This window comes from Aristolochia californica, unplaced genomic scaffold (genome assembly GCF_029961685.1).
Source record: "Aristolochia californica isolate CCGP_79_NKW_82.1479 unplaced genomic scaffold, dmAriCali1.0.hap1 SCAF_9, whole genome shotgun sequence".
Classification (NCBI taxonomy): Eukaryota; Viridiplantae; Streptophyta; class Magnoliopsida; order Piperales; family Aristolochiaceae; genus Aristolochia; species Aristolochia californica.
In genome coordinates, this window is record NW_027182290.1 from 6,568,941 (window position 1) to 6,634,702 (window position 65,762).

General features: G+C 37.5%; 5 protein-coding genes across 7 annotated transcripts; 3 read left to right on the top strand and 2 right to left on the bottom strand.

The window, feature by feature from the left end:
- Nucleotides 1-30,476: 30,476 nt before the first annotated feature.
- Nucleotides 30,477-34,125, bottom strand: LOC137941129 (uncharacterized). Its single transcript, XM_068786403.1, has 7 exons — nucleotides 33,920-34,125; nucleotides 33,647-33,709; nucleotides 33,463-33,542; nucleotides 31,845-31,953; nucleotides 31,474-31,633; nucleotides 31,199-31,362; nucleotides 30,477-31,110 (listed from the first exon to the last, which is right to left on the bottom strand). The coding sequence occupies exons 1-7, from the start codon at nucleotides 33,920-33,922 to the stop codon at nucleotides 30,748-30,750; spliced, it is 942 nt and encodes a 313-aa protein (XP_068642504.1). The 5' UTR covers nucleotides 33,923-34,125; the 3' UTR covers nucleotides 30,477-30,747.
- A 298-nt stretch (nucleotides 34,126-34,423) lies between these two features.
- Nucleotides 34,424-40,252, bottom strand: LOC137940553 (senescence-associated protein AAF, chloroplastic). 2 transcript variants are annotated; one of them, XM_068785679.1, is made up of 14 exons: nucleotides 40,092-40,252; nucleotides 39,756-39,993; nucleotides 38,856-39,290; nucleotides 38,175-38,357; nucleotides 37,465-37,538; nucleotides 37,233-37,309; nucleotides 37,060-37,131; nucleotides 36,352-36,420; nucleotides 36,009-36,055; nucleotides 35,596-35,716; nucleotides 35,425-35,493; nucleotides 35,234-35,337; nucleotides 34,971-35,046; nucleotides 34,424-34,884 (listed from the first exon to the last, which is right to left on the bottom strand). In XM_068785679.1, exons 3-14 carry the CDS (start codon nucleotides 39,182-39,184, stop codon nucleotides 34,699-34,701), a joined length of 1,407 nt encoding a protein of 468 aa, XP_068641780.1. In that variant the 5' UTR covers nucleotides 39,185-39,290; nucleotides 39,756-39,993; nucleotides 40,092-40,252; the 3' UTR covers nucleotides 34,424-34,698. The 2 variants fall into 2 exon arrangements, with proteins under 2 accessions (XP_068641780.1, XP_068641779.1); XM_068785678.1 differs by lacking the exon at nucleotides 39,756-39,993.
- A 1,756-nt stretch (nucleotides 40,253-42,008) lies between these two features.
- Nucleotides 42,009-47,584, top strand: LOC137941505 (uncharacterized). Its single transcript, XM_068786950.1, has 11 exons — nucleotides 42,009-42,059; nucleotides 42,179-42,271; nucleotides 42,393-42,457; nucleotides 44,517-44,571; nucleotides 44,798-44,887; nucleotides 44,965-45,049; nucleotides 46,304-46,399; nucleotides 46,747-46,931; nucleotides 47,021-47,109; nucleotides 47,315-47,414; nucleotides 47,498-47,584. Exons 1-11 carry the CDS (start codon nucleotides 42,009-42,011, stop codon nucleotides 47,540-47,542), a joined length of 954 nt encoding a protein of 317 aa, XP_068643051.1. The 3' UTR covers nucleotides 47,543-47,584.
- A 413-nt stretch (nucleotides 47,585-47,997) lies between these two features.
- On the top strand, nucleotides 47,998-48,870 carry LOC137941506 (probable NAD(P)H dehydrogenase subunit CRR3, chloroplastic). The gene is made up of 3 exons (XM_068786951.1): nucleotides 47,998-48,173; nucleotides 48,271-48,389; nucleotides 48,662-48,870. The coding sequence occupies exons 1-3, from the start codon at nucleotides 47,998-48,000 to the stop codon at nucleotides 48,784-48,786; spliced, it is 420 nt and encodes a 139-aa protein (XP_068643052.1). The 3' UTR covers nucleotides 48,787-48,870.
- A 1,400-nt stretch (nucleotides 48,871-50,270) lies between these two features.
- Nucleotides 50,271-59,550, top strand: LOC137941437 (peptidyl-tRNA hydrolase, mitochondrial). 2 transcript variants are annotated; one of them, XR_011110400.1, is made up of 9 exons: nucleotides 50,271-50,642; nucleotides 57,850-57,934; nucleotides 58,154-58,221; nucleotides 58,308-58,358; nucleotides 58,453-58,526; nucleotides 58,762-58,820; nucleotides 58,906-58,982; nucleotides 59,074-59,276; nucleotides 59,449-59,550. XR_011110400.1 is itself a non-coding variant. In XM_068786844.1 (8 exons), the coding sequence occupies exons 1-8, from the start codon at nucleotides 50,442-50,444 to the stop codon at nucleotides 59,191-59,193; spliced, it is 735 nt and encodes a 244-aa protein (XP_068642945.1). In that variant the 5' UTR covers nucleotides 50,271-50,441; the 3' UTR covers nucleotides 59,194-59,439. The 2 variants fall into 2 exon arrangements, 1 of the variants encoding a protein (XP_068642945.1); XM_068786844.1 differs by lacking the exon at nucleotides 59,449-59,550 and having other exon boundaries at nucleotides 59,074-59,439.
- The last annotated feature ends 6,212 nt before the right edge of the window (nucleotides 59,551-65,762 follow it).

Below are 65,762 nucleotides of genomic sequence, written 5' to 3' on the forward strand. Positions count from 1 at the left end.
AAATCAAATTACTATATTACAATAATACCCCTGAACTTAGGGTTTTTATTTGGAACTTTAACCTAATTACATAAATGTTATCTCTATGAGATTACCCTTTATTTACCATCCTGCCATCATTGTATATGGGCCTATGGGCCTTCTCCTTGATCTGTGGGCCTTGAGTCTTCTATGTCTCTTGGATGTATGGACCTTCCTTTGTCGTGTGGGTTTGGGCCCTATCTTCCAACAGAAGCAACACACAAAAGGTTGGCCCAAAGATATGTGAGAGTCAAATAAAGGATGGTAATAGTGCATGAAATTTTGGTCAAACTTGTCTTCACTTTTTCTTGGGTATCCAAGTTATTTTATGGTTTGATTAGACTTACTCTCTCTCTCTTTATCTTCTATCTCTATCCCCAAAAAATCTTCTTTATATTCTTGAATGAGCGAGAATGAACTTTTCATTTGCCTTCCATATACCACTCACTCCCATTATTAAAACGAAAAATAGACAACCTTCTATTCTCTAATTCTTCTCAGCCATACTTTAATGGGAGCTTTACAATAATTAAGTTCCACAATTACCGACATATATATCATAATATAGTATCTTAATAGTTTAATTTATGCATTTCCTATTGAGAACCACTTTATTCTTCTAAAATAAATTTTATGAGATCTTAAAGGATTTCAAAACCTTGGCCTAACTTGTTATTCATAAATCTCCCTCGACCTTGTTGTCTATTTTTAGGCCGATTAGGGTGGATGTCCTAGCACTACGTGTTTTACTATTGGCTATGCTAGCTATTTTCCCTAACTATACCCATGTTTCTTGGTTTGCCAACAACCAACCTCCAATGTCCAAATCCTGCAAAGAGGTTGAGTATCATGCCTACTTAATGTACCTTGACCTTATTTTAATCCACCTTTACATTTTTCGATAATTTTAAGTATAACTTATTTTGGAGGTGTAAAAACTAGCCCATCTGTGCGAACTTTAAGTACAATAATAAAAGAGAAAATTTACACGATGTCATGTCTCTTGTAAGACCTTTCATTCGATCTCCACTTAACAACTTCAAATTGTTTTTAGATGAGATAAAACTTGGACAGATTTAAATTCCTTCATATTAGTCTCCATCTTGGCATTTGGATGAGAAAAATTCGCCTCTTGTTTACATATGACAGGTTTTAATTCCAACATAGTAACGACAATAATTATTGTTGAGAGAATACGATGTAATCAAGCTTAGGTTATGTTATTTTTTCTTCATAAGTGGTCAAGTGGCACTCTTATAATTTTATCATGACTTCTCTATACAAATTAAGGTGAGAAAAGCTTACCCTAATTATGCCCAAGGATGGAAGCTCTCTCACACTCAAGCCCATGCTCAATTTGTCCTTCCTTCTCTGCTCATCCACTCTCATTCCTCTTTCTCTTCTTCTCTCTTGTTCTTCTTCTTCTTCTCCTCCACTCTTCTCCTCCTTCAACTAGTCTCTACAATGGATTAAGCCCTAGAATCTAACATGGTATTAGAGTAAGGATTGTAGGGTTTAAGGTCTAAAGATGCTTAAAAGTTTCATGCAAAGGTGAGAAGATAATCTCAGTCATACAAGCATTCCATGCAAAAGTTTTCAAATCAGCCAACAGAAGTGATTGAGAAATCTCCTCTCCAACCAAGATGAGTTCAGTAATTCTTATTTCAGACCTTCCTTTGTCCTAATCTATCTAGTTATTCATTGATGAGTAAGGCATATGTTAAGATGTGGAGCCTAATTAACGCCTTACGCTTAGTTAGTCGCGGATTGACCTTTGCGGTAAGGTCGCCATCCCGCTCTCCTCCCGGGGGTGTGGAGGCGGAGCCCTCACCCTATCCATGATATATTAATTGTTATTTCATTAAAGGCAGTTTGAGATTTAGTATGGGCCCGTGGGCCTTCTCCTTGATCTATGGGCCTTGAACCCATCTTCCACATCTCTTGGATGTGTGGGTCTTCCTTGGTCTAATGGGTTTGGCCCATCTTCCAACACACTTACATATGAGGGCCATCCTTCGTTGTGTCAGCTTGGGCCCTATCTTCCAACACTCCCCCTCAAGTTGGGGGTAAGAGAACAACATGAACTCCAAGCTTGCTGAAAATGATGTAAAAAATCTATTTTTGTATAATATGGCACATCTTCCAACACTCCCCCTCACGCTGGTGCTCTCGTTCATGAGGCCCAACTGGCATAAGAAAAGTAAGAGTAAAATCACTTTAAGTCGTACGACATTGCTCTATAATCTAGTCAAATAACTCATGTTGGATGTTCGACAAACTCTATTCTTAGTGTCACTCCTACTAATGTAGGTAGTGGGTCTATACGTTGTTTGAAAGTGTAATAAAAAAACTCATCCATCATTGGGTCCCACCACTCTCAAGTGGTAGGTGTAATAAATGTCAATTCATGGGGGTATAACATAGAGTTAGTAATAAACTCTTCCATCACGGAGAAATAACATAAATGTCCTTACGGGTAGTAGATGTAGTAATAAACTCCTCCGTCAAGGGGATGCAACATATACTGAGGCCACCTCTTCTTCAATAATAATGTCTCATCCAAAGAGACACAATAGCAGCAGCTGAAATGGGCTTGGGCTCATATAACATGAACCAAAATAATCCTTGTAAAATTGACCCATGAAATAATCTAATGCACATATTTGTACCAAACAATATGCTAACCAAAGAATAATCTGTCAATTCTTCAATATAATAATCAAGCCAGTGAAAAATTTATCGAGTCGCACCGAGTTAAATAGTAGACTAATATATCCAAGTTGTTGCAAAAATATGTATAAGCTTTGGTACAAATACGTATACCGAGGCAGAAAATAAGTGGCCCAAGTCAAATTGACTCGAACCCGAGTTGACTCGATCCTGTTGACTCAACAGAACAGGAGCATCCTCGGGTCAGCAAAACCGTCGTTGAGTGAACTCGGGCTCGTTTGGGTCCGATTTGGGCTAGCACTCAATTAAACTAGTTTCCTACGTTAGGAAACATTAAATTTTGCAACAATCTTCTTCCTCCTCTCGGTGCCGAACAGTGCAGCTATTACAAAAAAAAAAAAAAAAAATTGGATTCTGGACTCTTTCCCAATATCATCAGCAATAGTAAGAATCGGGAAAAAGTGTCCTTCTTCCCCATGAAGCCTAAGAGCTCGGGACAGTAGAGTCGTCCCACGGCAACCAAGCAGATCTTTTTTTTTCACGGCGCTGACGGACTCTCGGAATGCCTTTGTCTTTCTCATGGCGCTGAACAACAAGTTGTCTTCCTCACGGAGCAGAAATCAGACTCGGCAGTCTCATAGCATAGTCGTCTTCTCCGGTTCAGAACAGGGCAAAAAACCAGAGAGAGCAGAGAGCGGACGAGAATTTTCCTGGATGCTGGTTTCTGAACAGAGTGGATCCGATCCAATGCCATAGAAGAGACTTCTTTTATCGAAGCAGGTGACTAAGAGTTTGTCTGAAAGAAGCATGGAGTATAGCAACAACGTATTGTTGTTTCTGCTGTTGCTGAATAACCGAGAGTGTGACAATATTGCTTTAGTTTTTGCTCCCAACACTTCTAAAAAACAGAGCAAATCACTATCAATAGATTTACACCAACAGAAAATAACCTCTAATCATAAACTTTGTTGTATGTAGCAGATAGCAGCAATGCTAGCAGGTGTACTAGCTGAATAGAGAAAAATAAAAAAATTAAAACAACATGAAGAAACACTTAGCAAAGTATGAGCAAAGAAAAAAAATAATGGTTTTTTTTTAATCTGAAAACTATAGATGAGAGTCCTAAAAATCAAAGCTCTGATACCATGTTGATTTTTAGGACTCCATGAATTTAGGTCATGGAGAAAAATGTGAGAGACACCATTTGGAGAAAACTGGAGGAGAACAGGTTATGGACTTGATGACCCTAACCCTTCCCCTAAAGCTCAATTTATAGATTAATCAAACTATTGTATTATAATAATACCCCTGAACTTAGGGTTTTGGGTTTAGGGTTTTATCCTTGGAACTTTAACCTAATTATATCAATACCATCTTTACAAGATGACTCTTTATTTACCTTCCTACCATCATTGTATGGGCCTTGAGCCCATCTTCCACATCTCTTGGATGTGTGGGTCTTCCTTTGTCTTATGGGCTTGGGCCCATCTTCCAATACACTTGGATATGTGGGTCTTCCATGGTCGTGTGGGTTTGGGCTCTATCTTCCAACATTTTTGTTTTCTTAATAGACTCATCTAGAACCTTGCTCAATCAAGATAGAAAAACTTGCTAGAACTAGAATCTAGCTAACCTCTTGGAGAGATAGTGTTGTAATCGTGTATTTTGGCATACACGTGGTTTGAAGGAGAGCCAAATCTCTTACTTGTAAAATTCCAAGCTAATAGCATTGATATTATTGAAATTTTCCAAGCACAGGATTTTGGGTGGTGAATACCAATAAGGGAACATCAATAATTAAACTTTTTAGATTTATTTGTGGTGTGTGACTTTTGGTCTCAATACTTGCTTTTTTATTTACTTAAATTTTTGCAAACATATGTTTAAATTTTTAAAACTCAATTCACCTCCCTCCTAAAAAGCCACCTGGGCCAACGAGGCTCTAATTGAGAAACAAATGTGTTATTCGCCATAGCTTCATGAGTTGTTCTTCTAGTTGCAATTTTGTCCTATTTATTTGTTTTAGGAGATGATCAGCCATGAAACTAAAGTTCTTTGACTCCATTGGAGATTCTTCTTGGTTATTCATATCATTTACATTCTCATAAAGATTTTGGTCTGGGGTTGAGATCCCGGGGATGAGTCAAAAGGGTTTCTTTCATCGTCATCAAAAATTGGTGTTGGGGTTGGATTAGGTGAATCAAAATCATCAAATTCAACCTGTTCCAACTAGTCAAGTCTCATAGATGTCTTGTTATTGTTGATTTCAAGATTCCATACTATAAGGTCTTTAACCTAAGATAATGAAAGAAAAGGGAAGAAAGAGAAGAAGAAGAAGAAGAAGAAGAAGAAAGGAATGATGGCTAGGAGAGAGGAGAGAATTGAGGGCAGAATAAGGGTTTTAGAAGATATCCAAACCCTCACCCTTAACCTTGATATATAGATGTCAAGAGTACATAAATTATAAGTATACCCTTCTCCCTAGATATAGGGAAGAAGAGACAAAGAACATAAGATATGTATAATAATGCCACCTAAACTTGTCTATGTCTTTCAACAGTTATGTACTCTAAATGCCTTGCTATGAGATGAGTAACCTAGAAATATTCCTATATCAACCTTAGAGTCAAGTTTCCTTAATTTTTCTTTTTGTTCTTTTAAAAAAATGTATTTCATCCAAAGGTTCAAAAATAGGTTATGTTAGGAAGGGTGCCCGTGTAAAACTCATGAGGAATCTTATTGAGAAGGGGCCTTATTTTACTTAGTTTATGATGTACAAGGCGGTATTTAAGGCTTCAGCCCAAAATCTATGTGGAAAATTGTATGCATGTAGCATAGCTCTTACCATTTAAATTAAGATTTTATTTCTTCTCTCAACAATACCATTTTGTTGAGGAATTCGAGGAGTCGGTATGGTCTATGCCATGTCTTGTACAATATTCCACGAATTGTGAATTTTCAAATTCTCCTGCATGGTCATTCCTAATTTTGATAAGGCTACAACCTCGTTTTCTTTTTGGACTTTCTCATATGGTTTGGTAAAGGTTCAAAAAGCATCACCCTTGTGTACTAGGAATCTATCCATGTAAACCTAGAATAATCGTGTTAAGCACCTAGCCAATACTACCAAAAGACCGGCCTGTTAGGAGCAGAAGACATAGGTACTTAACCCAGGATCATAACACTACACCCCCCTTCGCGAGCCGACATCCATGGCAGCCCACTCATTCGACGGCTTACTCTATCGATGGCCCACTCAAGCGGCGGCCTACTCGGACTTAATACCGGTCACCCCTTCCGATTGGTCGCCCATTCCACTAGGTCGCCCCCTCCACATAGGTCATCACCGGGATTCGAACGTGTGATCGAGCACTAGCTCTAATACCAAATGTTAAGCACCTAGCCAATACTACCCAAAAGACCGGTCTATTAGGAGCGGAAGACATAGGTACTTAACCCAGGACCATAACAAATCGTCTACAACCACTACGGTGAGACGCTTTCCATTTAAGCTTAAGGTTCGAGTAGGTCCAACTAAATCCATGTGGATTAGTTGAAGAGGTCAAGAGGAGGAAACTAGATTCTTAGTTTTGAAAGAGCTTTTGTGTTGCTTTCCAAGTTGGCAAGTATCTCAAGGTTTCTCTCTTCCAAAAATTTTATTTGGTAGTCCTGTCACTAGCTTTTTCTTAACTAATTTTTTCAAGGAATCTATTCATGTGTCCTAGCCTCTTATGCCATAACCAAGATTCATCGATGTTTTCAACCAAAAAAATGACACTGGTTGAGGGTAAATCAACTATATTTACTATATAGAGGATTCTATTTCTATGTCCCTCTAAAACGAGTTCATCATTCTCATTTTTTACCATGCATTTGTCACTTTCAAAAGAGACCATGTTTCCTTTCTCACAAAATTAATTATTGCTAAATAAATAATGTATCAACCCTTCAACATACTAGACATCGGATATGAAAGATTTGGAGGTACCTATTGTTTAAGTTGTGGAGCCTAATTAACGCCTTACACATTAACCATTCACTCTTGTAATGCGGTTGTCTTAGCTTTCTCTTTAAATTAGGGGGTGCTACTATTAGGGTTTTATGATCTTAATCCAAGGAGCATCTCGAGTTGTAGCTAAAGAGAGGTCAGAGAAAATACCGGTAAGTGTGTGTTTGTTATTTCTCTTATAAACTATTTCATCTTTATTGTGGATTATTGCAGTGGCGGAAGACAAGACGTAGTCTCACCTTAAGGAAAACTTGTATAAATCTTGTGGTTTTCATACTTGCTTATCCTTTCGTCTGTGTTTATTATTATTGTTCTTGTTAGTTTGGAATTAGGGCGTCTAATTCCAAACACCTATTTTGAAATTTCTTTGATGGTACTTTTGCTATTGTCTCCAAATGGTACATGACCATTGTCTTTCAATTTGAGTTAACCGAACTTCTTCTTATCATCAATCATGTGCCTCAAGTACCCACTATCTAAGATCCATACATTAATATGTTGTCTTGGCTTCAAGACAAACCTACATCACAAAAAGATAAACTCTTAGAGAAAACTCATTTAAGTTGGCTCCCTTTGGAAAAACATTTGACCTGCTATGTGATTTGGGCATCCAAAATTATTTGCCCGTGGTTTTGTGGATTACTACAACCCGATTAGTTGCTTTGGTTAGCCATCTTTGTTTGATGTCATTTGAATTTTTAATTTGGAAAATATGGGTATTATGTCCACCTCATTGCAATAGTGGCATTTAATGTGAGGAATGGGAGTGAACTTCTTATTTATCTTCTCTAATTCTTCCCAACTTTCCTCCTAAGTGGGGTTCTTTTGTAATATAGTTTTGAGTTGTTGCTATAGTTTCATGTTCTTTTTCTCAAAAGTTAATTTATCAGAAGAGAGCTTATGTAGCACACCACTTTACCTTGAAGCATTAGCCACATGATTTTCGAATAAAAGCCACATTTATATAAATGCACACATGTACCAAGCCATGGGAGTGGTAAAAAAATGTAATTTGAGAGGTTTTTATTTATAAAAAGTCTTAAGGGGTGGTACCAAAAGGGTAAAAATGGTAATTGTATTTTGTTTTCTAGTTAATCTAAGAGGCAGCACTTTGGACACATGAGCACGAATTCTTTCTAAAATTCATCGATTTTCAAGAGGACAAGGTTGATATTTAGGAGGTGGAATGATAGAAACCGAAAATTACCCCTAAAGAATCAAGAAAAGAAGAAAAAGAGAAGAAGATGAAAAAAAAAAGTGAAGCCACCACAAAATAGAAAGTGCGATCTCCTAGATACAATGTGTGGGGCTTAAGGGCAAAACGGGGAAATACCAAGGGGTATGTGGCATGAGGGCAAAAAGGGGAATATGCCACCTCTTCTTGATAAGATAAGATCCTACGAGATTAGATTTATCTTTAATTGATGTAATCTTTCAATTCCTAAAATCTCTCCAAGATTGATATAGTACATTGAATATTAATTACTAATGGGTGAAGAATATATGAATATGAGTGGTAAAAGTGACTTTCTTAAGATTACCACTATACCCTTGAGAGGATTATCAAATTACTTAAGTTGGGCTCAGTCAGTAAGGAGATTCCTTATCACTTGAGATGTCTAAGGATATTTGACTAAACCAGTTCCACCCATAGATGAAGATGATAGTTCCTATATTAAATAGTTCAAGAATGACACACTTGTCATTAGTTGGCTAATTAAAAGCATGAAGGAACATGTGGCAAATATTGTTGTCCACCTTGAGACCTTAAAGTAGATATGGGACACTTTTTCTAAGTTGTTCTTTAGGATCGAGAATTTACAGAAATTATATGATGTGTTTCAGAACATGTTTAATACCAAACAAGGAGAGAACTTCCATGAGTAATTGGCTAGGTTTAGAGGGTTAATTCAGGAGTGGAAAATTTCCCAACCCTATTCCACTGATATATCAGTTCAATAAAAGCAACGGGAGGTCTTAACAACTGCTATTTTCTTGTCAAATATCAAGCCATATCTTGAAGTGGCCAAAACCAAACTCTTTAGCTCCTCCACACTTCTATCATTCGATGACATAAGTGTACCATTAGTTCACATACCATATCCTTCCTCTACCACTCATATTGAAGTATCATCTGTTATGCACTCAAGAAATAAGGGTATATCTTGTACCACCCGATGGCACGGTAGATATTATACAGGTGGTAGAACTGGCTCAAGTTCTTCAAGGTCAAACAACCGGGTTTGCACTCACTATGGTGGACTGAACCATCTGGTGGATACCTATTGGAAGCTTCATGGAAAACTAGACTAGGTCACTGCCAACCAAGCCTCGATTCAAAATGAGAAGAATGCAACCGATTTGAGTCCCAAAGAGGAAAAAATGCTTTCATCGATGATGATTGTAAATTCTTACAGATGATGAAAACTCTAATGGTATCCCATCCATCTTCTCCAACATCTTCAACTACCGTTTCTACCACCATTGCTTCATGTATGATTTCTACCACTTCCTCCTCTTCATCCTGGATCATTGACTTAAAGGCCTCCAAGCATCTTAAAGGTAATAAGAATTTGTTACATTCTCTATCTCCATGTATACCAAACAAGTTTGTTACCATCCCAAACCAAATTTCTTGAGGAGGAATCCTCCTTTGTTACACCATCTCTTCCACTTACTGATGTCATATTAGTCACTCAATTTTCTTTAAATTTATTATCTATTGGCCACTTAACAAAACGGTTTAATTGCTCCATCACCTCATGACCTTCTTGTTGTGTTTTCCATGATCTCACAATGAAGCAGTTGATTGGTGGCGGCCATGAACAGGTGGCTTTTATTACTTAAACTTCCCTCCAATTACTACGATTGAAACTTCTCAGACAAAGGCAAGGTTCTCGCACAACCGGTTTGGTCATCAATCAACAGCATCGCTTTAACACTTATTTCCTTCTTTAAAAACTTTATCAAATCTTCAATTGTAAAGTCTCTCAGTTGAGAAAACACCAAAGGACAATATATTCTCCTCAAACTGAACTTAAAGATGTTGAACCATTTTCATTAATTCATTCAAATGTATGGGGACTCTTAAGTGTCTCGAACATATCTCAAGTTTAATTATTTTGTCATCTTTTTTTATTACTTCACTCGAGTCACATGGCTATTTCTGTTTAAACAACGGCCTGATATTTTTTTCCAGATTTAAACCCTTTCATGCTATGGTGTTCACCCAGTTTGGAAAAAAAATACATGTGTTTTGATCAAATAAAAGAGTACCTATCTAGTGAATTTCAATCCCTTTTTTTAGGATAATGGCATTATCCATAAAACATCTTGTGCCTACACCCATCACCAAAATGGGGTAGCCAAAATAAAAAACCCACATCTCCTCGAGGTAGCATGTGACCTACTCTACTCTATGAAGGTGCCCTTCTTTACTGGCCTCATGCCATTCTTACAGCCTGCTTCCTTATTATTAAGCTATCATCTTTTGTCCTTACCCATAAAACCCCATACTCATTATTATTTTCGAATGAAAACCCCTTCTCCCTTCCGTTGAGGGTCTTTGGTTGCACATGCTTTGTTCATGTCACATCCCTTCCAAAGAGTAAGCTTGAGTCTATGTCTGTTAAGTGTATTTTTTTGGGTTACTTTCGTACCCAAAAAAGGTTATGTCTGTTATAATCATTTTCTTCAGAAGTTAATTATTTCTAGGGATGTCAACTTTTTTTAGGATACATGTTTTTATTCCCCAAAAGATGCACCTCTGGGTCTTTCATCAATTCAGGCAGCTCTGAAGCCCATTGTGCCACTTGATGCGAATCTACTTTAGCCCTCTAAAGACTAGGCCAACACCCCACCTATGGAGTTTACAGATCCCTCCGAGGTAAGCCTATCTATTCCTTTGTATTTTTCTCACAATTTGATACAAGGCCTATAGATCTAAGGAAAGAACCTCAGACTTGCACTAGGCCCTCCACTTCTCATCATATATCCAATTTTGTTTCTCACTGTCAATTGTCTTCTTCATGTTATCAATTTCTTGCATCTATCTCTTCCATATTTGTTCCACATTCATATTAGGAGGCTTTGAGATCAAGGATGGAAGGCGGTCATAGAAGAAGAAATGCATGCTTTATATGAGAATCAAACTTGGGCCCTAGTTCTTCTTCTTCCCGGCAAGAAACCCATGGGTTGTAAATAGGTTTTAACTATAAAGCACAATCCAAATGGTTATGTTGCTCACCTTAAATCCCAACTCATTGCCAAGGGATACACTTAATGTTATGGATTCGATTATGAAGAAACATTTTCCCTAATGGCTAAATTAAACTCGGTATGCGTCTTATTATCTCTAGCTGCTAATTCCCCTTGGCCAGTATATCAATTCGATATAAAAATTTCGTTTTCAATGGGGACATAAAAGAAGAGACATATATGCACCAACCACCTGGTTTTGTGGTTGAGGAAGAGTTGGTAAGCAAATTGATGAAGTCTCGTTATGGGCTGAAACAATCTCCTTGGGATTGGTTTGACAAATTTAGCCAAGATGTTGTGGTTGGATTCAGTCGGTGCTCAATAGATCATTTTGTCTTTATCAAAAATTTCTTAAAGGGACAGTATTACTAGCAGCTTTTGTGGATGTTATCTTCTTAATTTAGTAGTGATTCAGACAACATGAAAGAAGTCAAAGAGAAGATATGCCCAAAATTTAAATCAAAGGATCTTAGACTTCTAAAATATTTTCTAGGTATTGAGGTATTCTAGTCAAAACATGGGATTGTAGTATCTCAAAGAAATTATATCTTAGATCTACTATAGGACACAGGGATGATGTGGAGTCGACCTGCAGACACTCCTATGGATGCCAATGCAAAGCTATATGTAAGTTCTAGAGAAGATGTTGATATAAGTAAATATCTGAGGTTTGTGGGAAACCTTATTTACCTCATGATGACCTGACCAGATATATCGTATACAATAAGTACGGTGAGTCAATATATGCACAAACTACAACTTACCCATTGGCAAGCCTTGGAGAGGATACTGAAATATTTAAAAGGAGCTCAACGAAAAGAGCTTCTCTATAAGAATCATGGCCACTTCAACATAGAAGGTTTCTCATGTGCAGATTGGGTTGGATCACCTGATAATAGGAAGTCCACTTCAGGGTATAGTACCTTAGTTGGAGGTAACTTGGTTACATGGAGAAGTAAAAACTAGAATGTTATCGCAAGGTCCAGTGTAGAAGCAGAGTATAGAGTTATGGCCCACACAGTCAGTGTGTTCCTATGGATCAGATCCCTTCTCGCTAAATTGGGATTCTATAATGGAGCTTCTATGGAATTATATTGTGACAACCAGCCAGCCATTCATATCAGACAAGTTTCATCACAAGGGCAGGTAGCAAACATTCTTATTGTTGATTTTCAGGACTCCATGGATTTAGATCATGGAGAAAAAGGGAGAGAGACCCATTGGGAGAAAACCAGAGGAAGAAGAGGTTATGGACTTGATGTCTTAACCCTTCCCTTGAAGCTCAATTTATAGATTTATGAAACTATTGTATTAAAATAATACCCCTGAACTTAGGGTTTAGGGTTTTAACCCTGGAACTTTAATCTAATTAAATCAATGCTATCTTTATGAGATGACTCTTTATTTACCATCCTACCATCATTGTATGTGGGCCTATGGGTCTTCTCCTTGATTTATGGGCCTTGAGCCCGTCTTCTATATCTCTTGGATGCATGGGTCTTCCTTGGTCTTATGGGCTTGGGCCCATCTTCCAACACACATGTATGTGGGCCTTCATTGATCGTGTGGGCTTGAGCCCTATCTTCCAACACTCCCCCTCAAGTTGGGGGTGAGAGAATATCATGAACTCCCGGCTTGCTGTAAATGATGTATAAAATATTTTTTTGTATAAAATGGCACATCTTCCAACAGGCCTTCATCTTCCAACACTCCCCCTCACGCTAGTGCTCTCGTTCATGAGGCCCAGCTAGTATAACATAAGTGAGAGTAGCAAACCTTCAAGTCGTATGACATTTATCCATAATCTAGTCAAATAACTCGTGTTGGATGTTCGGCACACTCCTATCTTCTGTAGGTAGTGTCACTCCTATTAATGTAGGCAGTGGGCCTATACGTTGAAGGATAAAAAAAATCCTCCATCACCGTGTCCCTCCACAAGACAACATCTCTCAAGTGGTAGGACTAATAAATGACATTAATGGGGGAAAATGGGCTTATTTATCATGGTGTCCCAATCCGGATACTGACTCTCATGGTGTCCCAACCGTGATATTTTTTAGAGTTAAATAAATGATGGTGTCCCAATCCGAGCACCAACACTAATGGTATCCCAACCGTGAAATTTTTGAGAGTCAAATAAATTATCGTATGAGAAAAGTTACTGAGGCCACCTCTTCTTCAATAATAATGTCTTATCCAAAGAGACACAATAGCAGTAGCTGAAATCGGTTTGGGCCCATATAATACAAACCAAAATAATCCTTGTAAAATTACCCATGAAATAATCCAATGCAAATATATGTACCAAATAATATGCTGACCAAGGAATAATCTATCAATTCTTCAAAAATAATAATCCAGCCAGAGAAAAAATTTATCAAGTCGAACTGAGTCAAATAGTAGATCAATATATCCGAGTCGTGGCAGAAATATGTTTAAGATTTGGTCCATACACATATACCAAGGCAGAAAATAAGTGGCCCGAGTCAGGTTGACCCAGATCGAGTTGCCTCTGCCCGATTTGGTTCGAGTTAGCTCGGAATACTGGTTGGTGCGGCTCAGGCAGAAGACTAAAATCTCAACAGGTTTGCTAGGTGAACTCACCCGATCCGGGTTGCGGCAGAACAGCCCTGCCCGGATTTAATCAGTTTCCCAACTTAGGAAACACATAATTTTTCAACAGTGCTTCTTCCCCATGCAGAAGGACTCTCAGTGGACTCGTATGGCTCGATTTCAAGTGGCAGTAAAACAATCCAGAGATATCTTGAAGACGAAATGGAAACGGAACCTTTCCAAAATAAGAGACATCATCGGGAATCAAGTAGAACGTCGAAGGTAAGATTTTGACGATGTCAGTAACTTCCGAAAAATAGCAACATAAAATAATTTTCTGAAGATAGGTAGCAATGAACTTTTCGATAGCAGTAACGAGAAACTTTCCAACAACAACAGTAGATAGAAACACATCAGAATCGTCTTCCACCTTCAGAACAAAAACTACGGCAAGACATCTCGGATTGTAAGCATTAACAGAGCTACGCTCGATGACTTCCTCGCCATGAGCAATCGTCGTCTCTGGTTTTGTCAAAATTTGAGAGCTGGACAGCAACGAGAGGAGAGAGCAGAGGGGTTCCAAAACAAACCTCTCTCTGTAAGGTGGCAATGGAACTCCAATTTCTGCAGCGGAGCAATAGCAAGAGAGTTGTGCTAGCGATGAACCAGAGAGAATCAGAAATAGTCGGGCTTCGTCCTCCGGCCAGAGCCTCAAAATAAAATAAACCAACAGAAGATGGTTTTTGGAAACTAATATCACGAGTAAAAATAAAATAAAACACGAGCAACAAAAATAACTATGGGAAAAATGAAGGAGAATGAATCCTGAAAAAAATATAGTCGGAATCCTGAAAATCAAAGCTCTAATACCATGTTGATTTTCAGGACTCCATAGATTTAGCTCACGGAGAAAAAGGGAGAGAGAGCCATTGGGAGAAAACCAGAGGAAGAAGAGGTTATGGACTTGATGTCCTAACCCTTCCCTTGAAGCTCAATTTATACATTTATAAAACTACTATATTACAATAATACCCTTGAACTTAGGATTTAAGGTTTAGGGTTTTAACCCTAGAACTTTAATCTAATTACATCAATGAAATCTCTATGAGATGTCTCTTTATTTACCATCCTGCGACCATTGTATGTGGGCCTATGGACCTTCTCCTTGACCTATGGGCCTTGAGCCCGTCTTCTATATCTCTTTGATGCATGGGTCTTCCTTAGTTTTATGGGCTTGGGCCTATCTTATAACACTCTTACATATGTGGGTCTTCTTTGGTCGTGTGGTTTTGGGCCCTATCTTCCAACACTTAAGACAGTTACATTCAAGATCTTAACCACTATATGTGGCAAGCTGGGTATCTATGATGTTTTATCTTTGCCAACTTGAGGGGGAGTGTTGGAAGACACCTCAAAGTGGCATCAAGGTACATACCTTCCCCACGTCAAGGAGGTGGCAAACGACATAATTTAATGGTCTTCTCATAAGGATGGCTTAAGGGAGTAATTAAATAAGATGATGTATGTCTACTTATGTCTTTTCCTTTTGAGAGCTTGTAGCCCTAAGGGCATTGTAATCATTGTCAACTTTCTTCCTCAATTATAAATAGAGACTCAAGGCATGGGGTAGATCATTAAGTTTCCCCTCTTCTCTCTCAAATTCATCCTTAAACTTTCTCTCAAACCCTCTCACTCACTCACTCACTCCTTCTCCTTAGCCATCCCTCTCTCTCATTTCTCCTCTCTGCCTTCTGTTACGGTCCCGGATCTGACACAAGGATTCTTTGGGTGGATTTGCAATCTGCCACGGATTACCGTACGGATAGTAAGGATTGAAGGAAGACATGGAGAACGAAAACGAAAGATCAAACCAAAGGGAAGCTTGAAAACCCTAGAGCTCATTGAGGAGAACTCTAAGCCTCTTTACGCTAAATTTAACCTAATTCTTAATACTTCAATGCTTTTATTTCTCATTAGTCTTACCCCTTAAATAGGGTTCACCCGGTTAAGGTTTACAATAAAATATTCTAAAAATACCCCTATAAATAAAATATTCCAAAAATACCCCTATAAATAAAATATTCTAAAAATACCCCTATAAATAAAATATTCCAAAAATACCCCTATAAATAAAATATTCCAAAAATACCCCTATAAATAAAATATTCCAAAAATACCCCTATAAATAAAATATTCCAAAAATACCCCTATGACCTAAAACTGAAATAAAATAAAGTAAATTAAAGAAAACACTAAAATAATAATGTTATTGTGTGCATAACATTACACCCCCTTGGAAAACGAGCTTGTCCTCAAGCTCGGAAGTAGTGTCTGTATGCCGACGTCTTCACCGGTACTGAAGTAGCATCCGCGAAAGCTATGACACCCCCTCTGTTTGCCCGCTTCCTTCTTTCTTTCTTTTTTTTTTTTTTTTTTTTGTGGGGGGGGGGGGGGGGGGGGGGGCCTGTCCGAGTTAACCTGGGTTGACCCGGTTCAGGAACCCGGTCCGGCTTGCGACTCAGCTTCGTGCGCTGATGAAATTTTCCTAACTTAGGAAAATTTGAATTGAACCATCTTCTTCCTCTTCGGCAAAAATTTCGTCGACGATTCTTCGGAAATCGAAATCCGGCGTTATCCTCCTGCCGATCCCGAGCATAGCGGCCGTCGGACATTGCAGGAACCTCGGCTCCTTCCCTCACGGCACCGATAAAGGCGGGCGACGGTCGTATGCCATCCTCATGGCTCCGAACAGGGCGGAAAGTTCGTGGTCGAACAGCATACAGGGGATCCAGAAATTGAAATCCCATAGCTGCAATTCGAAGATCCACATCCGCACAGGTATTGTGCTCATCCACAGAAACACAAAGCCCCTCAAAAAAAAAAAAATTTCCGATACACTGTCCCCCCACCCAATTTGGAACAATGGTTTGCGCTGTTTTGCCGAGAGTTGGTGGCCGGAAGTCGAATCCCACCGGAGTTGAGTATGACGGCGCCAACGGAGTCGCCTTCGTGTCCGGTGGTGAAGAGTAACCGTTTTGGGCGTCGCCGCCAGGTAATTTTCCGAGACCGAGGGCTCTCGGAAACACACCCCTATCGGAAGAATCGCCGGAAGACACCGTGCTGGCCGTGGGGAGGGGTTTTGGGAGGCGGAACCCCCACCCTTGATTACCGACGGGAAATTTTTCCCCTCCCGTGCGGAACGAAAATTTGTCCCCTCCCGTGCGTAACGGACTATGGCCGTGTGCTTGGCTTGCCGTGAACAGGGGACGACTGATTTCTGTTGCTTTTCTGTGTTCGCCCCTCGCGACGAAATTTTTGATTTTTCCGGCCATGGGCCGTTTTGCCCGTCCGAGATACAGATTTGAGGTCGTATGACCTGTTTTGCTGCAACAACAAGTTTCTCCCTTCCATAACGTTCAATAGAAGGATTTAACCGTGCTCGTATTTTCTCCAATTCTTTACCCATAGTGATCCATCTTTCTTGGGATATAGAATAACCCATTGTGTTCCCGCTCTGATACCAGTTGTTATGGTCCCTGATCTGACACAAGGATTCTTTGGGTGGATCTGCAATATGCCACGTATTACCGTACGGATAATAAGGATTGAAGGAAGACATGGAGAACGAAAACGAAAGATCAAACCAAAAGGAAGCTTGAAAACCCTAGAGCTCGTTGAGGAGAACTCTAAGCCTCTTTACGCTAAATTAAACCTAATTCTTAATACTTCAATGCTTTTATTTCTCATTAGTCTTACCCCTTAAATAGGGTTCACCCGGTTAAGGTTTACAATAAAATATTCTAAAAATACCCCTATAAATAAAATATTCCAAAAATACCCCTATAAATAAAATATTCCAAAAATACCCTATAAATAAAATTTTCCAAAAATACCCCTATGACCTAAAACTGAAATAAAATAAAGTAAATTAAAGAAAACACTAAAATAATAATGTTATTGTGTGCATAACACCTTCTTCCTCTCCTTTTCTTCTCCTCATCTTCTTTCTCTTCTCTCTCACCCTCTTGGTCGAGGACCTTATCATGGGATCCTAAATTGAACGCCTCTCGTCCTCTACTTTACTCCACTCTTCTTCCTTTCTGTCTTATTCTAACCCACTTAAACTCTCTCTTTAAACTCTTCCTTTTACTTTTAGAAAATGATAAGGACATCTCACAATTAGGCTTCTTATCACTTTCATTTTCTTCCTTCAAGGCAACAAACTCACTCTTAAGTTTTGCAATCTCATGTCCTTGAGCATTGTAGTTCTCCTTATATTTATTAAGACTATTAATTGATTTTCAAAAAAATAATTCAAGTTCATTTTTATAGTTTGAGTCACTTACCTCTTCTGAAGTGGTGGAGTAGTCATCCTCAATGGCCATGAGACCCATGTCACTCTCTTATTCCTTGGAATGGTTGGACTCTTCTTCCATTGTATCTCAAATTGAGATCAAGACCTTTTTGTTCTTCGGATCTTCACTTGTGGATGGAGTTCTACCTTCTAAATTTGGGGACTTATTTCTTCTATGCCTTACTTTTCGCATTCATAATAAACGCCAGCCCTTTTAAATGATTTATCATTTTGATTCTTAAATTGATCTCTTTTAATTTATTTTTTTCTTTCTAAACATCTTTTGAAGATGCCTAGTGATAAAGCTTACCTCACCCAAAGCTTTCTTCACTAGTGTCGTCATTCACACTAGATTTGGCCTTAAGAGCAAGAGTCTTCCACTATGGTTGCTCTTCCTCTTTTGCTTCAAGTTCAACCTTATAAGCTAAGAAGATTCCAAGTAGTTCTTATGAGCTCATTGTCCTAAAATTAACCTTCTCACAAATGGTTGTCATCCTCATGTCTCGTGACTTTGGAAGTGTCTTGAAAAGCTTATCATTTTGTCTTTCCAATGACATTTTCTCTCCTAAATTGTTCAATCCATTTATTATATAAGTGAACCTAGAGTTTGTTGGCCCATGTGGCTTCTCAACAGGGGGATGAATTGAGGATTACAAGTTAAAAAATTACTTAAGACGTGGAAATTAAAATCATGCAAACATGCAATTTTAATCATAAATCATTCACACATCACAATAGAAGACACAAGATTTTTTTTATCAATGTTCCCTTATTGGTATTTGATCGCCCAAGAACTCGTGATTGAGAAATTCCACTAATCTAGTTCTCTATTAACTGGAATTTACATCAAAGAGATTTCAGCTCTCTTCTAGCCACTTGTAGCTCAATTACATAATTTTAAAGATGTTGAATTTATGGAAAAGATAAATATTTCATTGACTTATTATAATCAGAGTACATGAACCTCTATTTATAATAGAGGAAGGTAGTAGAGTCCAATTACAATAAAATTACCTTTTTCCCAATTACACCCAAACTCTAACACTTAAAAATAAGTCCTAGCATAATTAAATAATTCAATATAAATAGAAGACAAACATAACTCAAACTAGAACTCTTCTTTGAGAATGTGACCATAAGATAAAGAAGCCAACTCGTGGTTATCTTTGTGAGTCCTTCTTGATCTTCCAACTTATGTCATACAGATGCCAGCTTGTGGTAATCACGGTGGGTCCTACTTCTTATGTGTTCGGGCCCATCTTCTGATACTCTTAGATATGTGGACATTTCTTGGTCGTGTGGCCCATCTTACAATACTCTTAGATATGTGGGTCTTCCTTGGTCTTAGAGGCTTAGGCCCATCCTCCAACACACTTAGATATGCGGGCGTTCCTTGGTCGTGTGGGTTTGAGCCCATCTTCCAATAAAAGAATAATCTCCCCAAGAGATTGGCTAGATACTAGCTCTAGCTAGGCCCTTTCTATCTATATTGCAATAGGTTTTAGATGAACCTTTCTCAAGATAAAATACAAAATAAAGTATAAAACTTACACCCTTTATCAATTGGAGAGAATCTTCTCCTTGAGAAATCCAAGCTTCCAACTTTTTAGTATAATGAGAATGATGGAGTTTGTCTAATGTAGATGCAATGGAGAGGATTGAGAGATGAGGATAGAATTTTCTAGAGTATAAGTTCACTCTTAATCACAAAAGCACTTTTGAGAGGGTTTTCAAAGAATTGAAAACAAAAGCTTATGAATGCACCAATAAATGTTCATTAACTTCTCAATGGGAGATTTGGTGGGGTATTTATAAGTTCCCCAAGCCAAACTAGCCATTTTTTGTCCATTTAAAAAAAGTTGGGTTTACATTAATCGATTAATGTAAAGTGAATGATTGATCAATCGAGTGTAACGGTTATATTTTTTTCATAATATGTCTTATTAATTGATGGTATGATCGATCAATATCTTCCCATTGGGTCTAACAGTTTAAGTTGACCAATCAATCAAAATTCCCTCTGACAATGTATTGCAAGTTTGATTGATCAATGAACTTCCTATGATCGATCATGTTTTGTGTCCCTGACTGGCAAAGTTTTGTATGATCAATCAGTCAATAGAGGTTGATTGATAAATTTACATGAATTTGATTTACCTAGACAGTATTGATCAATCAATCCCAATGGGATAATCAATCACTTTTTATAGTACAGTTTGGCCATATTCTGGATGATCGATCAATCATACTTCATAATTTTAGCTTGTGCACTTTTGGATGATCGATCATTGGAAAATATTGATCGATCATTCTAGTGTCAGTTCATTTAATGTACTTTGAAAGTATGGGAATAAATGATCTTGTGTTTCTAAAATTTTTGAAATATGTATACAATAGTTTGAACACATGTTTAAATGCATGTTATGTCTTAAAGTTCCAAGTTTGCATTATACCTCAAATTGGAAGAAGTGGACAAATCTCTTTGATATGGACTGAGTTTTGACTTTTCTCTGTAAGTCCTAAAAGTCTAGTTTTCAATTTGTCTTCATCTTCTAAGCGTGCTTCTTTAAGATTCTTTGACTTTTCATAAGGCTTGAGGTCTTTGAAAAGCTTGTTTCATTTTGATGCTTTAGACCTTGATATGTATGTTACTTGAAGGAAAAGTATCTAAAATATTATATTTAAAATTTTCAACTCTATCAAGTTTTGTTATCATCAAAATCAAAAAGGGAATCAATAGAAGGTCAACAAAGTTCATCTCAACTATTGATTCACCCATTTTCATCATTATTTTTTTATATTGGGCAATCAATAAAATAAATCTAGAGTCGTTGACTCTAGTAGTCCCTTCATGGGTAACATCAAGTTTGTCCCATATTTCTTTTGAGATCTTGCATGTAGACACCTGATTGAACTCATTTGGACCAAAGGCATATAATATTAAGTTAATTGCCTTAGAGTTTGTTTTGAGTTGCTCTTTATCTTCCCTAGTTAGCTCATTAAACTCCTTAGTGACAAAATGACCATCTTCTAATTTTTGTGGCACAAATTGGTCATTCTTTATCATATGCCAAATACCCCAATCCATGGATTGGAGGAAGAATTTCATTCTTACTTGCCAACAGCCATAATTTACATCGTTGAATAATGGGAAAAGATTGGTTGATTGTCCTTCAGGAAGGAGCAATTTATCTTGAGATATCATGATATCGATCATTTAAAATCAAGTAGAAATTGATTTCAAATACATAAAGGCCTACTTTGATACCAATTGTTGGCCCAAATGGCTCCAGAAGGGGGTGAATTGAGTTTTTGCAAATTAAAGTGAAGTGTGCTCAAATGAAAATTAAAGTAAAAATAAAATTATACACACACCACAAACAACACAAGATTTTTTGTAATTGATGTTCCCGATTGGTATTTACATCTCAAGAACTCATACTTGGAAAATTCCACTAATTTAGCTCTATTAGCTGGAATTTATATAAAAGATATCGCAACTCTCTTGTTAGCCACGGGAATGCTCAAATACACTGTTATGGTCCCTAGCCATGGATCTAGTAACTCGACGAGTTGAATATGAATCCAGCACTGTTTGAGGGTTTCTTATCACGTTTTTGTGAAAAGAACTCTCTTATACTTCTCCTTTCACGTTAGGATTGAAAAGGATTTTGCTTTTCTCAATTATAGATGCAACCGGCAAGTTAAAAGACTGTTTAAGCACTCATATATGAAACCCCTCTTTTATGATTCATGTGAAGAGGGTTTTACTTGCTGTAATTACTCAAGAACAACCCCTTTCCCTTTACTGAATTCATTCCCCTTGAAAAGGAGTTTCCTTTTCTTAATTATGAATGAACCCAACTAGTCAAGGAAGCTCCTTGAGGCCCCAACGTGGAACCCCCTTTCTTATGGCTCAAGTCAAGGTAGGGTTTCCAATTTCATGCAGCACTGGTTCCTTACGTAAAAGAGAAACATAAATTCTAATCTTCAATACTTGGAACAAGATTAAGAATTACCTCTTGACGTCAACACCAATCCAACAACCAGAATTCGTCCTCCTTCCTAGTTAGCTCACTCCAACCCTTCTCCCTTTCTGGAATTTTCGTGAAAGAGAAGGTCTTCTCTTGCAGCTCGGAAGAGAAAGGTAACTCCTCTTCCTTTTCCTTCCAAGATCTCCTCAAAGACTCCTCAATGGATGCAGCAAACCACCAAGAGAGTTCACACCAAGAACACTAGAATAGGGAGCCTAGCAACAACCTAAATTACCCTAATTTATGCTAATTCTGAACTTGCTTTATTTCTCCATCCTTACCCCTTAAATAGGGTAATTAACATCAACATAGGTTAGGGTTATAAAACCCAATTCTACCCCTACCTTTAAGTCTTATTACAAATCAATAAAATTCGAAATTAAAAGCAACATAAATAATAAAAGTAAAGTAGATGACTCAGTCTTATTGAGTCCATAACATACACTATCACAGAGATGTGGCTAGATTCTAGCTCTAGCAAGCTCTTTTATCTAGAATTTAAGGTCCTAGATACACCCCATGAATTAACATGTGAAAATAAAAAAAAAAGAAAAGCTTACACCCTTGTTTGATGGAGAGACAATCTTCTCCTATGAATTATCCCAGCCTCCAACTTTGATGCATAGATTGAAATAGGTTTGGAGCTTGTATAGATGTGTGCAAGAAGATAATTTGAGAGGAGTTGATAGATTTGTAAGAGGAATGCACTTTCTATCAAAATGGACTTAGAAAGAAATTTTCAAGTATGAATGCTTGATCAATGTGGGTTTGCCAAATAAATATTCATTAACTTATCCAATGCACATTTGGTGGGGTATATTTTTATAAGTTCTCCAAGCTAAACTAGTTGTTAGTTGGTTGTTTGCAAAAAGTTGACTGCACAAAGATCGATCAATCATATGTAATTGTTATATTTTTGTCAAACTTTTGACAAATTGATCAATGGATTGATTAAACAATATTTATCTGTTAGGTCTGACAAGTTAAGTTGATTAATCAGTGCACTTAAATTGATTGATCAAGCAATGATCTTACTAGTTGTACAATACATGTATAATCAATCAATGTCAAAGTACGAACTATCATGCATTCTATCCTTCATTGGTATACTTTTGTATGATCGATCAATCAAATGGTATGTTTGATCATGCTTCATAATTTTTCAATGCCTGGATAAGCTTGATTAATCAATCCATACAAAGTGATTGATCATGTTTTATAGCACATATTGGCCAAGTTTTAATTAATCATTCAATCACTTCTGGTTGATCGATCATGCTTTATATTTTCTGCCAGTACACATTTTGGACAATCAATCATTGGCAAGTAATGATCGATCAAGTGAAAGTCAAGTTTATATTCTAGGCTTGAAAGCATGATGAAATCGTTTCTTAAGTTATTCTAATGTGTTTGTAAGGTAGGTATGCATCGGTAAAAACATGTTATTAATACAAAATATCCAAAAGCTCTAAAATTATCAATTCTACCTTAAGTGTGAAGAGTTGGAGTTACTCTCTTACATAGATAGAGTTCTTGAGATTTGCTAGACTACTTAAACTCTTATATTCAATTCTTCATTTCTTTTCTTATTGGTGCTTCTTCAAGATGACCTGACACATATGTGGAGCTTGAGGTCTTGAGATGCTTATGTCGGTTCTTTTGCATAGACCTTGATTTTTGTGTCTCTTGAAAGGAAGATATCTGAAATAATAAATTTGTAATTGTTAGATCAATTAAGATTTGTATTATTAAAATAAGGATGAGAGTCAATACCCGTTAAACACCTTAGAATTGGTTGTTGGAGAAGTAGAATAGCTTAGGGGTTTGTTATTAGACATTCTCATGATGGATATGTTAATTCCAGCTATCTTGATTAATTGTAATAATCTAGCGACTATCATTAAAATAAAAACCAAAAATCATAATTCGAAGTCTTCTAGGCATATTGAGCTACGATATAAAATTTTGAAGAAGCTCATATTCACTTAAGTTATAACCTTAAGCTATATTAAATATACGAAAAACTTGGCAGGTCATTTGACCATGGACTTATCAAGAGGACAAATATAGTATGTTTCAAGGGGGATAGGATTAAAGCATATTACTTGAGTCACCATCAATGACAAAGCAGGGAAAAACAAGGTGAATGAAGGAACGATTGGAGCACCAAATTAAATTAAATTCATTTATCGTCCCATCTCTATGAAATAGGTGTTCAACTGCACTAGATATGAGGTTGGTGTAATACCTAATTGCTATCAAGGTTATTATATCAGGGTACAAAGTTGCAGTATACCTATGGAGATATCACTTATGTGAGTGTGACTGTGAAATCGCAATCCAACAAAGAATCAAGGCTTCTTCTATAAAAGGCACCCACAAAATAAGATACTTGCACACTGCCACAAAGTGTTATCGCAATGGAACTCATGTGCAGGATTAATACTTAGTTGTTCGATTTCATCTATACATAAATCTAAGTTCAAGATTCATTCACGAAGGACCAATTTGATGAAGGCTCAAGTTCGAAAAACACTTGTCATCGAAAGGTATGATGTATGGATTGCTCGAACCTTATTTTTGAAATTCTTTTATCTTTTTAAATTATTTGTTAGCTTTCAAATTTTAAACAATGGTGGAGAATGTTATAAAGTTTTCAAGTTTGAAAAAGGCATACACGTATAAGAGAAGCTTGGCCATGTGTGATATATGTAGGGCCAAGAAGGAACAATCTTTTATGAAATAATCGGAACAATCCAACCATTGGGATGGATGAAGATCATAATGGTTGGATTAAAATGGTTACAAATCCAATCCATTGGATGAATTATTACAAATCTGAAATGTTAGATAATGAAGTATAGATCTCAATCGTCAAATTGTGCAGTTACATATCTAAATGGTTATATCAAACGTTAGTAATGATCTGAACTGTCAGATCAAGCGTCATGCATTATTGATCTGTGATAGAAGGAAAGAAGAATGATAGAATACCAAAATCAATTGTGGATAGTTTTTCCCTCCTTGTTGAATCTGTTTACATGATGAGGTATTTATACATTGCAGAGTGTATTCTAGACCCTTTTGGAATACATGGCAGAGAATATAGTATTCTAGACTTTTCTAGGAATACATTACCCATTGACACCTTCTGGATTCTTCTGGAGGTGTTGTTGAGGTGTGGAAGTCTCTTTACTGCTGATACCCCCCGGCGAGCCCAGCAGGCCTGGCAGGACTGTGAGGCTCGATCTAAGTGTGCAAAACCTGGTGATGGATAGGGGCTTGGTGAAGACATCGGCGATCTAATCTTTACTGGAAAGGAAGGAAACTTGAAGAGTCTTGTTATGGACACGATCGCGAACAAAATGATAATCAATGTCGACATGTTTGGTTCGAGAATGCATCACAGGATTCACAGATAAGTAAGTGGCCCCCAAATTATCACAATATAGAATGGGTGGCTGAGATAAGTAGATTCCCAATTCAGACAATAACGATTGGACCCAAACTAGCTCACACGTAGCATGAGCCAAGGCCTTGTATTCAGCCTCCGTGCTGGACCGAGTGATAGTAGTTTGTTTTTTTGAACTCCAGTAGATGAGATTTGTGTCATAGAATAAACAATAGCCACTGGTAGATTTTCGGTCGTCGGGGCATCCTGCCCAGTCGGCATCAGAGAAGGCAGCCAGAACAGGGGCCGGAGAAGAAGTGAGAGTCAGACCATAATCCAGAGCCTGTTTCAAATACCGTAAGATCCGTTTCACAGATTGCCAATGAGAAAGACAAGGAGCATGCATAAATTGACAGACACAATTGACTGAGAAGGCTAAATCAGGTCGAGTGAAGAGAAGATATTGGAGGCTGCTCACCACACTCATGTACAGAAAAAGATCTTCCATAGATATAGAATCAAAAGCAGAAAGTTTAGTGGAGGGAGACATAGGAGTGCCAACAGGATTACAATTAGTCATATTGGTCTTGTGCAATAAATCAAGGATATATTTTCGTTGGGACAGAAAAATCCCATTCGAAGTTCTGTGACACTCAATACCCAGGAAATAATGAAGATCACCAAGATCTTTGACGGGAAAATCAACACTGAGCAATTGAACAAGTTGAGTAATGGTAAAGCTATCGGAGCCAGTAAGGAGAATGTCATCAACATAAACTAAAAGATACAAGACAATAGACTGATGGCGGTAGATGAATAAAGAAGTGTCAGATTTGGAGATGACAAAGCCAAATTCAAGGAGTTTGCTGCTCAGACGAGCATACCACGCACGAGGGGCCTGTTTAAGGCCGTAGAGAGCACGATTGAGCTTGCAGACATAAGTGGGAAATTGAGGGTGAACAAAGCCACTAGGCTGAGACATAAAGACCGTTTCATCCAACGTGCCATGAAGAAAAGCATTTTGAATATCTAATTGATGAACCGACCAACTGTTAGAGAGGGCAATGGAAAGAACTAACCTGATGGTTGTCGGTTTGACAACTGGACTGAAAATCTCGGAATAGTCCAAACCCTCGAGCTGACTGTATCCCTTGGCAACAAGTCGCGCTTTCCGCCGCTCGACCGAGCCATTTGAGAGGTATTTTGTTTTGAAGATCCAGCGGCAGCCCACAACATGCTGAGAGGGGGAGGGAGGAACTAAGGTCCAGGTATTGTTGGAGAGAAGGGCTTCGAATTCGAGTTGCATCGCACGACGCCATTCTGGGTATTTTGAGGCTTCAGTGACAGAGGAGGGTTCATGGGGAGTGACACGGGATGTGAGGAGGGCTTGAGGGGGTGGCCAGGCAACGGTACCGTCGGTCCGGATTTTGGGAAAATGGAGGTTGGATTTGGATCGGGTTTGCATGGGATGAGGACGGGAAATGGGGGAAGAGGAGATGACGGAAGACTCGGGAAGTACAGGCTCACGAGGGGGAGATGAGGGCAATGGTAATAGTGGGGAAGAGGGTCTAGTGGGTGGGGTCAGAGGCGAAGGGGAAGGTGCAGTGGAACCAGGGGAGGAAGGAGGAGTAATGGGAGTGGGGATGGTAGTGGTAGAGGGTTGTGGAGGGAGAGACGAGGAGGGCAGAGGAGTAGTTAATGGAGAAGAGGGGAGGGATGGGGAGGATTGAAAGGGAAAAACAGTTTCATAAAACAGAACATCACGGGAGACATACATACGAGAGGTAGGGATATGATAGCATAAGTAGCCATGATGATTAGGGCTGTAACCAAGGAAGACACAAGGAAGAGACCGATAATCCATTTTATGCCGATTATAAGGACGAAGATTAGGCCAACAGAGACAGCCAAAAGTTTTCAAGAAATTGTAATCGGGCTAACGGTTCCACAATTTTTCAAACGGAGATTTGTGGTCTAACACCAAAGTGGGTAAGCGATTAATTAGGTAGGCAGCAATAAGGAAGGCATCAGACCAATATTTTTGAGGGGCGAAGGAATGGGCAAGAAGAGCAAGACTGGTTTCGACAATGTGTCGATGCTTCCTCTCAACAGAACCATTTTGAGAGTGGGCATAAGGACAAGCCAAGCGATGAGAAATTCCAAGAGACTGTAGCACAGTATGAAGGGAACGAAATTCGCCACCCCAATCAAATTGGAGGGCACGTATTTTGGTATGAAATGAATTTTCGACTTGAGACTTGAAGGATAAAAATACATTAACAACATCGGATTTACACTGTAATGGAAAAATCCACGTAAACCGACTGTAATCATCAACAAAAGAGTAGTATCAAAAACCACCCCTGGACACAGTGGGGGCAGGACCCCATACATCAGCAAACAAAAGTTGGAGAGGGGCAGTGGTTCAAGACGGAGAGGATGAATATGGTAGTTGATAAAGTTTAGCTTGACAGCAGGAAGAGCATAACCCAGGTTGTGGAGAGCGCTTGACTGGTAGAGAGAGCTTGGAGATGATGCGGTGGACTAATTGCATGGAGGGATGACCCAAACGAGCGTGCCACTGGAATGGAGAGACTCTGGACCCAGTATGAGCTTGATAGGAAGAGGTGGCGGGAGGGAAGACATACAAGCCTTGACTAGTAGGACCGCACAGAAGTGTTTTCTTGGTACGACGATCCTTCACAAAAAAACAAGATGAATGAAATTCAAAAAATATAGAATTATCTTCACGAAATTTTCAAACAGAAATTAAATTCTTAGAAATAGACAGAACATGATAAAGTTGAGGAAGGAGAAGATTGCCAGAAGTTGAAGGAAGAACAAAACTGCCAACATGATGAATAGGGAGAGAATTACCGTCACCAACACTAACTAGATCATCGCCTTTATACTCAGTAGGATTGATGGATAAGTTGGAAAAATTATGAGTAAAGTGATGAGTCGCGGCCGAGTCAAGATACCAGTTAGGGTCACCAGGAGGACTAGGAGCAGGGGAGGGAGGAGCATGAGAAAAAGGGGCAGAAGTGAGATTGGCGGCTAAGGAAGGAGGTGGGGCCGCCTGGTAGGAATGATCAAACCGGTGGTAGCATTGAAGGGCCATATGGCCGGGACGGTGACAAATTTGACAAGGAGGGCGATTTGGGGAAAAAGGGGAAGAAGGGGCTCGACCGCCGAAGCGACCACGCCCACAACTGCGGGTGCCCCCTCTGCCGCGATACCCTTGCCTGTCGAAACCCCTGCCTCTGGTGCTGGGGTTCGACGGGAGAGAGGCAGTGGCGTTTGCCGAAAATTCGGGGGAGGCCGGGAGGAGGGTTTGGTGATGGAGGAGTCGGGATTCGTGGCTGAGGAGGTGGTTGTAGACCTGGGAGGGTGAAAGAGGAGCTATACAGGTGGTGAGGGAGGTCACGACCGAATCGAAATCGATTCTGAGACCAGCGAGCAGGTAGGCGATGAAATCCGAGGAGGAGAGGACCTTGCCTGCCACCGCGAGCGTATCACGAAGGATTTTAGCTTTTTGATAATAGTCGGTGATGGAATCCGACCCTTTTTTCAGGGTCGTGAGTTGGTATTGCAGCTGCATCACGCGAGCTTGGGATTTGGAGGCGAAAAGGCTTTCGAGGATGAGCCAGATTTCTTTGGAGGTCGAGGCTTCGACGACATGGGCGATGAGAGGCTCGGTGAGGGAAGAAATGAGGACGGACATGAGGGCTTGATCGTGTTGTTTCCAGATGGAATAAGGGGAAAGGTGATCGGTGGGGGTGTCGGCGAGAGGTTTGGGGGCAACGATGGAACCGTCGATGTAACCGAAAGCATTCTGACTGTGGAGGTAAGGCAGGAGTTGAGCCTTCCACAGCAGATAGTTTTCGTGATTGAGTTTGACAGTGAGGAAATGGGAGGGAGATGGGAGGGAGAATGTGGGGAGGTTTGAGGATTCAGCCATTGGTGAAGACGGACGTGAGTCCTTACACGGCTCTGGATACCATGATAGAAGGAAAGAAGAATGATAGAATACCAAAATCAATTGTGGATAGTTTTTCCCTCCTTGTTGAATCTGTTTACATGATGAGGTATTTATATATTACAGAGTGTATTCTAAACCCTTCTGGAATACATGGCAGAGAATACAGTATTCTAGACTTTTCTAGGAATACATTACCCATTGACACCTTCTGGATTCTTCTGGAGGTGCTGCTGAGGTGTGGAAGTCTCTTTACTGCTGATAATCTGAACCGTCAAATCAATTGGTGACAAATCTAGACAACTAAATCAAGAGGGAAGTATTAATAGAATTTGGTAAAAAAAAAAAAAAAACCCTATAAATAGAGCTACAGAATGAGAGAAAGAGACGAAGAAAATTTTGAGCTCTAAGAAAAAAGAAAAAGTGTTGTTGAGTGTTTTGGAGTGTTCTTGATCTTTCCTGATAGAAAAAGGTGAAAATGTCCCATTTGGTTCAGTTGGAGTAGTAAAAAAAGTCTTATTGAGTTCATGGGTCTATCTTAATCATGTGCACATTTAAGAAGGTATAGGATCTGTTGTATCTTGTGAGAGATCGTCAATATCAAGTACACTGTAGGAGGCAGATCTATTTTGAAGATAGTGAATACACAACTAGGGGTAATTTAAGGTACTATTTTATTTATTTATTTTTATGTGATTGGTGAAGCTGTTTGAAAAAAAGGTATGTGTCACCAACAGTATCAGTTATTTGGATTTATTAATGTTAATCAAGGTAAGAGTTATAATTTTCAGCAGATACACACATGCATGGTAAAACTGCTCATAATATCAATTCCTATCTCTTAGAACAATCAAAGGTTAGAGTTAAAAAGTGAAGAATTGAAGCATCCAACCATGTAGTGTGAATCTTCACGATGAATGGAAGAGGAAATCACATACTAGTCTAGGAGAGGGTTGACGAGGAAGAAGCACGAAGAGTGGCTGACGAGAGAGATAGGATGGGCTTGTCTGATGGGTTCAGGAAAGCAAGTGGGTTTAAATTTTCGATCCTAAAGAGGTAAATAGCGCAAAATAGCTGTAGCTATGAAATCCATGCATTCCGAACTCGTCGATATTCTTTAAGTTGTTAAAAGAAAAACAAAAGACAAACTAAACAACAATTTGCTTCTCCAGGCACAATCGTTAACGCTCATTTTGAGTACTCCGAACTAAAAATGAAGAAAACCAGTTTTTTATTAACATAGCACAAAATTCACAGACGTCGTCGAGTTTCATAAAGAGGAGAAACGAACTTTATGTACCACAGACCGGACAGACTATAACCTAGGTAACAGGCATGGATGTATTTACCATTAAACAAAAGTTGGCGCAGGTGCTAGGAACAAATCCTAAGCTCTCAACTGGACGCCCCAACTCGAGCGAAATTTACTAGATTATCATTAAGTCCCTGAAAAGAACATCTCTACAGTTTCTTTCCAGATTACCGTCTCACAGCCACATTCGTCCCTTTTGCCTCCCCGCTCAGCGAAGATAAGGATGGCCGTGACCATGATGATGGCTTGAAGCGCCCCGTCAGCATGTTAGACGTTGCTGCTGCCTGTATTTTCCTCCTCTTGGACTCCAGCTCCAATCGCTTCTTTCCACACGAAGAGCCTGATGCCTCTGAAAAGATTGAGGCTGCATGTATACTAGCTCTTCTGTCCCTCTTGTTCTTCTCAAATTTGGAAGCAAACTTCACACGACCTGCCATTGCAGAGTCTTCTTCCGATGCAGGAAGGAGTCTAATCCCAAGACCCATCTTTTTAGCAGCAACTTCTTCTTCCGCAACCCTCTTTTTCTGACTCTACAGAAATCAAACATAAATTGGTGACTTGACAACATAAAACCAAAAGAAAAAAAGGAGATGCTACATAAGAGAAACTAGAACATACCCTAAGACGAGCCCTGAGTGCCTTATTGAGGGCATAGTCATCAGCATGCCGACTGTCAGCAACTCGTTGTAACCTCACAAGAACTGGTTCCGCTTCTTTCTTTTTTTGCAGGTCTTCCCCTTGATGCTCCAGCCGATAGAATGGATCTGAAAGCTTGCCTCTTTCTGCATCAAAGAACTTCATGTCAGGAAAGAAACAGGGAAACAATCAATTTTAAAAGGCAAATAAATAAATAAATAAATAAAGACTGGAAGCAGCTTTCTTAGCATGCACACCTTCATCAGCAGGAAGAGCGAATGTTTCCGCATCCTCTACATCATAATCCTCTGTCTTACGCTGTGCCCCACTAATGATTAAATATTCACAATTTTTTGGATCTGTCTGGATAACAATTTCATGTTTGCAGCATGCAGACTTCATGGTAAAGCTCCATATCTGATAAAAACAAAAAATTTGTTTAGCATCCATGCAATTCTAGACAATAGGAAATTAATAAACAAATATGCATACTGCATTTGTATCACAGAACTGGGTACTGGTATGAAATTAAAGCCACCACTTCCAGGAAAGGACTAGGCTGGATTTTCTGGGTTGACATAAAAAATTAAGAAAATAAAAAGAAGAAAAAATAGGTCGCTTGACGTACTTTTGTAGAGTAATAATTCCCAACTTGCTTCTTCTCTGCATTGAATCGTACTCCCTTTGCAATCATGGAATTGCACCCACCACACCAAATGTTGAAAGGCATCTCAAACCTAAGGACATAGAAAAGAACAGATGAATCAGGATGTGTACAAGGTACAACAAACATCACCAAAAAATCAAGCCACTTTATATTTAGACCATCTACAGTAATTATATTGTCATCATAAAGTGTTAAAAAAATCACCCAAAATAAGTTTGCCAATAGAAAAATGCAATCATCACCAAACAATTCCATGAATGAATATATTAGGTATTAAGATGATATCTGAATAAAATAATAAGTATTAAGTTCTACAGAAGTTATTTTCCAAAAATAAACTAGAGTCCACAAAAAATCGAAGACCCAGATGGAAGTAGAAAGGGAAGATGTTTTGTAGCCAAGAACGGAATCAAGGCCTTAAGTTCCTGATTCAGTCTATATCACTATTACAAAGCAGATAGTGTCACGCAATCATCCACAAACTGGAGAGGAATGTCAAACAAGACAGCCAGGCCACTTTGCAAAAAGAGCATGGATGGATTCACCACAAAATTTAAGAGAGAAGAAAACAGATCACCATGATGAAGGCATCTAGTGTTTTTCATGTAATCAGAAGTGGAACCATTAATAAGAAAAGAGAAAAAGATCTTAAAAAGCTTCCAAGTATTTTAAAGAATGGGTCACTTAAACAGCTTCCACAATAGAGATGATATCTTGCAAATCATCCACTTCAACCAGAAGAACCACAAGATCTTGCTACACTTACAATTTACAGGATCCTCAACTCTTTATGGGTTTTTACCACTTCATTAATACAAGAGATAATCGTGTCATTTAGAAACAGAGTGGCCCCTACAACAATAAACTACACTATACTCGAACTATGACAAATAACAAAAGAACTAATCTCAAGGCAAAGGATCTGGAGTTTTAGCTGGGCCAAAGCTAATTACTTTATTTTTGTTTCCGCATGAACATAGGTTAGGATGACAGTGTGTATAGTGAAGTAGTAATATCCTCCATGCACACTATTATCAAATGGCAGTGTTAACCAATAATACAACTTGCAGCAAAGGAAGACTAAGCATTTAATGGGACATTAACTCATTCGAAAATATGTGTAGCAGCTGAATACAATGACCAAGAATGTATTCCTTCTCTATTTGTCTCTCATTTTGTACCACCATTTTTTGTTTCATTAAGGTTCTCTATCCTCATCTACTACAATGAATACTTACACAACAAACAATTGCTCATTTAATCTTAAATAGAAGAAATGAAGTCAAACAAAAGGCAGAATATTGTTACCCAATAATGACAGAAGACAAGACAGCAGAAAATTTTTACGACCTTGACTTAAAAAGGCATCTCTCAAGAAAATGAACCACATGACCAAACAGCAATAGTGTATCATGCATATTTCTTCCAATAAGCAGGTCGTGACTTCTAAATACAGTTGATAAACACCTGATAACTGAACTTAGAGCTTGTACAAGTGATGACTTTAACATGATAATATAAAAAAAAAAAAACAGAAAAACTAATTTCTGGATTTAAAACAGAAAGTAGTAATAGTCACCTTATAATTAAGATTCCTTGGTCTATCTTCCTTGCCCTCTCTCTCAATGCATGTTGACCATGAAATTTGTTCAACGAACCCTAAAGAAGAACGTCGCATGAGAACAAAGAAAGAAAAAACGTACAGAAGCGTAAGATAACTAAGATTTTAAAGCAGTACATCAACGAGCTTATGATCGACATACCTGTTTTGGGGTCCATTCTGGCGGGTAGTAGAAATTATCGGCTCTGGCAGCGGCAAGTGAAGACTAAAACACACAAACACGCAAGTTCAGTAACTCATACAAACTCGGGACGAAAGAAAACAATTGAAAACGTAAAAAGATAACAAACACATTAATAATAAGTTCAAAGTTATCCAATCAGAAAATCCTGACGGTGTTGAGTCAATATGTCAGGCTGCAAATTATAGATAAAGAAGATTGATTAAAACCATAAGAGATGAAGAGAGGACTTACCATTGTCTGCAATAGGTCGCGGGAAAGGAGGATCAAGATGCGAGATCAAGAAGCAGAAGCAAGACGCGAGACCAAGAAGGCCCCGATTCGCACCAGAAAGCAGAAAGAGACGCTAAGACGAGAAAGAAAGGCGAGAAGGAGATGGGGAAGGGAGAATGATAATGGAATTAGGGTTTGGGTAGCACAAAAGAGAAAAGTGCCGAGTTTCTGTTTCGTATTTCTTTTATACTAAAAGAGAATACGCGGTATTTTTGGTTTGGACCAACAGAAAGAATTTGGTCACCGTCAGTTGTTGCCGTAAAAAGCAAAGTTGATCAATAAACGCGTGTATGCTACCGGCTTTCACTTGAAAGAATAAAATATTAAATTATAATTATTAATTATTTAACAAAAGAGTAGGTTATACGCTTTCTAGGGCTTAGAATAAATGCGTAAAAATTAAATGTAAATGGGTCACATAATTTTATTTTTAACTAGAAATAGAGAAATTAACTAGTACCGACAGGTCAAAAGGAAATATGAGTTGGAGCGGCTAAAAGACACAAGCAAAAGATCAAGTCAAATCTTGGGCCGAATTGGGTAATTGAGCCGATGAATTCCACAGTAGATGATTGCTCGTAAATAATTTCTATATTTTTTGGTCATCATCTACTTTCAGGTCTTAATCTAAGGATTCTCCAAGGTGAAAGAAATCGGGACAACTACGAGTTACAATTTTAGATCGAACAATATTTACAAATCATATGACAATTAGATGGTAGGAAGGGCTTCGTCTTCTTTCAATCTGCCGGTGGTATATCTTCCTCTGTTTCTTCACCACTGGCCTCCATGTCCTCCATTGACGTCTGGGAATTCATGGTAAATCTCCAACTATCTCCATCTTCTATTTCCCACTGCCTTTTCAGTTCCATAATTGCTTTTGACGCCGCAGCAGCAACAGCTGGATTGCTGTCTCCGGCCAATCTCTGCAAAAATAAGGACCTTATATGCCTACTTCATAATAGGAACGCAAGGAGAATGAAGTACCATGTTCAAGACTTGAAACTCTTGCCTGTAATGCACCCATGCCCGCATTCCCTAGTGTCCACATTGATGGAGCTGAGGCCAATGCATTTGCCAGAGCTTGCCTAAAAAAGAAAAAAATATATTAAACATTGATTTGAGAATTTGGCCCGATTTCGAGGGCAGCTGTTTCTATTAAGCCGTTTAGAACCAGTTTCAAGCTATTAAGTACATTGTAAATCATAAGGAAGGTAAATATATAAATGGGTTAATGCATAATATTAAGTTTAAATGAAAGGAAACATCTCTTACCGTGTACTAACATCAGGGGAACTGGAACATTCTGCCAATAATGAGACACTACTCTTACCGTCCATAGCATCAAGATCTATAAGAGTAGCAACCAATAATTCAAGCTGCTCAAATGCAAACAGAAAAAATATATGATGAGTAACAAATAATATCCACGTGTATCGTTAGTAAACAACTCTACAAGGACTGACCTCCTCCGGATCAGTGTAATCAATCCCATCAGCTTCAGAGAGAGCAGAAGCCATATCCCAATACACCTCCTGCCAGATTCCACCAAAACACCATAGTTTTGAGGAAATCTAATTAAAACATGATAGAACTAGAAAATGGATCCAAAGTGAGGTAGTCCATGGTAATAATACCTGTAAGGCAGAGATGCGATCATTGGAAACATCTCCAAGAAAAACATCGAGAGCCTTGCCATTCTTTTCTAGTGTTATCTGGTCCATTACATTTAAAGCAGAAAAGCCCCGTTTCCTTGGCCTACATGGTAAATTCATGTTACTAACTTGCATGTAACTCAATACCAAGTCATTGTCTTTTTCTTTTTTCTTTTCTTATGTGCTGGTGACAGAAATAAACAATTAAGGCACAACAAATGTGAGCATGTGACCTTTCCAGTTGGTTGAATACTTTAAAGAGTATAGTTAAATCTTCTTTTGGTAGAACTTCAGACCTAGGGTTTTGGCACATGGTTCCATACTTTGCAGCCATGAGACCAAGCCTGTTCTAACTAGTGTTTGGATAGTAAAGGTAAAAAGTAGCAGGAACATACAGCTGGTACATTTTGCTCACCATCATGTCATGGACGTTTTTGACAAACTGCACAATCAAATGGAAGAGATTATCTATTCTTACCCTCTTATTCGTGTCAGTAACAAATAAAAAGAAACAAAAAGCTAAATCTAATACATAAAAAATTAAATTTATTTGGAAGAGAAGCTAATTGTCATCGATTTTAATTAATGAGTCATACAACTGATAAAAATCTAATTACGAATATGTTTATTAACAGTAAATGAATACATTAAAATTCCAGAATGCAGGTTCAGTTCAATCAAATGACTTCAGGGATAACAACAGGAGAAAAAAATGTCACACTTAGGTTGATATATTACCTCCAAAGCCATATAGGCATCTTCCATGGCACGCCTCTTGACTAACAGATCAGCCCGCCGCAAGTCAGCCTGACAAGATCCCATTCAAAGCATAAACCGTCAGCCTTAAGAATAACTGTGTTACAGTAAAGTTGTCAACAAAAATATTGTGGTTACTGCAAACTTATTCTTGATTTAGAAAGATAATTAAGTACGAGTGAATTTGAAACTGAAGACTATGAGGGTAGTAGCAAGACAGAGAAATGCAAAAGCACCAATTTATCATTATAAAGATCAAACTTAATCAGGATTCCTACACCACAGGCAAAGGACATTCCAATGACACATTTGATTGCAAAGTGAAGAAATTACCATACTTCAAATCTCAAATTAATTCCTTTCAACATATGTTCTCAAGCCAATAGGCTCCATGACCCCCAGAATCAGGAAAGTATTGGATGCATCCAAATTTCCAGTAGTTGCATGTTTGTTTCTTGAACCTATACACCTAATAGCGCCCGTAGACTTACAGATTTCTTGGTTAACAATGAATTTTCCATATGAGATCTCATTGTGGGGAACTCCCTGCCTATAATTTAGTGTTGTCAGTTCTATTTATGTTATCTCTTCCCTTTTTTCAGGATTTCTTGTAGCCTTCTTGGCACTTTTTAAGTGGAATCCCATTTCTTATTGCTTTCCAAAATAATAAAAAAAAAAAACTCAAAGCACCTCTAAAGCTCCATCACTCCAATGTAGGTCTGCTACTTTCTTCAACCTAGACCCAGCTTTCTCTTTCAGGAGCTGGAACAAAACATAATAGTTAGAAGCAGGTCATAACCAGAAAATCAGCTGACCAGTCACGTATTGTAAATAATTATCTTAATGGACAGTGATTGGCTTGCCATGGCTATATGGTGTAAGCATTCAGCTCTTTTCTTCACACCATGGTCAATCTTCTCAGTGTCCTGTCTTGCCCGAGCTGCATTAACGAATAAATGTGAGTGAAGAGGGTAAGATATAACAGCTAACCAAAACCAAATAAAGCTACCCATCATTTTTTCTTTGCTTTCTTTTCTTTTAAAAGAAAAAAGAGCTAAATAGCATAAGATGACAAAATTATTAACTCAAAATTACCATCAAGTCTAAGAAACCCCAGACCAAGGATCGCAACATCTTGGCGTGCACGGTCATTTAGCCTTGTTATGCCACTGAAACATTATTAATAAGGAAAAGATCAGACCCAACTTAGTAGCTGACATCTTTAAAAGGGTACAATTATATGGTTTGATGAGGTGCAACCAAGAGAGTTATATTATTCAAACTTCTTAGGCCTAGAAAGTTAAATCAAATGTTTGTCAGACAATACAACATTTGTCAAAGTCTCATTCCATCAGACCACATCAGATGCATGAAACCCAAAGCAAAGGATCCAAACCTAGTCAAACAGAACTCACTGGGCTTCCCTAGCTTATACAAGCTAATGTGGGTACTAGACATTCAGAGGCAAAGTGTTAAATAATTCAATCATCATAAGAACCAAGAGACTCATATAATTGCATTCTGACATCATGTCAAAGTGAGAATCATATGCAGAGACTATGCGGTCAAGAAATTTGGTCAAGGTAACCAAATGAAACTGAAAAAAAAAAAATTCTAAACACAGAAGCTAACAAAAAGTGTGATGGAGTTGGCAATAACTGAACCATTTGGAGAAGGAGAAAAAAAAAAACAGAAAAGCATGATTGAGGACTGAGGCAGTCATATGTTTGCAGAATGGAGTACCATAATTTCGCATCAGTCTCCAGTAAAAAGTAAGAAAGATGTATAACATAAAATTAAATTACCGTGTAAGCAAGATCATGTCATTACGAGCCCTTTCATTCACATACTTAGCATCATTGTAGACAAATTTACAAGCATTTGCTAAGCCTTGACTAGAGATTGTACATGTGCTTTCAGGCTTTACTGGATCATCAGCCAAGACAGAGTCATAAATTTCTCCAACTTCACTTTCCTCAGGTTGACCTCTGTTATAGAACATGGAGATTATGGATATGAGATACGGCGGTAACCAAATAATTGTTTCTGAAGCAAATAAAGCAATGTATGACATAACACTGCATCTTTTAGCTTCAGCAAGTACGTCTGATCAGTGATACAAGCATTGGACATTGATGCATGGGAATTTTTCATTATTCACAACATTGCAAACAATAGAAAATTATGGTAATAGGTGAAGGGACAGCTTCATCACCAGGAAAACACACAAGTGATCTACTCAAACATTTGAATTAAACTGGACAATCAGAGGTATCATTTGACACATTTATTTACAGATGGCCAAGGTCTGAGTTCACTGATCTGAAGATTTTTATTATTAACTGAAAACTCCAAAGACTACAAATAGAATTTGTACTCAAGATATATTCACCAATCCAGATTGATCAAATGGAAGAGCTGGGAAGACCACTTGTGAAATCCGAACAGAATAACCAATTACTCATCTTATTTTTAAGGTGACAAACCTTGACACAGCTTTATGATCTTTAGAAGGCCAGGCACATTTTTGAGTTTCACTACTGGTAGATTGACATAAAAGAGCCCTCTTTTTGAAAAGAACGTAATTGCAGGGGTTTCCCCATATGCTTGTACAACCTTCCCAGGAGAATTTAACTTTTAAACTTAGAAGACTTCCCAGAGTCTGTTTCCTGATTTCAGCTCTTTGAACCTTAGGGTCTAATCCAATATATTTCCCTGATTTAGAAAAAGAATATATAAATCTGCTAGAGTCCGCAAGGTTGGCTTTGTCATTTGCAGTTTGACAATGAGAAATCTTGCTTGCTGTGAGCGCCATCAGAAGAAAACCATTGAATTCGTAGGCAGACAAATAGCTTATTGATATTACTGTAGAACAACACTTTTACCCCCAGATGCCACCATTAGTAATTGCACCGTTCAACCTGAAATTATGAAAACAAAACTAGTAAATTTCAATTAGATGAAGATTTTATTAACAAAACTCAGTATTGCTCTATAAAGCTAGAATTTGTCCCCTTTAAAGTGATGCAATCCAGAAGCTCTTAGAAGGCTTTCATCAAAATCGTGATAAAGATGCCTCACTATGGCAAAACTATTACATTTTAAAAAATATGTTTGGATGACATGGCTACTGGGGAGACTCAAATTCCCATTATGCCAGCGGCAGATGTTTTAGTCTTCTCTACTTATGTACTATAAATTTCAACTAGTAAACTGAAGCAGTTTATACAGCAGTATCACTTTGCAGTGAATGAACCTTAGAGAGTACCTTCGATTAATGAACTAGCAGGTTGAAAATACATATAATGGTCAATCGCAATTTCAGGAAGACTTTTTAGGGAAATCCAAGAAATTAAACAAATTAATTGTACGCTAACATGTCTTACGGTTTCATGGCAATGAGAGATCCCTATTATGTCCAAACTATTCTACCATATCCAATTCAATGTGCCAAACGAAAATCGTGAAACTTTTAGCTCCGTCTTTCGGATAAAGTTCCTTGATGCCACTAAATTAATCCGAACAGCTAAGTAATCCCAGTAGATACACAGCTGAGCTAGATAACTGAAGGTCAGAGTAAAGTAAAAGCACGGTAAAGAGCTCAAATTCCACAAACTCTAGGTACTGAAAATTACAAACCAATTCATCTTGTTAGAGAGCAAATCGAAATAGATAATCAACAAATAAAGAAATTGAATTCGATACAAAGAAATGCTACTGACTTGTGTAGCGATGGCAGCTGTTTCGTTCACAATAAAGTGAGAGCGGAAGAGGGAGATAGAACAATTTGCACAGTTGTATACGGGAGGTGAATTAGACCGGCAGAAAGAAGTCGGAATGTATAATGTGGAGACGAGAAGAAAATACCAACCACACCCTTTGCGTATGGTCCGGCGCTTGCCAACAAAAAAGCATTGGCTTTTTCCGTAGTGGAGTGCGGCCGCGTAGCCACTCAACCTCAGAATTTAGGGAGTTTCAAACCAGTAAAAAATGAAAAATGCATCTTTATCTTCACTCTTGGTGCAGTGCCACGAGGGGCCAACGCATCCGAATCAGAAAATGCCAATTTTGATTCAGCACCATCTGGATCTCATCGTCTTCAGAAACGGAATGTAGGGACGCGAGCAAGAGGTGGGATGAAAGAATCCGAGGAACGTCAATAAGTATACGCTTGTCGTCTCTCTACAGGCGACTGTGATTCTGTGAATGGACAAATGTGTATATCTCTGCCGATTATACGGCGCCTACTAATTCTCACACTCGTTCAATTGGTGACGCGGTAAATCTCGTTTGTCTCCTCTCAATATTGGGCTTGGATGAAACAAAATAAATAGGCACTAGTGACAACTTGCATGATTCTTCGTATTCATTGACATGATGTATGCCTATTAGTTGTTTTAATGTTACATGTTTATTTTGATTCAACTGATCCGAATTTGATTAAATTATGTTGGTGTGTGAGCTCCTTGCCGATGGTACGTTAATGTGAAACTACAATACTTTGGTTAGAGCGGAAATCAAGTGATAACCTATAATCGTGCTTATAATGTCACACCGATGAAATCGATACATATGTGACAACCGTATCATAAGGAATACCTTTGTCCTATTATTCAGTTACACCTAGGTGGATAACAACTTATTTCGTATCAATTTTTTTTTATTCGTTTACTACAGGTGAATGGGTAAAAGGATAAACGGAATTAATATTATTTAAAATCACATAAATATGATATAAGTAGATAAAAATAATTAAAAATTAAATTAAACTACAACATCACATAAGATTCATATAAAAACTATAAACTAATAAAACATATTGATAATATTAAAAAATATGTTATTCTCTACTCTTTTCCTTCTTCTTGCTAGATATATATTATCTAAAACTCAGCTAAACGGGTAATCCGGTGTGGAAAATTGATTATCCATATCTATTTTGTTTATAAACCAAGTTGCGAGTAATCAGGTAAGTTGACCCTTATTCATAAACAGGTAGGATTTTTCTTCCTTATCCTTTTATAATTAAATAAGTAAAACGGGTAATTGGATAAAATTGTCATCCCTACTGGAGGGTGGTAGACAAGTGTGAGACAAGGGAGTGGAGAGGGAGACACCCTAACCTACCTTCTTTCACTTCCCACTTCTGGTGTTAAGGGGTCTTAGGCAAGTCTCCAAGTACAAAGTCACTTGCAAATCCTTTATATTCATGAAAGCAAAACCCCTTAAGTGAAAACTTTAAAGAGATAAGCTTTGAGCTCATTTTTTAAATCATTTTAACTTTTCCGTTACAGCTCACGTGTATGATATAAACAAGTTTTTACTTACTTCAATGAATTATCCAATTTTGCAAGTATAGTACAAGAGGGACTTGGCTAGGAAGATTGAATTGAATTTGTAGAGTATGATGTGATAGTCATTGTAATGACCCTCTCATAAAAACCAAAAGAAAAAGAAATCACTCATCTCAAAGTCTCATCTTCTGAAGACTTTACCATATTGCTGCAACCTTCTTGTTTTCACTTGTTTTCTGGGTGCCCGAGGCCGCACAAAGCCACGGTGGACTTTCTGAGAGATTTTTAACTGACCTAAAGGCGAACTTACGGCATTAGGGGGAAGTGGTACTTACTCCGCTCTCAATGTCGATCCAGATCAAGCTTTCCCGCGGAAGTCGTGTTTATCGGCCAAATGTAATTTCACCTCGTTCATTAATTCTTCTTCTTCTTCTTCCAAATTTCTCTCCATCTATATTTTTCTCTTTCTTGTAGATCGTCACTCTATGATTCCATTCACTTTGGACATATTTCAGGAACAACTCCAAGGAACAATTGTAACGACGTCACCCAACTCGATCTCTCACCAGGGCATCCGCGTCACACTCACTGGGACGGTTAATTTACAGGTAACTTCGTTTATTTCCTTCTTTATTAATGAATATATTTCTTCTGGCTTCTTAGGATTTCTTTCTACTTTGCTTCTTCTCACATGTTATCTGTTTTATTCATCTGTTTTTCTCATTGAAGATTCGTGCAGGAATGGCTGGGGTAATTGAGTCGTTTTACAATATGGTCAAGCCTATTTCTATAGTGTAAGTCTCGCAGGACTTGAATTTATGAGTCTTCAGTCGAACATACTAGTTTACAGTTTCAAGCACCATCCATCAGAAAAAATAAATGTTAGTTTTTCAGCCTAAGCATTTCTTATCAGTCACATGATATTATTATTTCTTCCTAAGAAAGTGTTTTGTTCCATTCTTTTGAATTATTTTTCATGCTTTTGGCTCGTGAGATGACTTCTTCGTCCCTTGCATGAATAGAATGTTTGACTTAAGTAACTTGATGTTCATAGCAAAAAAAAAAAAAAAAAAGCTGATGTAAGAACTCGCCTACAAGGACAAACATCTTTAGAATAGAAATTACTTTCTTGGGAACTTGCCATCTCATTCCATCTTTTTTATGTCAAACAAGAAAATCATCTTCATTAAGTAGTTGATCAAATTGTGCTGATTGGCAGGTGTCTGAAAAGAAAAACCAAGATTTTTTAAATTCAATTATGAAGGTTATAATCGAGAAATAAACCAAGAAAAGGAGTTCAATCTATGATGCCCTGGTGGTGCCATGGGTTGGGTTTCTACATCAGAGGCCACAGTGTTTGTTCTAAACAAAAAATTGATAAAAATGAATCTGAAAGGTTGTAAAAGTGAAGAAGATACATGAAAGAAGAGAAATTTATTCTTTTGTTGCATGGCATGCAAGAAGGGAACTTTGCTGCTCCTTTTCATGCTTAGATTTTATTGCTAGAGAGGTATACCCTTCATTTCTGTTTTCTTGCATATAGTTTTGAATAACAAGATAAGTTGATGTCCTAGCATATTACAGATCTTCGTTTTGTTTCAACAGTTATTCCAACAGTTTAATCTTGATCATTTGTAGTCACTCAATTTGTACTTGCAGTCAAACAGTTAAATTTTTAAACAATTTGTCTCTTTTGTAAATAAAACATTCACAGAAATTCGTAGCATTCAAGGTATTAAACTAGGATAAAATCCAGTTAGATGAAACCAAAATAAAGATCCTTGGTTAGTTGTTTTCAGCATTGAGTATCACTAACAATATTAGAAAAATCTCTGGCTGCTGTCTGATGTCCACTTTGTCTATGTCTAAGTGTCTTTTTAGAACTGTACCTCCTAATTTCATACATATCTAGCACTAACCTTGCTTCTTCAACCGTATCTCCAGGAAAATAGTCTTAGTTTTACTCAATACCAATGAAGAAGTCTACAGTCATGATCGGAAGCAAGTATCTTTGTCATGTTCAAATTTTTTTTTTTTAAATATAATCTTAAAAACAAGTGCAGGTTACTTAGTTTCATCTATGTCAAAGAGTAGTACTCCTCTACGTCAAGGCCTTGAGTGTTTACGGCTCACATCTGTGCATGATTGAAGTTGGTTACTTCAGTGTGTGGTGAGCAAATGGTCCCACATACATATGGGCTTGGAGAAATATTGAGCTTTTTAGTTAAGAAAAGTCTTCTAACCTTGGGTAGCCATTTTGGGTTGGATCCAAGCCCTCAAATTTTAACATTGTATCAAAGCATATGCAAGCTAGATCTCTTAGTCTGTTCTCCAATCTCAGGCTAGGTTGCATATATAGGCCCACACGGAAAACCCTCTATGTCTAGAGACTGCATGTGTGCACGAGTCTTGCTGGCTGCTTGAGTGTCTGGAGGGTGAATCTACTCACATTATTTCAGGTTTGGGAATGTCCTATGCTTTTGTGTAAGGAAGATTTCTCCTAGATTTTGTTAGTAGTTTTTGGATGAACCAGAACTCAATTTCAGCAATCTAATTCAGTTGAAATTCCTCTGGACTATTCAGTACAACTTTTTGTAGTTTCCTTAACTTATTATGTGTTTAACTTGTAGTGGCTGTAGCCTTTGTCTTCCAAAACAAGTAGTTTAGCATCTTTGTCCTGAACTAGGGACAAAATGCTATTATTTCTACCTAATTCATATAGTTTTGCCTTTCATGCTTGCCTCCATTAAGTTTTCATTGAGTCAAATTTGCATGGTCTTACTCTCTTTTTGCATGTGATGCTTTTTCCTAAATTTACTGTTTCTTAAGATTCAGTTTCTGATATGGAAACAGAAGCAAGAGCACAGAAATTCGATCTCCAGGGAAGTTGGGTGCAGGTAGCACAGAGGTAGCTTTTTGGAACTAGGGATATATCACAACAATATTTACAACAATGAACCTGAAAGTTTATCATGATATCAGTTTTATCTCATAGCTGATTTCATGCTCAGATTTTCGATTGTTTATGCTGCAAACATTTAATAGATGGTTTCAGTTCCCCTTTTGTCAGATTTAACTATTATGAAGTTTTCAGTTTCAAGAATAAACTAATAAGAAAATTGTGCTTATGGCAGATGCCATTTTCTATACTTTTGAGACCACAACAACATGATGGTGGTGAAAGATTTTATGAGACATATCATGGATCAAATATTAGCATCCAGGTAAACATCTCAATTTTAAAACTTGCAGTAGCTTAATTTTATTTAAGATGTTTCTTGTCTAATATGTTATACAATAGTATCTGATAACTGCAGATGTAATTCGAGGTTACCTGCACAAATCTGTATCCACTACAATGGAAGTCATTATTGAAAGCGATGAAGGTGAGAGCACCTTTTTTTATTTTCTGTCTATCAGTGTCATCAGACCAGACCGAACCGTCCGGTTGAACTTGGTTCAACCGACCCGGCCCCCCTGGGTTTGAAATCACTAAAACCTATATTTCAGTAATAAACAGGCTGACTCAACCGGTTTAAGCAGTTTAACCGTTGAGCCAGCCGATCCAGCTGAGTTAGGCAGCTACAGGGTCGTCCAACACTAACGGTCTCCATCTTATCTGGTTACCGGCCCTTCTTTGCTTACCTTGCTTTCCCTTTCTGTACTGTCTTCTTCTGCTCCATGCTAACAAAAGCATCCTTTTCAGAGTCTAAATCCTTACAAAAAACTACTGAAAATGATCACAGAATCAGTTCCATTTAGTTGGTAGCTTCATTTCAGGAACAAAATTTCTCAAGTTTAAATATTACCACTTGTTGGTAGATGAGAAATCTATTCTATTTCGATGCCATTGTTTGCTGTTCTCATTGTTCTCTGGAAAACTAAATAATTCTTTCTGTTTAATTACTCCTAATGTTAATTATGTTTCAAAGCACCATTCTCAAAAAAAAAAAAAAAAAAAAAGCTTCAAAGTACTAAAACAAAATATAACAAATGAGCTCATTTAGTCGTTAAAGTTGTGATTCAGTTATCTATGTTCTGACTGCCCCAGCTATTTATCAAAAAAAGTAGTGTCTCGTGTTTTTAGTATGTGATAATCTTGAAATTCTTATTTTGATGGCCAACTGATTTGGGGCAAGGTCATCAACTCATCACCTCTGTCCGATTCTTGGTCTGGAATCATTTTCAAAATCAGCTGCATCACAGCTCTCCTCTGCGTCTCCAGAAGTTAATGGACACCGTGCAAATAGGATGGCAACATCTAAAACTCCTCTTCATTTTTCTTTTACATGTCTTCACTGATATAATCCCAAGGATTTTGCTGTTAAGCCTCTCCCTGTCAGCATAGTAAAAAAGGGGAAGAGTCAGAAGCCTCCCCTCCTGGTTCTTATTCTATATGCCCTCAGGGGACAGCTCCGCGCTCTCAGCTGGCGGCAGACTGACTAGGGAAGGATAGGGAAGGAAAGGCTTCTGCTCTCTCCGTCTCCAAATATCGTGAAGTTACCAAATAACAAATTCAATAGGATATCAACCCCGGTTGAAACAGATTCAACAGGACCCGGTCTTCTTGCCAGGTCAGGTTTAGTACATTACTTTTTATTGTTTAATTTTTGCCCTAATCTTTTTTATTGTGTATACAGCATATCTTCCAGTTGCACCTGTCTCTCCTGAAATAGTGAGCTTCTACATTACTCAGGACACCCAAAAACACCCATTGCTTTCTGAATTGCTATCAGGTCTGTAGGGCTTTATTTATTTATTTATTTATTTAAAGATGTTATGAAGGGAATCCCATCTCAAAATGAAAAGGAAAAAAAGAAACTGATGCTGCTAAATATATCAGAATAATGAGGTAGGTCAAGTTGAACATACATGGGAAGAGTGCCTCATGGGGCAATCTTGCCTTTTAGCTTCCCTGTTCTTCTTGTTTTGAACAAAACTACAAATAGAATTATCTGGCGCTTCTGTATTGTTTTCTCCATGCATTTGATGAATGTCTACACGTGAAGGCTGCAAATTTTCTGATTTTGTTGGGTGGGGTGCTGCTGTCTTATTATGTTAACAATTGAATGTGGTTGAGCAGGTGGATTTCGAGTTACTGGAAAAGTTTCCACATGTTGCTCATTATCAAATCCCATTACTGGTGATCTGGTGGTGGAAGCTTCAGCTACACCAATTCAGTCCATCGACATTTTGTTACTACGCACTGAGTCGATTATTGGAGGGGATAAGATTTTAACTGATACTTCTGTAGTGCAAATTACTCAGGCATGTGTAATTGAATCCTTTTGCAAGCTACCTTGTTTTTAAAGATTGCTTTTGTGTATCTACAACAGTATGTTCCTTCTTTTTGTTAGATAGCAGATGGGGATGTTTGCCGAGGCATGATCTTGCCCATCTATGTTATAATCCCACGTCTATTGATGTGCCCCACTGTTTTAGCTGGGTGAGTACTATTGCCTATTACTTGCCATCTATTTCTGAAATTACTGAAGTGAAGGCCTCATGTTGGCTTTTAAATTCTCCCGTGTTGAGTGGTTTTAATTCTACTTTGCCATCTCCATAAACTGTATCTTATCTTTTGAAGTTCTTCATAAACTGTATCTTGTCTTTTGAGATCCTTCACATGGGTGTAATTTGTATTCAAGCAGGCCATTCTCTGTTGAGTTTCAGCTTACCGTTGTCATTAGTTTTAAATCCGAGTTATCCAAGCGGCAGCCGAAATCTGATCTTCAAACACCCAGGCTGTGGGTAAGCTTGAAGGTCTTCTTCACCTTTACTGAAACTGGATTTTTCAGTCCACAAGTAACAGTTGCATTTTTTATGGATTTCAGCTAGCAATGGAGACGTTGCCACTAAGGTTGATCCGGACAAAATAACCTGTGGAAGTAAGGAAGGGTTTTGGTATCATGTGTCTGGACGTTGCCACTACGGTTGATCCGGACAAAATAACCTGTGGAAGCAAGGCAGGTTTTGGTATCATGTGTCTGGACGGTTTTGGAAACAAATATTGAGAAGACTAGCTGCCCGTTGGCAGTACTCTGGTGTTTATTGTGTGTAAAAAATAGTTTAAATTATTTATACTCGATGTAATAATGAAAATTGCTATAAACATTTACGGAAACAAATATTGATAGCATGCTGTATACTCGATGTAATAAGGAAATTTTAAAAATTCTAACTAGAGATATTATTTCCAAGCTAGGCGTCGTGGAAGGATAGAATACAAATGGCTGAGACTGAGAGTGCCTTGAAGCGATAGATCGAGTTCCAGATCTGGAGAAAGGGCCTTTGGAGATCAGTGACGACTGCTGACTTCCTCGCCTGGAGCCTAATGGTAACGCTAACACCACACTTTTCTCTCGTTATCTTCTCCTCCTCCTCACTCCCCAACCGGAGCCCTGCGCGCCGTCATGCGGTTCGGAGGACATCACCTAAACCACCATCACCCTCGGTTTTGGAGGTAGAGAAGGCCATTGGCGCTGGACTGTTCGAGGACCAAGACTCGAGGTTTGCTCTTTCTTCTTCTCTTTCTGATTAAAAATTAAATCGTTTGTTACTCATGGAATTTTCTCTGTCTCTCTTTCTCGATGCGCTGAAATTGCAGAAGCCAACGTGGCGCTTCTTCTTTCTTTGATTCGTTATCTTCCGAAGGATCTGCTGAAAAGAAACTAAGAGAAGCCGGAGAATGGATTATTGATCGGACCGAAGGTGCCTCCGGGTCAGGTATAGATTTCTCATACTTGTGCGCTTGTTCATTGCAATCCGTCACTGTCGATACAGAGGTTACGGAAACCAAATTGATTAAGCGAATACTGCCGTTCATGCGTGGTTTTGTGTCGGTTAATGCATGATGAGTTCATAGCAGCCTTTTAAAAGATAAAAAAAGGTTTGAAGATCGTCTTAGTTTGAAATTGATGGGTCTCTGCAATAGATCGTCTTTAATAAGAGCTGTTTATCAAAGTTGTTAAGGATTGTGCTGGTACGAAATATTGCAGGGCAGGAAGTTCTGATGGTGGTAGGCCTGAGAATTCTTCCCTTTTGGATCCTCTCTCTCTTGGTTGCTTCAGGAGTGATAAAACTGCCGTTTAGCGTCCCATTTTTGGACAACTTGTTAATGTAACATCTGTTTGTGAAGAACACAACACATCAATCTCGCACCAAGAAGAAACCTCCAATACATATATTACATTTTGAGATTTCGTAATTTTTTCTTTGGGCAGAATGAATTATGTCAAAAAATTTCATTCGAACATGGTGGTGGTTGCGGAGGATGAAGCCCTCACGGTTATTTTAAAAACCAACGTTCTTTTACTCGACTCAGGACTCGATGGAGACGATTCTGATGAATCGCAACACCATGGTTAAAAAAATGTTTTATGCATGACGATGATAGATAACTTCATATTTTTCTCTGCGTGGCCCCAAACATGGTGAGAGGAGTCTTCTGTCGTCGAGGCCGACGTGTTAAACAGTCAATGTGTCAGCAAGATTGAGTTACACTTTCAAATTTAAATTGCATCAGTTTCCGTTAAATATTCAATAAACACGGAAGAAACGATAGAGAAACTCGTCAAATACGAAGAGTTATTGAATTAAACGAGAAAGATATAAGTTTTGTGATAAATTTATTAAATGAAAATAATTAATGTTACTTAATCCCATATAATCATATTTAGATTTAATTGGTCCCAACAACTGTGCTGCCTCCTTTTGCCATCTCATTGAACCCTCGAACCTTTCTTTTTTTTCCCTCTTGCCCTCGCCGAACCCTCTTCCTTCTATCAAAGTCTTTTTATTTTTTATTTTTTATAATTAATTAAACTAATAAATTTATTTTACTTTGTAATTATATTATTAATTTATACTATACTAAAATCTATCTTATGTTATTAATAAAATATCATATTTATTTATGTTAATACTATATTAAATTACTGATTTAAGAGTGGTAATTAAGATATAGTTCAACTAAGAATTTGATAAATATCTAGACATTATAAAAGCAAACATTTTTGTTTGAGTATTCTATATTTTATAATTAATTAAATTAATAATTTAATTTTAACTCGTAATTATTGTATTAATTTAGACTAAACTATAATCTATCTTAATTTATTACTAAAAAACCCTACTTAATTATTTATCATGTTAATACATTTTAATATTATATTAAATTATTAATTTAAGAGTGATAATTAAGATATTGTCAAACTAAGAATTTGATCAAGTATCTAGACATTATAAAAGTAAATAATTTTTTTTGAGTATTCTATAATTTATAATTAATTAAATTAATAATTTAATTTTAACTCATAATAATTGTATTAATTTAGACTAAACTATAATCTATCTTAGTTTATTAATAAAAAACCCTACGTAATTATTATTATGTTAATATATTTTAATATTATATTAAATTATTAATTATAAAAGTTACCATATTTGTTTACGTTTTTTCCACTACATTTTCCTTTACACAAAAAAATACTTTTTAAAACATCGACCGTAATAACAAACAAAAGTAATTCACTTCCCCTTCCCATTTCACTTTTACTAAGTTCGTTGACTTTTAGTTTCCGTTCCCCCCTGACCCCCCTAGGGAATTTGTGGGCGTCTATCGAGTCATTGAGGCTCGGAGTCTCGGAAGGTTTCTTCCTCTCCAAGGCTTTCTTTCTCTCCGACCGAGTCTGCTTTTCAGCTCGGCCTCGCTTCCTCGTTCCTTCACTTTGGCCTCCCTTCCCTTACCTTCCTTCCCATTAAATAAGACCCACAGAGATGGTATCCATGGTTTTCTCGATTCGTCTTCCCTATTCTTCTTCCACCAAGAGATTATTGACAATGCCTAGCTTTTCACCGGCGGCGACTTCTGCTTCTGCTTCTGCTTCTTCCCTGACACCACCGAGTCCCAAGCCCAAACCTTGGCTCCTCGTAGGTCTCGGAAACCCTGGCAAAAAATATCAAGGCACCAGACACAACGTAAGGTTTCAGTTTACTCCACCGCATGCCTACTTTTGTGTACTCTATCTGGATTTGGTTTTCTCACCCTTCTGTTGTAGTTTGAACCGGACAAACCTATTGATGCTGACAACTTTCATTCAATATTGAGCTATCTGGCTTTTTTTTATTAGAAATTTAGCGAGTGTTACCTTTATCATTGTAATATGGATTAAATTGACTATTCTAACATAATTATGAGTATAATTTTAATCAAATTAAGACACTTAACACCTAAGAGACCTTTAAATACGAATCATATATAATCTCTATCATCCTCCCTCAAACTCGAGATGGATCATAAGATACATCATGAGTTTGTATAACTACAATGCAAAACCTGAAGTCGCAAATGAGCGCATTGGAACCGATGCAAGATGAAGTCATGATGCTGCAATACCACTTGAACAAGTAATGTTAGATCTTGAACTGAACACATTAGAGGATGAACTAAACTACACCTTTGCAATTGAGTAAGGGTGGTATTTATACAATTTAATATAGAAAAGATAAAATTTACATGATTAGATAAACCCAACATGAGATAAATCCAATGTGATCTTATCCGATAATTGAAGGGATTATGCTTATCCCTTATCATGCCCCCTCAAGATAGGCCACTTGTTAGAGAGGCCAATCTTGTCTTGTAGCAACTGAAACTGTGAACTTGGCACTAGCTATTTAAGGAGATTTGTTTCAAGGGTTCTTGGAAGCAAAAGGACGGGAACAACAATGACACTGGTAGTGGCTGGGATGGACGAAATAGAAGAGAACACATCGTTCGGTGCAGAGATGTGGAAGAGCAGTGGCACTGGTAGTGGTTGGGGTAGACGGAATTGCTTCCTCCGGTGAAGAGACGTAGAAGAGCAGTGGCATTGGTAACAGATGAGAAGAGCAACGACATTGGTAGTGATTGGGAAGAGTAGTGGCATTGGTAGCAGTTGGGAAGAGCAGTGGCACCAGTAGCAGCAATGGTAGCGGCATTCAGAGTGGCTAGGAAGAGCAACAACATTGGGAGCGGTTGGGAAAAGCAGCGACACTCGTAGCGTCTGGGTACTGGTAGCGGCTAGGGGCAAATAGAATCGCATCGTTCGGATGGGGAGAAGGTTTTGCAGTGAGTTTTTTTTTTTTTTTTTGCAAGTGTGTTGTTCGCACATGTGCAGGACAAGAACTTTGGGGCGGGGGGGATTATTTTCCCCCTGAACTTAGGTCGCCTGGACTTGAAAACAACATTGATGCAAAATATTGCATATCTTCAATGAGCACATCATGGAGTGATTATGTTGGACCCAAACTCTCTGATTAGAAGACTTACTCGGATTTTAGGAGAAAATAAACTCAAATCACGTCAATGCCTGGAGAGATAATAGGAGAGGAAACAGGGGAAAATGAGAGATTTTCGGCAGAAGTGACATTTGATACTTCTGATATCAATATCTCCATAAATATAGCTCAGAATCACAAATGGTTTGTTGATCAAGAAACTAGACTCAAACATCTTTAATTTGATATCTAATTTGACATAAAATATTCGTTCTTGAATCTTTTATGACCTCTTGATTCTCTTCATTTTGTATTTTACCCCTTGTCGACTACAATGCGAATATATCCTTAAATATAGATCAGATTGACAAAAGAAGCTGATATATTTTGGGAAATTGTAATCTGGCCGAACTGTGTACTCTTTCTTCTTTGGCCAGCATGACCATTCACTCTTCCAAGAATGATATCTTCCTCTACAAAACTCAGATTTAGAATTGGTTGAATAGGTAAGAAAATATACTTACAAATCTTTCTTTGGATATATAATTCTCCCTGTAAAGTGTCGTTCCTGATGGCATAAGACGGCTCGAAATTTGAAGCTTTCTGCTATTGCTCTAACCTCTCTTGCAGTCTGACCTTTGCTACTTCAAATATCGATTTCTCTAACCTCGAAATTTGCAGCTTTCTGTTATTGCTCTAACCTCTCTTTGCAGTCTGACCTTTGCTACTTCAAATATCGATTGCCAAATTCGTTTTATGTTGGAAAGTAGACTTGAATATCTTTCTGTCAATATATAATTTGAAATATTAAAAGCTTAGTATGGAGGTGCGGGCACCAAAAAAACAACAACGGGCATCGGAACTGGAAAGAGAGAAAAAGATAGAATACAAAACTAAACTACTAGAGATGATAGATCAGAAAATGATCATATTATCTTTGTGGGTTGACTGAGTCAACTCATAGAACCTGCTTTCATACCATGTTAGATAGTGAACTGAACACATTTGAGGATGAACTGAATCACACCTTTACAATTGAGTAAGGGTGGTATTTATACAATTTAGAATAGAAAAGATAAAGTTTACATGATAAGATAAATACAACATGGGATAAATCCAATGGGATCTTATTAGATAACTAAAGGGATTATGTTTATGTTTATCCCTTATCAAGTAACACCAATCAGAAACAGATTTGGAGTGTCAGATTACAGTTATGACACAACTACTTTCTTTTTAAGGGAATGCCGACGGTGAGACAGTAAACTAGCAGCTGCGAACAGAAATAGTTCACAGCAGAAAACTGTAACAACAACAAGTTTTAGGCTTTCTAACAGAACACATTAGTGAGTGTTCAGGTCTTCTAACAACAAATCAAAGAATGCATCAGCTGTTCAAAAGGTGAATTTGATAGTTCCACCAGATTACCAATTTACTTATGTGAGACTGATACCTGTGCTATGGTTCCAACAGATCTGATGTGGGACTGATACCCGCATGCACATTCCCTCTTACATTCAGGCTCAATAAAACACACAAATCGACATGCAATGTGTACTGAAATGGATGAGCCACAAACAAACAGACTTGAGCTTTGATATTCAGGGTTCCAATTAATAGATTCGTAGAATTCAGAATGATTCCCAGTTTTCAAACTGGCTATTCCCCATTCTTGGATAGTTGGGTCCGAAAATTTTGCTCTTGTCCTTCTCTTCGGTTCTGTGACTATATCATTGGAGGTAGTTAACACTGCAAAATTGATGAAATATGGTTGATGGGTAATGCTGAAATATGAGATACCCAATCACTACTTTCTCAACTCTAGGAAATTTCTGGTATTCATGTACTATCTGTGGAGTAAGGCTGAAATATGAGATGCCCAACCACTACCCTACCAATTGAATTTTCAAATGCTGTTCTGAAACTATCAGCAGTTAGTTCAATAGCAAATCCAATAAGAAATTATTCTTAGCAAAAAGAAAGAGAAACAATGGTACTCCAGCAACCGAAAAAGAAACTTATATTAATTTCAAAACATGTTCAAAGCTATAGCAAATTCACATATCTATAGACTCTAAAACATCTAAACACTTGCCAAATTTTGTAACATCACCAAAATAGATTCTTCCTAGGACTAAACCACCCAATTACAATAGAATTTTGGCTTACTAAATTAAAAGACACGTGTCAGAAAAGAATTCCATCATCTATCTAAGATAAATGTCCAACAATAGACTTACAATCTTTGGAACTTTCCTAAACTGATTACTTATAAAAAATACTCGCTAACTAAAGATTTTCCTAAAGAAAACCTTCCTAATTAGGACTGTACACAAACTATGAAGCTATTTAAAGTGGAAACATGTTGACTTTCCCCATATGGAAAGTAGTGAAATAGAGTACTTTCCTGAAACAATAACATTCCAAAAAATATTAACATCTGTATTTAAGTCTTCTTCTTTCCTTTTATTCTTCCTTCTTTTATATGTCTTCAATTGCTCTGGATGACTTTCTTCTTCGACAAGTCATAAACTACATCAGAAGTTGACAGCGAAACAGCTGCAACAAAAGCCATGTTAACTAAGGACAAGGAGGATAAATTGGATGTTTGAGGGATAGAAGACGATGATTTGGAAGGTAGTGGCAAGGGATTCCAATGAAGAAACTGTAGGCTGGGCTTCATTGATGGATCCGGTGGTGGGGTACAACAGCGAAATTGAATGGCAGAGACCATGTCGAACACTTTACATAAAGTGGAGAAATCAGATAGGATGCTTTTTGGTTGGCACTGATTGGGCTGAAGAGAGCAGATCAAAGAGAGGAAAATCAGGGCACAATTCTCTCACCAACATGCGGGCCAGATTGGAATTAAGATGCCCTAACTCTACACTAAAAGACTGGTTGGGGATACTGTTGTTGGCTGTGAAATTGTGAACAATCAGCAAGATTAGATTTTCAGCAAGATTAAGGTACCAGATCTGATTGGCTGTGTGGGTAATGTAGGTTTTGATATGGATGGCAAAGAGCAACTAAAATGGAAATGTGATTTTCAAGCAACAACAGTGGTGTGGATTCCATGGATCGATGGTGGCAACTATAAGAACAAGCTCGAAAACAAACAGGGTTGGATGGTGATGAGAAACAGACAGATGATCTTTGTGAGTCGACGTGTCAGCTCGCATAATACTCTCAATCTGTTCTGATACCATGTTAACTTTTGAAAAACTAGATTGTCGTTGCATTACAAGTGTAGGATTAATAACCAGATTATAATCCTAATGTAATTTTTAATACAATTGTAATCGAATTAAGACACTTTGCACCTAATAGAATTTTAAATATGAATCATAATAAGACTACAACTCTATATACTCTAATAGGATGTCGTGTACATGTGAACTTGTTTTATTGCATCAAAACAAGTTTGTTGTCATGCTAGCTTCACCAAGACATGGGGGATTGGGAAAGACAGTTGCTTCTGAGGTAGATATATCTAGTGGTAAAAACAAATTGAACTCTGTTCAGTTGTGTTTTTTGATGTAGTACGGTTGCGAAAGATGGAATAAATGAGCAACCAAACTCTTTGCTCAGCAAACAGGGTTAATATCAGTACGAAGTCAAGCATGGAAATCGGATAATCTTATCTTGATACATAAGATATAGAGTAGTATCAGCTGCTAGTTCATCTTCCTAGGTTTTGGATTAATTTAACCACATTACTTAGTGATAAAGATTTCATTATAAGATTTATGAAGGCTTGCTTGTGAACAATAAGTGTACACCTGTTGGCATGAAAGATATGAATTTTGTATAATTAAGAATTTGAAAGTTGCAGTACTCAAAAGCAAATGACTCATCTGTAGAATACCTGGTAACTTGGATGTAAGTGTAAAGAGGATCTATATGTAGAAGCACACAGACTGGTAGAGCATCATTGATAGCATGTAATAAGCAATGGACTGAAGTGCTACTTCAGTTCTTTTAGCCAACACTGGATGTAGCCTGCTATGAATTCTTTTCTTTTTTTTAATATTTTTTATTTGCTATATCCTTTTCTTTTTTCGAATATTGCTATATTTGATTCTTACTCCTCTAAAAGTCCATTGTCACACCGTTTCTTTTAAATTTTTTGTTATCAAGGACTGCTACTCTTGTGACTCAAAAATTAAAACATGGCAAAAAGCTTTTCCTTGCAATTAAACAGCACTGTATTTTATGATTACTGGAGATACCAAAGGAACAATATTTTATGCTGTCTGTTGCTAGAGAATATTCAATGTAAACCAGAAACTTATTGCATTATAAAGCCTAAACTTTTGGACTCTCTGAACTCACTAGGGGGCGTTAGTCCACAATGAAGTGGAATGAATTCCCCCCGCATTACCTAGTTCATAAAAAAATGGCGTTAGTGTAGAAAGACTTGAATTGAAGTGAGATTACACCGTTTCATTCGCTCAAGCAAAAACGGGGGAAAACTGTTTCCTACCACGCACGTAGCTTCTAACCCCCCTGCTATTCTCTTCTCCCTCTCCTCGGCCTTCGTCTCCCGATGATCTCTGCTCCATCCGTGATCCTTCAACAATTTTTTTTCTCTTCCCTCTTCCCCCACCCCTGTCGGCCTTCCTCCCTCTCTTCTCCCTCTCGATCTCTATCGCAGAGCACGGGAGGCTGAGCCTCTATCGCAGAGCCTCCCCCCCGCCGGCCTTCCTCTCCTCTCCCTCTCGATCTCCGTCGCAGAGCACGGGAGGCCGAGCCTTTGTCGCAGAGCCTCTCAGCCTCCCGACTTCTCTTCTCTTGGCCTCCCTCTTTTCTCCCTCTCGGCGTACCGTCGGAGCGTCGCTGTTGCCCGCTGGCCCGCCGCTGAGGAAGACGAAGACGATGTTTAATTTTTCCTAAGTTAGGAAAAATTGAACCATCATCATAATTGGTGTAATTATCCAATTAATTAAACCGTTTTTCATTTTTTGTTAATATATTATTAATTAATAATATGTAAAATATATGTTATGTTACTAATAAATTAGTATATTTATTTATTATTTATTTTTTTGTATTAAAATAGTGAGTTTTGATGTTAAACTATATCTTATGTTATTAAAAAATAATTTATTTATTTATTATATTCACTTTATGTTATTTTTAAATTTTTTATTTATTTTAAATAATTTATTCTAGTCACACGTAATGAGTATATTAATTTATAATAAACTGTAATCATTAATTGGTTTAATTATCCAATTGTTATAATTAATTAAACCATTAGGTTTATTAATTATATTCTCTTGTGTATTTTTTAATTTTTTTATTAATTTTGTATAATTTATTCTAGTCACATGTAATTATTGTTTTAATTTATAATAAACTATAATCATTAACTAATATAATATAATTTTTCATTAATTAGAATATTAATATATTCTAATACTACAGTTAAATCACTTATAAGTGTAGTAACCATGTTTATTTTTGTTAATTATATGTTTTAAGTATATTATAAAAAGGTTACTCATTCTCTTCTTTATATCGTATTTTTCATTTGGGGGCACTAACACTGGAATCTGTTTTCCAGCCACTTGAACTCGTCTACACTAACACCCAAACATGAGTTAAAGTTGAATCAATTCATTTTACTTCAATTCAAGTTCATTGTGGACTAATCCCCCCTAAAATTTCTCAAAGGTTGAGTTGTATCTGCCTTTAAGATTTTCAATGCTGTCCTTGCTTCGACGTGATTGCATTTTAATGTCATATCCTCATCTTATTTTAGTCGTGAAATCCTGTAGTTCTCGATTGGTTTTATCAGATGTCGTTATGCTTATTAAAAAGATGGTTAACTCCTTGTGTTCAAATTGGACGAGAAATGTTTATGTGGTACTTAATTCTATGAAATATTGATTTATTCTATTATCTAGATTTCTCTTTTCAGGTGGGCTTTGAGTTGTTGGATGCTGTAGCTGAGGCTGAAGGAATATCAGTAAGCAGTGTTAAGTTCAAAGCTCTGTTTGGAAAAGGTTTGTCCTCTTGTAAGTTGAAAACCTATAGTCTGTTCTGGTCATTTGCTACTGTGATGTCAGAGCTTATTCAGAGTAACATTGACCTGTCGCAATGGAAGGGTGCAGTGCTTTAAAGTTAATTTGGAGATTAAACTTATATCTTAAGTGCCATGCCCTATTATTGTTCATAAAGCTCTATTTAAATGTTAATTTTGGTTATATCTGTCTCAAATGTAGGCTTTATTGGAGATGTTCCAATTATGCTAGCAAAGCCACAAACCTTCATGAATTGCAGTGGAGATTCTGTGAGTAATTTGTGAGCAGAGGTCATACCTGTTTTTCCTTATGAATCATTTTTCTGCTCTCTAATTAGTTTTCCTCTGTTTTGAAGGTAGGGCCACTCGTTTCCTACTTCAATATACCACTAAACCAAGTGCTTGTGGTAATGTCTAGTTATTTTCCCATGTATTGTAAACAATATCCTGATCCTATTTCACTGTTTCTGCTCTGTAACACTGACTTTTTCTTTTCTGCAGATGTATGATGACTTAGATTTGCCTTTTGCAAGTTTGCGTTTACTACCCAAAGGTGGACATGGAGGTCACAACGGGTACGTTCGTTTGTCACATTGTTGTTAAATATTATAATTGGTAGCAAGGATGCATACTCATTGTTTACATGATATGCAGTGGATAAAGCTTTTTTCAATAAGTTTGATTAATCTTTCTAGAAAAGGAAAGATGTGGTTACAGATGACATTAGTGAGGTTTGATCTTGTTAGAGCAAAAGAATTGCAATGTCTCCCGCGGAACTTCTAACAGGTTTTATTATTCATTCAAGTATAGGATGAGAAGCATTATTGATCATTTCAAAGGAAACCGGGAATTTCCAAGACTTAGAATAGGTAAAGGTGTTTGTAATTGTCATGTTAAATTCAGTGTAATATATCAGCTTGCAAGACACTGATAAAGTTTTCAACATCTGCCAAGGCATCGGAAGGCCACCAGGAAAAATGGATCCTGCAAACTTTGTTCTTCGACCTTTCAATAGACAAGAACGTGAAGAGGTAAGCTTCCACTGAAATTTGAGAGACAATACTTCAAATGCTATGCACAAAAAAATGAGCTACTCAGGGCACTTGTTTTGTCACTTTTCAGTTAGATTTTACCTTGCAGAATGGGGTTGAAGCAGTGAGAATCCTCCTCCTTGAAGGGTTCGATAAGAGTGCTACATTTGTTAACAGCAATAAAACGTCGATGAAAGTGAGTAATGGCTAGGTTCGTCAAATTGTGTGATCAAAGGGGAAAAAAATGGATTCGTCGGAAGTTTAAGATGCCGGTTTCATCCATGTAATTCATATGTGAGTTTTTTACTTGACAGTGGTGAGAATTATGCAATTGCACATCTTCGATTGAATTGGAAGAGTGGCTTGGCCGCTGATGGAAATTTTGTATTGTTGAGAGTTGATTATAATTAGATAAACAATTGTCAAAAACCATCTTTTGCACTAATGTTTAATTATTCTACTACAGGTTCATGCCTTGAAGAGGCTTGTGCAGCATGCTCACATGTATGTGGATTACATTCCTTCATCTATTAGTTGAGAAACTCTTCACACTAAGTTTCATTCTTTAATATCTTATTTGCGAAATAAAACATTGTTTTCATGCTTTTTTGTCCACAAGAAACAATGTCGGTTGAATAGATTTACAAGTCTCCATGAGTCAATTTCAAGAGTATAATTTTGTGTTTTTGAACCGTGGTTAATTGATTTGGGGTTCAACCAAGGAGGCAAGTCTGGTGACAGGGCTAAATTCTGTGGCCGATGTTTTGGTGAAGAGGGAGCCTCTTTGCAATCCCTTGTTGTCAGGGGATAGCTCCCCCGTTTTTGTTTCCTTTGGTTCTCTCTCTTAATAAAATGGTCTTTCATAAAAATAAAAAAAGTTTGGTGAGAGAGGGTTAACTCATTCATTCAAATTTGTCCCATAATTAATTAGGGCTTTGTTGGACATCGAGTCCAATGATTAATGTTAAATTGAATAATTTATTTATTTTCTTGTAGTGTATTAAAAAATTATACAATTAATATTGTTATAGAAGATAATGGTACTTTATGTAATTTAGAGAGCGAGTAGCACGGAGATGTAATTATGTTAAAATTTAAAGTCCCTTTATTACACTCATGTATTAGGGTTTTATGCCTTCCAATCTATAAATAAAGGAGTAAGGGGGGAAGGCAAATGGACATGCTCTCAACCCTTGTTTTCTCTCAATTCTCTCTTGCTATCTCCTACTTGAGTTCTCTTTTTTTCTCTCTTCTTCTTTTACCTTATTTCCTACAAACCTTATACTCCCTAATCATGTAACCCTAGAATCTAATATGATATCAGAGCGGGGATTCTGGGGTTGCGATTTAAAACCTATTCAAAATTGTTTATGAGTTTTCAACAAGGAAAACTTGCTCCAACAAGTGAAGAAAAGGTCGTATTTTTTTAAGGAAAAAGTGTTGTTTTCACAAATTCCAGTAAAGTCTATTCAGATAAGTGTGTCTCATACTTCAATACATGTCTTAAACCACCTTAGTTCATGTTTTTTTTATCATGCAAAAATTCGTTTTATCACCCATGTATGCTTCCTCCAAAAATCGAGTTCATTATGCTCCAAAACATTATTGTTTTTTGTGTTTTGTGTTTTGAGCAAGTTAATTAATTTTCTAATTTTGAAATAGTCCTGAAAATTTCAGTTCCAAACTACATTTGATTAGAGTTGTGTTAATTCTTCAAGTTGATGAAACCCTAAATTAAGGATTAAAGGGTTTATGTAGAAGATTCATTATTCATGGTTGGTGATAAATTTGATCTCAAGGATGGTGTGATTTCGTGGTCTAATACTCAATTTTTTTCCAACATTAAGTTGTGGTTTAAATGCTAGAACTTATAAATCAAATTTCATTTTTTTTGAGTTGCTTCATGGGCTCTATGTGTAACATGCTCGTCCCCTTCTTTAGTTTGTTTTGTCTTGTTTTGAATCATAAATTGAGGTTCTAATCTATGAGTAATTGACATATAAAGTTACCCTATAATCCAACAAAATATATTGTTTACCCATTGAAATTTGGTTGAATTTTTTTTTTTTTTTTTGAGTCTTAAGTATGTTGGATGACTCCTCTATGTATTAGCCAAGTGTAATTTTTTTCTTCAATTTCAGCCATTAGTAGTGTCTTTGATCAACTTTTTTTCAAGAAAGTCCTTGAAATTTCAAAAACCGTGTGTGAATTAGAATTCCAACATGGCTAATTTATCAAGTCACTCATCCTCCTCTTCATCGTATGTTGATTTTGGTAAACATGATCCCTTGAGAATCACCACAATTCCTCTCAAGGGCCTAAGTAACTGTGTCATGGTCACAAATCTGTTAAACGGTTTTTAATCACCAGAGACCTTGTTGGCCATTTAAATCAATCACATATACATGAAGATTAAGCCTCTTATCATAAGTGCCTAAAAGAAGACACCTTGATAGTAAGTTGGTTGATCAATAGTATAAAAGAGGTGGTAGCAAATAACTTCATCCGTCTCAACTCGGCCAAAGATATTCGGGATACATGTTGACAATTATATTCCACTCCTGATTGATTACAAAAAAATTATGATATATTTCAGGAATTATCTAAAACAAAATATGAAGGCTCCCTTACTTTAAGAGTGGATTGTAGTTCAATCATATTTAACCAACATTTTTACCCAAGCATAGCAAAGAAAAATTTTTATTTCAGCAATATATCTTGCACATGTGCAACCCTATTTAGAGGTTGCAAAGACTAAGTAATGAGCTCCTCTGCTAAATCCTCATTTATTGATGTATGTGCAGCACAATTAAGAATACTTGCCAAGACACCTTCCTCACAACAAGAACAAATTGAAAATTCTGCTATACACACCAAGGAAGCCGAGGAATAGGTGGTAAAACATATGGTTGAGGTAGAGGAAGAAGTGGATGTGATTCAATAGTTGATAAATGTTAGTAGTTATATGATAAACCGGATTATTTCAAAGCAAATCAAGAAAACAAATGTCCACTTCTGCCACATTTGCAAGCAATGAAGAGCCTAGGGAATCTACTAAAGGAAAGACCTTGTCAAATGAACACTATACACTATTTCAGAAATTCAAGAGCTTTATGGCAACTCCTTAGAATGCAACTACAACCACTATTGCCACATTAAGTGCGTTCTCATTACTCTTAGATTTTAATGGTAGTTCTTCATCTTGGATAATTGATTTAGGTGCCTCGACACATCTCACTGGTCACATATATGGCTTGTCGAATGTGTTAGCATGTACAACAAATCAGTTTGTATTTATTGCTGATAGATCTCAAACATAAAGTCAAGGCATCGATACTTCAATTTTATCTTCCTCCCTCTCAATTAATGATGTTTTATTTGTACCACAATTTCCACATAGTCTTATGTATATCAATCAATTAACCAAAATGCTCAATTGCTTTGTTAATTTTTTCCATCTTATTGTGTATTTTAAGACATCAAGACGAATCGGGTGATTGGTGGAGGCTGTGAGAGAGGGGTCTTTACATCTTACATACTTAAAATGTGGCAACTATTACAAATACTAATAAAGAAGCACACCAATGACACAATAGGATGGGTCGCCCCTATTTACCCAAGTTCAAGTCTTTAGTTCATTATCTTAGTTCAATTTCCACATTATCCTGTGAATTTTGTGAGGTTGGGAAACATCATCTGTCTATTTTTTATCCTCGGGAAAATAATGTTGTTTCTAGACCATTTACTTTAATTTATTCAGATGTGTGAGAACTTGTTAATATCCCAAATATCTCTCAATCTAAGTATTTCATAATTTTTGTGGATGATCATACTAGGATAACATGGTTATATTTGATGAAAGAAGAGTCTGAGGTGCTATCCATATTCAATGTCTTTCGCGCTACAGTAGAAAATCAGTTTCATACTAAAATTTAGATATTCCAATTTGATATGCTAAAGAGTACTTTTCTACTCGATTTCGGAACTTCTGTCAAGAAAAATGAATTATTCATCTATCCTCCTACGTCTACACTCTACAACCGGATGGTGTGTCTGGAAGAAAAAAATGACATCTAGTTGAGGTTGGCAAGATAATCATGCTCTCTATGAATGTCCCCCAGTTTTATTGGCCGTATGTTGTTCATACAGCTTGTTTATTAATTAATTGAATGCTATCTAGTGTCTTACATGGTTTAGACACCCATTTCAAAATTATTTCCTAATACCACACCATTTCCGTTACCCTCACACGTGTTTGGATGCACCTTTTTGTTCATAATATGGAGCCACATCAAAACGAAATTTCTCCCAAAGCCATTAAGTGTATCTTTTTGGGGTACTCCAAAACTCAAAAAGGTTATATGTGTTACTCTTCTGTTATGAAGAAGACTTATGTTTCAGTTGATGTTACCTTTTTTGAGGACTAGCCGTACTTCTCGACTAGCTCCTCTCCTAGTTTCTCACCCTCTACAAGTATGCCCAACCCAAGTGTTCCTATTGATCATCACATTCATCATCAGGAGCAAGTAGCTGGGACTCCTCTCTCTCCTCCTACTGACCACTCACCTATGCAGTCTTCCGATGCTCTTGAGGTATGTTCTCCTCCTTCTCTAGTTGTGTTTGGTCCACCATGTGATACTCACCTTATCGCCCTTCTAAAGAACCATACAACACTACTTGTCCACCATCCACTTCACATCCCATTTCTAATTTAGTTTCTACTCATTGCTTGTTCCCTAGTTGTATTTCTTTTTGTCTTCTATTTCATCTTCTTAGGTCCCGAGTACTTATGAAGAGGCATCAATAGATCCAAGATGGAGAGCTGCCATGGATGAATAAATTCAGGCCATGTATCAAAATTCTACCTGGAAACTGGTTCCTCTTCCCCAAGGTAAGAAAGTTGGTTGCAAGTGGGTTTTTACACTTAAATATAATCTATATGGGACTGTTGCCCGATATAAAGCATGTGTAGTGGCTAAAGGATATACTCAATCATATGACATTGATTAAGATAAGACATTTTTTTCGGGTTCTTATTTTTCTTGTGACTACTTTTTAATGACAACTATATCAATTGGATGTCAAGAATGCTTTCTTGAATGATGATATATCAGAGGAGGTTTATATTGTTACAAAAGGCTATCTATGGGCTCAAACAATCACCATGAGCCTGGTTTGATAAGTTTACTACAGTTGTCACTAAACTCGGGTTTAAGAGATGTGGGAGCAATCACTCCATATTTCTCAAAACCACCACTCGAGGGAAGTCTCATGGTAGTATATGTTGATGATATTGTTATACCAGTAGTAACTACAATGGAATTCAAAAGACAAAGAAGACTTGAAAAAAAAATTCCAAACCAAAAAATTGGGGTTTCTCAAATACTTCTTGGGCATAGAAGTTCTAATATCGAAGTATGACATAATTATGTCACAAAAGAAGTATGTTCTTGATCTATAAAAAGAAACCAGTCTATTCACCTATGGAGCCCAATATTAAATTAGAATCTGTTGGATCGACAGGTTCTGGGGATTATTTGGCTAACTGTGTCGAGATCTGTTGCACACAACGTCAGCAAGGTGAAGATGACTGCGGGTCTCATAGAGGCTTTATCAGGTGTGTATGAAAAACCTTCAACGAATAACAAGGTATATTTGATGAAATAGTTATTCAATTTGAAGATGGTAGATGGTAGGTCTGTTGCACAATATCTAAATGATTTTAATACTATCACAAATCAATTGTTGTCTGTTGAAATTGAATTTGATGATGATATACATGCACTGATACTATTGGCCTCATTGCCAAATAGTTGGGAAGCCATGAGAATGGTTGGCAGTAATTCTGCCGGTAAATCAAAGTTGAAATATGATGATGTTCGTGATTTGATTTTAGCTGAGGAGGTGAGCAGGAGGGATTCAAGCGAGACCTCGGGTTTGAGTTCAGCATTAAATGTTGATTCTCGGGGGAGATCACAGGGTAGGAAATCAAACAGAGGTATATCAAAATCAAAGAACAGGGGCAAGAGCAAGTCAAGGCCTGGACAACAGGCAACTTGCTAGAATTATGGCAAAGCTGACCACATAAAGAAGAACTTTAAAAACCCTAAGAAGACCGAGAATAATAGTGCTAATGTGGTAACGGAAGAAGTACATGATGCACTATTGCTTGCAGTTCATAGTCCAGTTGATGATTGGATACTGGATTCAGGGGCTTCCTTCCATACATCTTACCATCGGGAGATAATGCAAAACTATGTTGCAAGTGAGTTTGAGAAGTGTATTTGGCTGATAGAGAGGCTTTGAACTTGGTGGGGATGGGGACACATTGACATTGCACTCCCCAACAAGAACAAATGGACCTTGCAAAAGGTTAGGCACATTCCTAAGTTGAAGAAGAAGCTCATTTCTATTGGGCAGCTTGATGATTGTGGCCATTCAGTGGTGTTCTCAGATAGCACCTGCAAGGTCACCAAAGGGGCATTGGTACTGGCTCGGGGTAAGAAAACTGGTACACTCTATTTGACTACTGGTTTGAATAACACTATTGCTACTACCGTTGCAAAAAGCACAACAAATTTGTGGCATTGCAAGCTTAGCCATATGAATCAGAAGGGCATGAAAGAACTTTTGTCCAGAGGCAAGCTACCAGAACTGAAATCAATTGATCTCAGTATGTGTGAGAGTTGCATTATGGGGAAACAAAAGAAGGTCAGTTTCTTGAAAAGTGGCAGAACACTGAAGGCAGAAAAACTGGACCTTGTGCACACAGATGTGTGG

Bases quoted from the DNA above. Each gene is read 5' to 3' on its own strand.
- LOC137941505 (XM_068786950.1), top strand. From the start codon at position 42,009: ATGTCGATCCAGATCAAGCTTTCCCGCGGAAGTCGTGTTTATCGGCCA. The intron at 42,458-44,516 runs GTAAGTCTCGCA...ATATGGAAACAG, and splicing joins GTCAAGCCTATTTCTATAGT to AAGCAAGAGCACAGAAATTC. The intron at 45,050-46,303 runs GTGAGAGCACCT...TTGTGTATACAG, and splicing joins CATTATTGAAAGCGATGAAG to CATATCTTCCAGTTGCACCT.
- LOC137941506 (XM_068786951.1), top strand. From the start codon at position 47,998: ATGGTAACGCTAACACCACACTTTTCTCTCGTTATCTTCTCCTCCTCC. The intron at 48,174-48,270 runs GTTTGCTCTTTC...CTGAAATTGCAG, and splicing joins TTCGAGGACCAAGACTCGAG to AAGCCAACGTGGCGCTTCTT. The intron at 48,390-48,661 runs GTATAGATTTCT...GAAATATTGCAG, and splicing joins CGAAGGTGCCTCCGGGTCAG to GGCAGGAAGTTCTGATGGTG.
- LOC137940553 (XM_068785678.1), bottom strand. From the start codon at position 39,184: ATGGCGCTCACAGCAAGCAAGATTTCTCATTGTCAAACTGCAAATGAC. The intron at 35,717-36,008 runs GTATGTTCCTGC...TTTACCATGTAG, and splicing joins GTGAGCAAAATGTACCAGCT to GCCAAGGAAACGGGGCTTTT. The intron at 35,047-35,233 runs GTAAGAGATGTT...TTTCTTTTTTAG, and splicing joins TCCCCTGATGTTAGTACACG to GCAAGCTCTGGCAAATGCAT.
- LOC137941437 (XM_068786844.1), top strand. From the start codon at position 50,442: ATGGTATCCATGGTTTTCTCGATTCGTCTTCCCTATTCTTCTTCCACC. The intron at 50,643-57,849 runs GTAAGGTTTCAG...TTCTCTTTTCAG, and splicing joins ATCAAGGCACCAGACACAAC to GTGGGCTTTGAGTTGTTGGA. The intron at 58,359-58,452 runs GTAATGTCTAGT...TCTTTTCTGCAG, and splicing joins CACTAAACCAAGTGCTTGTG to ATGTATGATGACTTAGATTT.
- LOC137941129 (XM_068786403.1), bottom strand. The intron at 31,954-33,462 runs GTGACTATTACT...CTATGTCCTTAG, and splicing joins CAAGGAATCTTAATTATAAG to GTTTGAGATGCCTTTCAACA. The intron at 31,111-31,198 runs GTATGTTCTAGT...TGATTTCTGTAG, and splicing joins CACTCAGGGCTCGTCTTAGG to AGTCAGAAAAAGAGGGTTGC.